The sequence below is a fragment of the Ochotona princeps genome, chromosome 5 (assembly GCF_030435755.1).
Source record: "Ochotona princeps isolate mOchPri1 chromosome 5, mOchPri1.hap1, whole genome shotgun sequence".
In the NCBI taxonomy this organism is placed as follows: Eukaryota; Metazoa; Chordata; class Mammalia; order Lagomorpha; family Ochotonidae; genus Ochotona; species Ochotona princeps.
In genome coordinates this window covers 101,417,457-101,488,622 of record NC_080836.1, presented here as the reverse complement: position 1 = coordinate 101,488,622, position 71,166 = coordinate 101,417,457, and the positions used below count along the sequence as shown (strand labels likewise).

At 50.2% G+C, this 71,166-nt stretch overlaps 1 protein-coding gene across 2 annotated transcripts; it reads left to right on the top strand.

The window, feature by feature from the left end:
- The first annotated feature begins 24,876 nt into the window (after positions 1 to 24,876).
- SLC16A14 (solute carrier family 16 member 14) lies at positions 24,877 to 50,009 on the top strand. 2 transcript variants are annotated; one of them, XM_058665094.1, is made up of 6 exons: positions 24,877 to 25,320; positions 32,996 to 33,267; positions 39,594 to 39,737; positions 44,327 to 45,307; positions 47,785 to 47,809; positions 49,812 to 50,009. In XM_058665094.1, the coding sequence occupies exons 2-6, from the start codon at positions 33,009 to 33,011 to the stop codon at positions 49,813 to 49,815; spliced, it is 1,413 nt and encodes a 470-aa protein (XP_058521077.1). In that variant the 5' UTR covers positions 24,877 to 25,320; positions 32,996 to 33,008; the 3' UTR covers positions 49,816 to 50,009. The 2 variants fall into 2 exon arrangements, with proteins under 2 accessions (XP_058521077.1, XP_058521076.1); XM_058665093.1 differs by lacking the exon at positions 49,812 to 50,009 and having other exon boundaries at positions 47,785 to 48,134.
- Positions 50,010 to 71,166: the final 21,157 nt, after the last annotated feature.

Genomic DNA, 71,166 nt, shown 5'->3' with positions numbered 1-71,166 from the left:
CCTCCATTCTTGGCTTGACACCCACAGGTGTCCAAGATGCCATCCAGCCCCTGTGCAGGCACAGGGACGGGGTTGGAGCAGCCATTGCTTCTGGTCCATCCCCTTGGCTCCTCCCAGCCTGACACCCACACTCATGCCTAGGGTGTCTGCTGAAGATGCCCCAGGACCACCTGCAGGAGGAGTTCCTCCACGGAACCCTGAAGCAAGCCTGGGCCCTGGACAGTGACATTGTCATCAAACAGCTGCAAACCTCCAAGCATGAGCTGGGGAAGCTCTGCTGTCTCCTGCCTCCCCAAGGTGAGCCTTACACAGAGCTCCAGCCTGATTCTCCCTTGGGGATACAGCAGTGGGAAAGCCCAAGCCTGGCACCTGGCTGCAGGGGCTTATACTTCCTCCTTGTACCGCTTTCTTCTTCCCCTGCTGCTCAATTCTGCTTGAGCACAAGCCAGCCCGGGCTTCCAGCAGCTTGCAGGTATGCTCTGGGGGCAGAGGGAAGGCTGGGGCAATGACTCTCACACCCACCTGGGTACCATCTCTCTCCTGTGGGCCAGGTTGTGGGGCTTTCCTGAAAACCACTGTGGGCCTGGGTGTTCTGCCAAGCTCACCGTGGGAGTGGAAGCCAGACCCTGCCGTAAGCATCCTCACCCAGGACCAGAGTAGTACCCTCCTGGGACTCCTGCTCCCCAGCCACATGAGCAGAAGCCCTGTGTGCCCCAGGGCAGCTTTTCCCTGGTTGGCCCTGCAAAGGTGCAGAGCCTGAGGCCCACAGTTGTCTGTACCCAGGAGCCTCATGCGACAGAGGTGTGGGCAGGGATGGAAGCAGATGGGGTTGTGACTGACCCTGTATAGTGAGGGCCAAGGCTTGCAGGTGCTGGATTCCTGCAGCCACCAGAAATCCCCTGGTTAGCCCAGGTTCCTGACTCCATGTGTGGATGTCGTATTTTCCCACCATCGCAGATGCTGGGACTATGGGCCCTGGGGCAGAACCCTGAGTGCAGCTGACTGTGGGGCTGTAGACCCAGCCTGGTACTCATGTCTCTGAGGGCACAGAGGGCAGCATGACCCAGAGCATCACCCTCCTGTGTGCAGTGATGGGAGAGGGTCCCTGGTTTGTCCAGGGCAGCAGCTGCCATGAATGTCGTTGGAGCCTAGGTCACCAATGCAGAATGTACATGGGTTAGTTCCAGCTGCAGGGGCTGCAGAGGCAGGCCCAGGGGTAGGCCTGTGCAGGTCCTGGGGAGACCCAGCTGTACTTTCAGGTAGGTGCCTACCCTGTCTCCTTGGGGCACAGAGGCAGTGATGGCGAGCCTCCCAGCTAAGGGCTAGTGTTCTGACCTCAGGGAACAGAGACTCAAGAGGAGGGGACTCAGGGAAGCCCTGCCACCTTTTGTGAAGCACATCCCTTGTCCCCAAGGCCCCTGCTCGTGACCTGCTCTCTGGCCCACAGGCCAAGCTGTTAGCACCAGCACCTGAGGGTTCAGTTCTAGCATGGCCATTTAGAGGGAAACAAATGCTCATGTGAAGCTGTTCCCGTGTTAGGGCACAGGGAAGCCTGAGGGATCTGGTTCCGGGAGCACCATTGGGTCATGAGCAGAAGCATGAAGCTGGGTGCTCAGGACCCATGCACACCTGTGGGACTGTCCAGGAGGAGCCAGTGACATCCCCACACTGCCCTGGTCCAGGCTGCACACACCTTTCCCTCTGGGGCCAGCAAACTAAAGGGTGTCCTCAGCATCCCACCAGGTGACAGGGTCCCCAGGGACCCACCTCAGGCCGCATGGTGTCAGTGGAGAGACAAACCTCTTTCTTTTCCTTTCAGCAAAGCCCAGTGAATCCTGCAGCTGGTGCCTGGGGCTGCCACACCTTTCTCTGGAGTGAGTTCCTCTCCCAGAGCACTCCAGCATGGCTCCAGGGACCTTGCAGGAGCAGCCCAGAGAGAACTGCCCACCCAGAGGGGACTCGTCTGCCAGAAACTTTCTCCCTCCACATGGTCTTGAAGAGCAGCCCAGAGCAAGAAGCCGGGAGCTTTGCAGAAGAAAACAGTGACAGCGGGGGCTCCGGCTCCTGTGTGAGGGGCCTCTGATTGTGTGGGTGTCCCTAGCTCCTTCCCGACCCCAGGGAAATGGAGATGTCTGCCCTCCTGAGCCAGCAACTTCCATCTCAGGCTGCCTATCAGAGGTGCAGAGTGCCTGTCCCCAGAGCTCGGCAACCAACAGGGCCTCGGGGCCCCTTCCCCACCTGCCCTGGCTTGGCTGGTACCTGCTGTCACTCCTTCGCCTGCAGTCCCAGCTGTAGGGCTCAAAACATCACACCTGCAGAATGTCCCTGACAGCCCACTGGGCCATGGGGACACTCCCTGCCTGGGACCTGCTATGCCAGCACCACATCCTTGGGTGCCCTTACCTGCCGGTGATCACCTTTCCACCTGCTCCGTGGGGCAGCTGCAGCTCTCCAGGCTGCTGGAAGAGTGGACGCACAGCCTGCCTGGTTTTCCCCTGGTGGCCTCTATGCTGCACAGGGCTCCCTTCAGGGTTTCTGTCCCCTCCGTTAGAGGGGTGTCACCCTGGGCCAACTCATGTGCTGATGCCATTTAGGTGTTGCACCCTAAACAAAGACAGCGTAAGGGCACTGCACCAGGCCCCACTGGCCGGCAAGCCCTTCATCCTTACCCCTCAGACCTTTCCCCCTTGATCTGACCCTGTATTAAACTGCTTGTCTTGAATGTGTTTGCTCCTGTTTTATGTCCTCATACCCAGCTACAACCAAGCTTTCCCTGGTTCCTTGTGAGCGTGGAGGCTCCAAGTCCCTAGCCCCAAGCCAAGCCCTGCTCAGGACACTGTAGTCCATAGCTGAGAGTCCCCTGTGCCAGGGCCAGGGACAGGGCTGGGAGAAGAGCAACCACAGCCGAGTAGGACACAGGTTATGTCTGCACTCTGTCCTGGGCTGTCATGACTCCAGGGCCCTTGCTTACCCTCCCCAGCTCTCCCATCCTTCCTGCACCCTCTGCAACCCAGAGCCAGGGAGAGGGCACCTAGCGTGCTGGGAGTTGTGCTAGGGAGATAGCACACTAGGGTAGGGGACTCCCATGGCCACTCAGCACCCAGGGCCTCGAGAAAACTCAGGCAGTGGGAAGCAGCCCCACCACTGCCTTTTTTCATGGGCTTCCTTGGCTGTCCAGTGTCAGTTATCTGGCATTCTAATGCATTTCTTCCAAGGCGTTTGTAGGAAATAACTGCTGAGATCCAGCCTGCTGGTGCAATAGGCTATTCCTATGCTTGCAAGCACTGGCATCCCACATGGGCACCATTTTGTGTCCCAGCTTCACTTTCAATCCATCTCTGCGTATGGCCTGATAAAGCAGTGGAGGGTGGTCCAAGTGGTTGGACCCTGCACCCATATGGTGTACTTGGAAGAAGCTCCTGGCTCCTGGTTTCAGGTTGGCTCAGCTCTGGCCATTGCAGCCATTTGGGGGGTGAACCAGAAGATGGAAGAGCGCTCTCTATCTCTCCTTCTCTTTCTAAATCTGCTTTTCAAATAAAAATTAATAAATCTTAAGCAAACAACCTGGTTGCAGGAGGAAGGCTGAGACTAACCTGTTCCTGCTTGGCAGGTCAGCAGGGGAGGAGCTTGGCCTCAGGGTGGTGCTGGCCGTTCAGGTTCTGGGTCCACAACCACAGGCACTGGAAGACATAGCTCAGGCAGCTGCCTCAGTCTCTCCTCTGTGAAATGGCCCACCATAGCATAACTCCTTTGCAGCTGGGGGCAGTGCTGGGTGTGGGGCAGGGACCTCAGTGGAGCTCCCTTTGCGTTTCTGGTCACAGGAAGGGCCTCGGAAGGTCACTCCCACTGGGCCATAGTCCTCATCCAGGAACACAGAGTCAGCACCTGTGCAGGGCCAGCACCACAAGTGATGCCTGAAGTGACTTGGGCAGCAACAGGAGATGCCACTTTGAGGGATAGGAGAGGAGATGCTTCAGGGCCAAGTCTCACCCAGGGGACCCCATGGACTGCTGTGTGGTCATTTCAGTTCATCACAACTTCAGTGGCAGTTTTTCTACTTCTGTTTAACACATCATTGCTGTTTTGAAAGGAATTAGGTAGAGTTTGCACATTGCTATGAGGCGTGTGGACATTTTATCAATATTGATTCTTTCCATCCATGACCTGTGGATAAAATTTAATTCATTGCTTTCAAGTTTGCGCATTAAATTTTACATTCTTTTTTAGACAGATCTTGAGTGTGCTGGTTTTCTTGTTAGGTATTTTTGGCAGTGATTGGAGTGGACTGGTTTCCTGATTGCAGCGAATCCCCCCTCGGTGCGCAGCAGGCCTGCTGATGCTTGCATGACACTTCTGATGCTGTCACTTGGCTGGATTTATCCCTGAGGTCTCACAGCTTTGGTTGTGTCCCTGCCATGTCCACAGAGAGATGCTGTCATGTCCACAGAGACACCTTCCCTCCCTTTTGCACCTGCTCTGAGAACAGGGTCCTGTGTGCCATGCATGGGGCAGAAGGAGAGGTCTCGTCTTGTTGCAGATGTTAGAGAGCAGCCTCCAGCTTGTCCCCATCTGACACGACATTGACAGATTATCTTTATTATGCTCGTGTCTATTCCATCTGTAACTGATTTGTCAGTAATTTCTTGGAGATTTAGTATTTTACTTGGAAGTTACAGAGAAAGAGACAGATCTCTTATCAGCTAGATCATTCCCCAAAAAAGCTTTGATGGTGAGCTGAGCCAGTCTGAAGCTGGGAGCAAGGAGTGTCTTCTGGGTGTCGCACAGGGGACCACCCTCTGATGCTGTTCTGGGCCATAAGCAGAGAACTGGATCAGAGGCAGAGCAGTCAAGACTCAAGGAGACCCCCATGTGTAACTTAGCCTGCTATGCTACCATGCCAGACCCGTCAACAGGAGCTTATTTTTTATTGAGCCCACAAAACCGAGAGAGATCATCATGTGTCATGTGTTACAGAGGTGTGTGTGTGTGTGTGTGTGTGTGTGTGTGTGCCCACATCTGTCAGTGTGTCAGATACAGACTGGAAGTGTATCTGGCAGTCATGGCAGGAGGCACTGGGGCAGAGGGTGGGGTTGAGAAGGGACAGGTTGTTATTGCCAACCAGATAGATATTTCAGAGCTGGGGGAACGTGAAACAGGTGCATGTGAACAGTTCAGGGCTAAAACAAACGTCCAAATGCGCACCGTTTGCACGTGTTGACAGCTGTTACAAGGCATGAAAGAAGGATCAGCAAAACCAGGAAGATGGAGAGTCTGATGGCCTAAAGTGTCCACCATGAAAAGGTCACAGCAGGAAGGGTGTGCAGATCCCAGGCTGCTGACTGACCCCAAGATGGGCACCTGGGTCACAGCCAGCATGGCACTGATGCATGCGCCAAGCCTCAGTCCCAGGCTGCCATCCATTTGTGGGAATAAAGCTTGCCTTAATCTATGATCCTTACTAATGGGATGTATATGGCTAAGGCTTCTAGTTTCTCTCTGGAGGATGGAGAGACGAAGAGGAGATCACCTCCAATATGAGATATTTGGGTAGTGGAACACTGGGGAGCTTTGTTAAGAGTGTGTTTCTCAGGGCCTGGTATGATGGCTCAGTGACTAAATCCTTCCCTTGCAAGTGCCAGGATCCTGTATGGGCGCCAGTTCATGTCCTGGCTGCTCCACTTCCCATCCAGCTCCCTGTTTATGGCCTGGGAAAGTGGTAGAGGATAGTCCAAAGTCTTGGGATCCTGTATCCACGTTGGAGACCCAGAAGAGGCTCCTGGCTCCTGGCTTCAAATTGGCTCAGTTCTGGCCATTGTACCCATGAAGAGTGAATCAGTGGATGGAAGATCTTTCTGTCTCTGTTTCCATAAATCTGATCTGGCTTTCCAATAAAAATGAATAAATCATTTTTTTAAAAAATGTTTCTTCTGCCTGCCACACTAAAATTTACCGGGTTATATATTCTTTCTCAAAACAAGCCCAAATCAGAACTTTCTATGTATCCTTCTCTTCCTGAGCTGAGCAAGCCTTGGGGGTCTGCAGGAGTTGCCAGCCTTCAGAACCCAGATAGCTCCAATGCAGCCAAGTGAGCACTGGGCTACTTTGGACTGTTGCTTAGTTGCCGAGCTGCTGTCCTTGGAGGAAAAGGAGCTTTTAACAACATTGAGTGGGTAAATGTGGAGGATGTATCATTTTCCCTTGGAGTTACAAACCGAATATGCGATCAGTGTAAAAGACAAAAATACAGGAAAGAGAGCATGGTAAAAAAAAAAAAAAATATGAGGGCCTATTTTCTTTCTATTTGCCAAGTCAGTCTATGCCTGTCTCCTTCATAAACCAACAGGTGCCCTGGGTGGGAGCCATGTATTTCACAATGGGCCGTGAGTGATCTCTCATCCTGTGAAGCCATCTTCCACTCAAGCCCAGTGGCGCTTCCCCCCACAGATGTGCCACTGATGACTCGGCCCATCCCTTGTCACTGTGCCCACATCACCTGGTGTGCAGGTGCTGGGATTGCTTTGTTGATTTCACAGGAGTGTGTCTGTGTTCCACCGATTTCTTAATTTTACTAAGTAACTTCTTTCTGTGTCTTGCCTACCTGTCTTTGAAGACTTCACTATGATGTAGCAGTATGTGCGCTCATTCATAAAACAAACAAAAACTTGTGGAAAAGTGAGATTTAAAGATGAGTTTATCTCAGTGCAAAAACACTTTGAAACTTATGCACACTGTAAGGGCCAGCCAGGGTGGGTGATGGAGCCCAGGAGGAGGCTGAGAAAGGTGGCTGATCAGGCCACACCTGCAGGATGCAGCCGAGCAGTGAGCAGTGATGTATGGATTTACCAAGGTCCAAAAGAAGCTATAACACTCTCTAGCACTCTCTGTATAGCACCATAAAAGGCTCATTGCTTTGTCCACCAAGCCTCACCTTAACAGCCCTCTAATAAAAATCACATCTTGCATTCCCCAGGTGTGACTTCCCTGGCCCGCTGTCTGTACTGGACCAGAGAACCTCGCCCAGGAGCACTCCCAATAAAGCTTGTTTTAAGCTGAACTTTATTCTGTGTGGATTTCTGATTCTGAACATGAACTCATTGCACACACCCTTTTTTAAGATTTATTTTTCTTTTATTGGAAAATCAGATCTACAATGATAAGGAGAGCCAAAGCTCTTCTGCTTGCTAGTTCACTCCCCCGTCTTTCCCCAACGGGCCGAGCTGCACCGATCTGAAGCCAGGAACTTATTCCATGTCTCCCATGTGAATGCAGGATTCAAGGGCTTTGGGCCATCCCCTACTGCTTTCCCAGACAATAGGCAGAGAGCTGGAAGGGAAATGGAGCAGCTGGGACACGAGCCGGCACCCATTCGGGATCCTGGTGGCTGCAAGGCGAGGACTTCAGTCACTAAGCTACCATGCCAGGCCTGATACACACCTTTTGGAAAATATGCATTTACCAGAACTTTTTTGAAGACTATATGCATGCATTTAAACATTTTTTCATGCCAACATGAACTTCTATTTTTCTTGAACACCTTGGAATACCCTCCTATATACATTTTCATCTGCTGTATAGATTCTTCACATTTTTCCTGTTTTTGTCAATAATCTTTTAATTTTTGGTGTGTTTAGATATCCAGAAGTTTAAAAATCCTATGCAGTAAAATGAATGAACACTTCCTTTCTTAAAGATTGATTGATTGTTTCAAAGGGCTGAGTGACTAAGGGAGTGTGAGGGAAGGAGGGAGAAATACTTCCACTGGCTCACTCTTCAAATGGCCTCCACAGCCAAGTTCAGGGTAAAGCCAGGAGGCAGGAACTCCTTCCCAGTCTGCGCACGGCTGCCAGAGGCCCAGGCACTTGGGCGTTCTCTGCTGCCTTTCCAGGCGCATTGGCAGGAAGCTGGAGTGGAAACAGAGCAGCTGGACCTTGAACCTCTGCTCTAACGCAGGGATTTAGCTGTCACAAACGGAGTTTCACCCCCTGCATCACAGTGGCCCTAACTTTTCCTCGTGGTTCCCGCATCTGTTGTAAGGATTACGAACATGTTCCCTGCTCAGAGTTGAGAGAACTCTCAGTGGACGCGGGAGCCTCGTCACTCGAGTGTCCCAGCGTCGCACGTCCCAAGCAGGAGCTCTCCGAAGAAGGTTTTCTTTACTGACAACAAGTCAGGTTGACAGCAAGAAGGGTGAGCTCTAACTGCCTCTCTGAGCAGTTCTTCAAGGCTTTTGTAGGTGGGATTAAGGGAGAGCCCAGGAGGAAGGGGGGAGCAGGACCCCTTCCTGCACAGACCACACACCTTGCTACTCACTGCTCTGACCCAGGGCATGTCTTGCAGCTTCCCTGGCTGGACATGGGATCAAGAGGTCAGCTGTCCTGGGGCCTCCTGGGCCTGTGAGCTGGGGCAGGTGGTCTGTTCCCCAGCTCCATTGCTGTGCTCCCCTCCCCATCTCTACACCCGCGAGCTGGGCTCCCCAGTCATTGCTCTACGTTTTGTGGGCGTAATTTCTGAGATTTAGCTTTCAGTGCTCTGAGACTGGAGTCTGTGCCATGGCATATAAAGTCTCTGCCTGTGGTGCAGGCTTCAGCTGGTTTGTGTCCCGGCTGCTCCACTTCTGATCCAGCTGATGCACCTGGGATGCCAGTGGAGAATGGGCCAAGCGCCCGTTCCCTGAACCCATGTGGGAGACCCAGATAGGTTTCCAGGCTCTTGGTTTTGAACTGACCTAACTCTGACTATTGGGGTTCTCTCTCTCTCTCTCTCTCTCTCTCTCTCTCTCTCTTTCTCTGTTAACTCTCTCTGGGGGCTTCCACAGACCAGGGCACTCAACTAGGGAGCTGAGACAGAGTTTCAGAAAGGGGAATCCAGAGGTCATGTCTGGATCAGGCCAAGCACTCTACCTGCCTATGTTGGGTGCTTGGCTGGGCTTGGTTGCATCACCCACTAGCACACACAAAAGTTGGGGATAGGGGTCAGGCTGGTCAGGGTTGGGCCACATTAGATTGGGCTACAGTGCCTATCAGCACATAAGTTAATCAGGGCAAGGGGAATATTGAGTTGGAGATTTATGGGTTCACCCCTGTTGAATGGCAGCACCTACCAGTGTACCCAAGACCTGGGGTTGGTGGCAGGCCAGGCCAGGCAAGGCCATGGCACCCACTGACACCTGAGAGCTGGGCCTTAGGGTGGGCCTGGTAGGGGACTCCCCTGCTATGCTGCAGTTCCTGCCAACGAGCACAAGAACCAGGACTGGGGGCAGACAAGGCTGGACAAGACCACAGCCCAATCAGCATGCATGAGGGTGGGTCTGGAGGTACACCAGGCTGAGCAGCTGAAGCACCTGCTGGCATGCATAACGGTTAGGGCTTGGGGTGGGCCAACTAGAGGCCAACACACATGCTTGTGATGAACTGGGCTAAACTAGACTGTGGTACCCTTCAGTTCACATGAGAGATGGGGCTGGGGCTGAAACTGACCAGGCTGCTGCACTCACCAGTATGTGCATTGGCTGGTGCAGGTGACAGATTGAACCTCACCCTGAGCTAGCTAGCACACAAAGGAGTCTAGTCTGAGGCCTCCCCAAGTAAGGATTCATGAGGAACTTCGCAAGTAGACTTCAAACTCTGACCTCAGGGAAAATAACAAGCTATGTGGTCCTACCTTGGAGTGCATGTATCAGGGCTGGGCCTCCTCAATAGCTGAGCCTATACAGTAGACAGAATGCTCAGATACACACAGGGGACATGACAGCTAGCTCACCTAGGCCAGCAGAGGACATGAATTGCCTCATTAAAAGATGCAAAGCAGAACAAGTCAAGGAATTCTTCTTACCAGGCCTTGCAGCATATGTATAAATTTGTGGATACAGCAATGTACCTGGTCACCCAAGGGACCTTGGAAAGATATTCTCAATCCTGGTACAAAGAAACTGGAAACCTCTGACAACTATCAAGACAGTCAAGCAGCATCCTTGGAGCATGCCTCTCCACATCAGGATTTCTTAAGTAACATCAAATGACTGTCCCCCGGCTAGCACAAGGGCTCAGTGGCTAAATTCTCACCTTGTATCCACTGGGCTCCCATATGGGCCCTGGCTTGTGTCCTGGCCACTCCTCTTCCCATCCAGCTTCCTGCTGTGGCCTAGGAAAGCAGTAGAGGATGGTCCAAAGCCTTGGGACCCTGTATTCATGTGGGAGTCCTGGAAGAAGCTCCTGGTTCCTGGCTTCAGATTGGCTCAGTTCCAGACACAGTGGTCACTTAGGGAGTGAAGCAGCAGACAAAGGACTTCTGTCTCCCATTCTTTCTGTAAGTCTGCCTTCCCAATGAAAATAAGTAAATCTTTTAAAAAAATTATTGTCCCCCATGCCTGAACTCTGATGTAGTTTAACAGCAAAGCGTATATTCCCTTCCCACCTCCTGCAATCACAGCAAAAAGAAAAAAAATGAAACATCTCACCCACCCACATCCACACCTTCAACCCTCCCCACCCTAATTAGAAACACACATGGGCAAGCACCCTTCCTTGTAAACAATATTTAAAATAACAGTAACATAACTGTAGAGGCAGAGGCAGGCTGCTGACTCCACAGCTATGACCATAACCACTGCACCACACTGCTTTGCTAGCACAAGTAAGACCTGGAGTCAGGGAACATGAAGCCAGTAGCAATATTGGGCCAGAGGGTGTGAGGAAGTCCCATCCAGGAAACAGGGAGAATGCAGCTGCTGTATGACAGTCATACGAATCAGGTGTCCTTGAAGAATGGGAAGGACCAACAGAAGACAGGGGAGAGAGGCACCAAAGGAAAAGAGGCCACGTTCAAAGAAGACAGTGAGTCAGGATGTGGGCCGCATGGACCTCTGAGGGCTGAAGGGTAGGAGCAGAGGCTGGAGTGGGGAGGGAGTGGTAGGAGTGGAGGGCTGAGGAGTGCTCCTGGAGGGAGGGCTTGAGTCCCTGGGAGTTGGGCAGTGTGAGCTGGAAGGCATAACAGAACCCAACATCTCCTTTTGAGAGTTCTGACTGGGCAAATACAAATATGTGGCCCCACCAGGACAAGGTGTTTCATTGACTTGAGATAAACCAATACCCAAGATAAGGCAAAGTTTGAAAAAAAGGGAGCAGGTGGGCTACTAGACCCATCCGATGCAGCTTGATGTCTTCCTTGGCAATTAGGGGAAGTTTGATTTCTAGAGCAGAGCGTGAAGATGAGATGGCCAGAGGATGCTCTCCAGGGCCACAGGGCAGTTTGGGGAATGGCAGTCACCCAAGGGGGTCGTAGAGCCGTGGAAGAGGACACAACAAAAGGGGTGAGATAACCCTTGCTGGGGAGCCCAGGACCTGATCTCCAGGCCAGCTGTCGCTTGCAGATTTGTCCTCGAGGATTTTCTAAGTTTTTCCTGAGAAGTGTGTGTTCCTGTAGAAGTGGCAGGATGGAGTGGGTGGCGGCAGAGGCTGCCTGCCTTGCCAAGGCCAGCTCAGCCACCTCCTCAATGTGAAGCTGGCCACCTCCTCAGCCTGTGTTCTCAGTTGCACACAGGGAGTCATGGCACCTCCCTTAGGGATGCCTCGGAAAAACTGTGTCAAATAGTGCAGATGTGGGGCAGTACCAGGCTCCCAGAAGGCACCATTGTCCCAGTCAGGTGTGGGCACACTGCCACTTGGACTGATGTGGTGTTCAGCCCACTTACCCCAGCAGAGCCTCCTCCCAAACGCTGGCCCAACCCTCCAGTTCCACAGCTGTAACCAACTTTGCAAAACCCAATGAATTCAGCCAGTATGTATTTAAGCCTCTTTCTTGCTGTTTGTGGGCAGGAGTGTGCCAAAGGCTGGATTTTACTGGGTGTGATTGAGTGGAAAGCCAACCTGCTTGACTCGTACTCCCATAAAACATATTTGTGGATTGTTTTTCTTGGGGGAGGGACATCCTGTTTAAGAAATGACCTTCTAGTCTCCTTTTTGGGCAATGTGGCACCAGGACTGGTAAGGGGTGCTAAGTATGGGGGAGGGGTACAGATGTTACCCACCTGCCAGTTCTCTGCTGCCTCATCTCCACCTCTGCCCAGCCCCCTTCTGACTCAGGATTCACTCTAATTCTCCAGAAAACAACCCCCCACCTCCAAGCAGACAGAGAGGCTGGTGGAGTTACTGGGCTCATTTGTATGATTCAGCTGCTTGAAGTGTTGCCTGGTCATCTTGGTTTTAAAGTACAGCCAGAGCCGGGAAGCACTACAGTAAAACAATGTCAGCCAAAGATCTGACATTTGCCACCACCCCCGAATCTACGACAATGACCCACTAACCATCTGTTTTTGGTGAAACTAGCTGTAACACACACTTTGTTTTTCAAAGAGATGTCCCCTTATTGGTGGAAAGGCAAGGCAGGTCTACCAGCTGTCAAACCAAGCAAAATGCATGAAAGACAGGTGTGATGGTTCAATATCTAGACCCTCACTTTGCAGCACCTGGATTCCATGTGAGCTCCAGTTCATGTCTTGGCTGCTCCACTTCTCATCCAGCTCCCTGCCTGTGGCCTGAAAAAGCAGCCAAGGACAGTCCAAAGCCTTAGGACTCTGCACCCATGTGGGAGACCCAGAAGAAACTCCTGGCTCCTAGCTTTGGATTGACTCAGTTCCAGCCGTTGCGGTCATCCTGGGAGTAAACCAACGGATGGAGGATCTTTATCTCTCCTTCTCTCCATAAATCTAATCTGCCTTTCCAATAAAAATTTAAAAAAAAAAAGAATTTTTAAAAACACATAAAAGAGCAAAGCAACCCTTCCCCCTCTGCCCTCAACCTGCCTTTGTGGTATTTCAGAACACTCACCAGCCTGTGAAAAGGTTTCTTCCTGCCCTCGACTGAGTGCTCCTCAGCCCAGGGCTTCCCATCGGCTTGTCCAGCGTGCTAGACCCCATTCCATGAAACACACCTGGGCCAAAGTCAACTCTCTGCAACTTTTGTGAAACAAATGATTAAGCACAGGACACTGTAAACATGCCGTCTCTGATGCCAGCATCCCATACAGGCACCAGTTCGAGTCCCAGCTACTCCACTTCCCATCCAGCTGCCTGCTAGTATGCATGGGAAAGCAGCAGAGGATGACCTCCCACACCCATGTGGGCAGTCCTAAGGAAGCTCCTGGCTCGGTGGGCGGAGTCCAGGTAAGTTGGCTCAGAGGTGCAGGTACCTGAATCTCTCAGCCATGTGGTTATAGCTGGGAGCACCCTACCAGGACAGGCTTCCTGCTGGAGAGCCTAGCTCCCTCTCCACCACTGCCAAGGAGTGGGCAAATCCTTAATTGCAGGCGGCCAGGCAACAGAGCCTGACTTTGGCCGCTGTCCATCCAGCTGCTAGCTCTGTGGTCTTAGAGGTCTAGAATTATTGCCTACGGACATACATGGATAAGACCACAGTATGTGCAGGTGAGGAATGAGTCCTGAAGGACACTCAATGACAGGGCCACTGCACTTGCAGGTGAGCGAGGAGACTGAGACTTGGTGGTTTATAGGAGAGAGAGATTGGAAGACCTGTATGGGTCAGACTCATGCACCAGCCCACATGGGAATCTGGACTTGGGCTTGTTTGTATGGAACATTGTTGACCACCACACACCAGTCCATGCAAAAGCTAGGACTGGAGGGTCTGTCTAGCAGGACTAGGAATCCCAATAACTGACTGAATGTCAGAACAGGGGACGGGTCATATTAGGCAGGGCCATGACACTAACTAGCACACAAGAGAATCAGGTCTGGTGGTAGATTCTGTGAAGGATATATGGGCTGAACCCTGTGGAAATGCGAGTCCCACTGGTTAGCTCAAGAGTTGGGTGAGCTAGGTGTGACCATGGAACCTGCCAACACTCACAGGTACAGGGACAGAGAATAATCTGGACAGATCCATGCTGCAACACCCGCATATGCTTCCTAAAACAGACCACAGCATTCACCAGTTCATACTAGGTCAAGATGGAGGAGCAGTTTATGCCGGGCAAGGGCCTAGTACCCGCTGGCATGCGTGAGACCTGGGTCTGGGAGTGGGCCAAGTGGGGGAACTTGGGAAACTCCCTTAGTGAGTCATAGCTCCCACTGGTGTTCATGTGGTCCAGGCCTGGAGATCAGGCAAGCTGGGCAAGGCAGTTCCAACTGTTAGCTAATGTGTTGGTTGGTTTTGGAAGGGGGTAGACCAGCTGAACAAACCTTAGCTCACCAGCAAGTGCAGAAACCAGGCTGGAATACAGGTCACCTGGACTAGGCTGTCATGGTTTGCATGAGCCAGGGATGGGAGTAGACTGAGCAGGGCCAGGTTGTAGCACCTGCCAGAAAGAGTTGGGACTCAGGGCAGGCCAGGGCAGGCCAAGCTACAGCATCCAAGGCAAAGGACAAGACAGGTGAGGAACTATGCCAAGGTGGGTCAGAGCAACCACTGGCACTTGCAGGATCTACAGCTGGGAACAGGCCTGGTTGGGGAGCAAAGGGGATGCCCTGGCTGCCTTGTGGTTTCCACTGGTGAGTGCAAAGGTCAGAGGGCGCTGCTGTCTAGTCTGGGCATTGCTGCAGTGTCCCTCGACACAATTGTGAGCTGGGTCTGGAGTGTGCCAGACTGGGCTAGACTCCAACACCCACTCGTGCTTGTGAGAACCAGGGTGGGTGTGGGATGCGCTGGGCTAGGTCTCTGTCCCTGCTAAGCCATGTGTGAGCTGTGTCTGTGTGTGGACCAGGCTTGGCTGGGCTGCACACCCAACATTAAGAACCGGAATGGATGAGGTCCAGTCAGGAAAGGTCATTGTTCCTGCTGTGACAGGAGGTAGACTAAGTAGGGCTGGCCCATGAACCCACTGGTGTGTGTGAGATCTGATACTGGGAGAGGTTCTGATGGAGGAACTTGAGAAACTCCTCTGGCAGGGCACAATCCCCGCAAGTGAGCACAAGAACCACAATAGGGAGCAGCCAGACCAGGCTAGGAAACGGTATCTACCAGTATATATTTGGCACAGGTGGTGGGGGCGCAAACCAGGCTGGGCCAGTTCACATCACCCGCTGGTGAAACCGAGCACCAGACTGGAGTATAGGTTGGGCCAGATTGGGTCACAACACAAGCCAGTTCACATTACGACAGGACTGGGGGCTGGCTGGGCTGGGCTGGGCTAGGCTGTAGCCACCACCAGTATGAGTTGAATTGGGGATGGGCCAGGTCGGGTCAGGCTACAGCACCCACTGGCAAATACCAAGGTAAGACAGGCCATGCTAGACTGGGCCACAGCACCTAACCAGCACCCAGACGAGGAGGGTATTGACATGTATGAGAGCTGAATGGGATGTGGGGCAGACTAGTCCAGTCTGCTGTTCATAAAGGCAAGCATGGGAACCAGGTCGGGGGGAGGGGTCTGGTGGGGTTTATTATGGGTTGCTAAAACTAGGCTGCAGCTCCTACCGATACACGTGAGGGCCAAGTGTGTGGTGGGCAGGTTCTCGCTGGACTCCAACACCCATTGGTTCATGTAGAAGACAGGGCTAGAAACAGAACAATTGCAACCACCAGCACGTGCATAAGCTGATTGGGGCAATGGACTATGCCGGACCCTGTATTGGCAAGCACATACAGAATCAGGTTTGAGATCACCTCAGATGAAGTTTCTCTGGGGATCCCCCCCAAATGAATTGCTGGACTCAGAACCCCAACCATGGAGAGAATTGCAGGTTCCATGGTCTGACTGTGGAGTGCATGTGTCAGAGCTGGGCCTCCTCAGTGGCTTAGACGTAGCAGTGGACAGCATATCCAAGTGCACCTGGTGGATATGGCAGTACATTGGAGTCTGCAGAGGACACCTGGTACCTTAATAAAGGATGGAGGAGAGAACAAATTGATAAACTATCCTGGCTAAGTATTGGCAGTGAATAACTGGGCAAATGGAGACACTAAGGTGGACTATAGCAGCAGCAGCCAGCGGATTCTGGAGAGATTTCATCGTGCTTGGAGTGGCAATAATGTGGAACTGCTGAACTATCAAAATCTCTTGAGCAGGACCCTCAGAGCATGCCGGGGTGGTGTTGGGTGGCTGTTTTCCATCCCAGGGTGCAGAGGTGTTTGGAAGGCTGGGTGTGGCTTCTCTCCTTGTCTCCCCTCTTACCCTAAATGTGGAAAGGAAAAAAAAAAAGAATGTGGAAATGATGATCCTATCCACCTTCCTGTAGCCCTTGACCCTCATCACCCTAATCAACTATGTAAAAAAAATCAAAAGTAAAAATAATTAATAATTTAAAAAAATAAGAAGAAGCTCCTGGCTCCTGGCTCCTGGCTTCACCCTGACTCAACCCTAGCCATCACAGTCATTTCTGAACCATGGATGGGAAATTTCTCCCTCTGTCACTCTTTCAAGTAAATAAGCAAATCTTAAGATAATAATAATAGTAATAATAGTCATAGAGGTGGGGTTGCTTGTTGAGGACAGACGCATCAGGCTTGATCTTGCCCTTCACAAACTAGAAGCATATTGAAGTCTGTCCAGCTCCAAACTGAGTCTTAATCCTCGACTGTCAGCGAGCCAGGCAGCAGCCTTGCACTCAGCACCAGCAGTGGCCGTCTCATTCAGTGGCACTGAAGAGGCCCAGTCCCCTGGGTGGAGCGCTCTCCCAGGCAGCTGTCAATCCCATGAAGCATGGATTATTATTATGCTTTGATTTTTTAAAATTTGATTGATTTTTTAAAAAGATTTATTTATTTTTATTGGAAAGGCAGATATACAGAGAGGAGGAGAGACAGACAGGAAGATCTTCCACCCGATGGTTCACTCCCCAAGTGGCCACAACAGCTGGAGCTGAGCCAATCCAAAGCCAGGAGCCTCTTCCAGGTCTCCCACGTGGGTGTGGAGTCCCAAGGCTTTGGGTCATCCTCAACTGCTTTCCCAGACTACAAGAAGGAACCCTGGATGGGAAGCAGGGTTGCCAGGATTAGAACTGGCATCCATATGGTATCCCGGCGCATTCTAGGTGAGGACTTTGCCACTAGGCTACCATGCTGGGCCCAGATTTTTTTTTTATCCCACGTTTTCTGACAGTCCCACCTTGACTCAGGCGGTGGGACTCCAGGCTAGTTAAACACGCAAATACTATCCTGACCCTGGGATGGACAACTGATGCAGCACTGTAGGGATGCTGCACCCCCTTTCAGGATGCCAGAGTTAGAGTCCTAGTTTCCCTTCTAGCTCAAGCTTCTGCTACTGTGGGAAACCCAGAATGAGACCCAGGCTGCAGGCTTTGGCCTGGCCCAGCTCTAGCTGTCGCAGGCATTTGGAGAGAAAGCCAACAGGTGGAAGACCTCTCTCTGTTTCTAGTTCTGTCTTTTGAATAAATGAAAATTACTTAAAATGCAAAACAACAACAACGATGCCTTCCACCCTCCTCGACCCCACCCACATGTGCTCCGGCCCTTCCACTTGGGCCATGGTCTGACACAGCAAGAAGGCCCTCACCTGACATGTAGCCTTCCAGCTTTGTACTGATAAACCCTTCAAGCCTGTTTCCAGAAGTGTCAGAAATAAATGTCTATTCTTAATAATTACCCAGACTCATATATTTTGTAACAGCAGCACAAAATGGACTAAGGGCAAAAAGAACTCTGGCAACAGGAAAAGCCAAGGCAGTTTGGCCAGCCACAGTCATCTGCAACTTTGTAGATGAAGGTCCCGGCTGGCTCACTGTGTGATGGTGCTGCTGGCCGGAACTGCAGGTTGGCTGGCCATGTGATGCTGCTGGCTGGAACTCAGCTCTGTGCAACTTTGGTAGAAAACATCTAACACCAGAGTCTGGCATGTGCTAGACGTCATCCTCAGAACTTCAATTTCTTCCATGCTCCTAGGAACTTGGCTGAGCATCTCCTAAAGGCAAGGGCATTCCCTGACCCACCACAGTGAAATTTCTAAAAATCAAGACATCCAGATTGAAAGCACTGTCCCCAGTCTCCATGCCTACATAGGATTTAGCCAACAGCTCCACTGTGACTGGAGAAGTCTGGACTCATAACAGCCTTTTAGTTGTCTCCTCTCCTTTAATCTGGACATTCTTCTTAAAATATATATGTATTTTTTATTTATTTGAAAGGCAGAGCCACAGAGAAATGGAGGGAGGGAGGGAGGGAGGGAGAGATCTTCCATCTGCTGGTTCACTCCCGCAAATGACTGCAATAGCCCCAGGGTCATGCCAAGCTGAAGCCAAGAGCCAGGAGATTCTTCCACATCTCCCACATGGGTACAGGGGCTCAGGCACTCTGGCCATCCTCTACTGATTTCCCAGGTGTATTACCAGGGAGATGGACTGGAACAGGAACAGCCGGGACTTAAACCAGGACCCATATGAAATGCTGGTGCTGTAGAAGGCATCTTATCGCCTCGCCTCAAGCCTGGGAACACACAGTAGCTACCACGTACACGTGGGGAGCTGCTCCCAGATTTGCCGGAACCTCGATGGCTACCCCTTTTCTGGGTGAGTCCCGGGGGTCTGTGTAGCGGGTCTGGGCCTCCCCTACTGCTCGCCATGTGGCTTGAGCTGGGGGGAGGAGCCAGGAAGGGTGGGACTGGGGCCCAAGGACTTGAACTTCCGGCAGGCAGCTACCTGGCTGCCTGCCGGGGGGCCTTGGGATGGCCTCGCCTCAAGCCTGGGAACACACAGTAGCTACCACGTACACGTGGGGAGCTGCTCCCAGATTTGCCGGAACCTCGATGGCTACCCCTTTTCTGGGTGAGTCCCGGGGGTCTGTGTAGCGGGTCTGGGCCTCCCCTACTGCTCGCCATGTGGTTTGAGCTGGGGGGAGGAGCCAGGAAGGGTGGGACTGGGGCCCAAGGACTTGAACTTCCGGCAGGCAGCTACCTGGCTGCCTGCCGGGGGGCCTTGGGATGGCCTCGCCTCAAGCCTGGGAACACACAGTAGCTACCACGTACACGTGGGGAGCTGCTCCCAGATTTGCCGGAACCTCGATGGCTACCCCTTTTCTGGGTGAGTCCCGGGGGTCTGTGTAGCGGGTCTGGGCCTCCCCTACTGCTCGCCATGTGGTTTGAGCTGGGGGGAGGAGCCAGGAAGGGTGGGACTGGGGCCCAAGGACTTGAACTTCCGGCAGGCAGCTACCTGGCTGCCTGCCGGGGGGCCTTGGGATGGCCTCGCCTCAAGCCTGGGAACACACAGTAGCTACCACGTACACGTGGGGAGCTGCTCCAGGGCGGCCAGCGCGCCATATGGCGCCAGGCTCCGCCTGCTGGCCGCCCGGCCAGAGAGTTTTTGACTTTTGGTTCATTGACCTGCTGCCTGGGAGGCTCCCTCCTGAACCCACAGTGCTGCGGGCGTGAAGCACTGTGCTTGCTAGTAACCTGATCTCTGAACACCTCAAAGTCTCTTTGGGGATCCCTTCAATCAAAATGGAGGAAACAGAATGCTGGCAATGAGGGAACCCCAAATGAACTTGAGGCTTGCAGCTAATGCTCCTCAGAACAACCACGGGCAGGTGTGTGATTTACGGCTAGGAACAGGCCCAATCTGGGAGGTAAGGGGACACCACAACTGGGATGAGGCTCCCACCAAGGAGTGTATGTGCTGGAATGGGGGCTGCGTTCTATCTAGGAAACAGTTGCAGTCACCCTAGGCACCAGTGTGGGCTGGGATTGGATGCACCAGGCCGGTTCAGATCCCAACACCATCTGGTGTTATGGAGAACCAGGGTAGATGTGGGACTGACTAGGCTGGGTCTCACTCCTCTTCTGAGCCATGTGTGAGCTATATGTGGGTATGGACGAGCCATGGCTGGGCTGAAACATCCAACATCAAGAACCAGAATGGGGTGAAAGCCAGCCAGGAAAAACCACTGTTCCTGCTAGGACAGGAGGTGAACTGAGTAGGGTTGGCTCAAGAACCCCCTGGCATGCGCAAAATCTGGCATTGGGAGGGGTTCTGATGGAGGAGCCTGGGCAACTCCTCTGGCAGGACACAGTCCCTGCAGGTAAGCACAAGAAGCATGATAGGAAACAGCCCAGAATAGGCCATGGAAAGTTTCCCACTGGCATACATTCGGCATGGGTCAGGAGCAGACCAGGCTGAATCAGTTCATGTCAACCACTGGCAAATCCGATCGCCAGAACAGAGTGTGGGATGGGCCGGGTTTGGTTGCGACACAACCAGTACACATTATGGAATGCCAGGGCGTGGCTGCCTGTACTGGATGTGAATGCAGCACCCATCCAGCACACGTGAGATCCAAGAAGGAAGGGGCAGAGCTGGCGGGGGGATTAAGGGGCTGGTCCCCTCGCCGGTCAGCTACTCCCACTGGAGAGCGTGGGCTGGGATAGAGACAGACCCGACCAAGCAAGGCTATAACACCTGTGCGCTGCATGTGGACTAGATCAGGGCCGCAGCATCAGCTGGCAGAAGCTGGCACTGGGGACTAATTCTGTCAAGTCAAATCTCAGGACCACCTAAAGAGTGCATAAACCGGGACAGAGAGACCTGGGAGGGAAAAGTGGGTTCCCCCTTCTTGGGTCACTATTCCCGTGGGAGGGCATGAAAACTAGGACGGGGGCTGGGATGGCTAGATAGAGAGGCACTCAACAACATCTGGGAGGGCTGGATGGTTGAGTTGGTTAGATAGAACCAAGCTTTAATACCCATTGACAAGTACCAGAGCCAAATGGGATGGGGGACAGACTGGTCTTCTGCTACACATACTGGCAAACCAGGGTAGGGGGCGGGCTTGGTGGGGGTTATTGTGGGTCGCCCCTACTAGGCTGCAGCTCCTACTGGGTGATGTAAGGGCCGAACCAGACTGGACTGCAACACCCATTGGTTCCAGTGCAACTCGGGACTGAAAACAGAACCAACCCAGCAATTGCAACCACCAGCTGATCGGGGTGATGGACTGTGCCCGGCCCTGTGCTTGCTAGAACATACAAGAAACTAGCCTGGGAATACCTCAAAGTATCTTTGGAGATCTCCCCAATCGAACTGCTGGACTCAGAACTCTAACCAAGAAAAGACAGAAGACAGAACAGGACAATCATTCATCTCAGCTATATGTTGGCAGCAAATTATGGGGCAAACGGAGACTTTATGATGGACCATATCAATTGGTGGACGACCTCATCGAGCGAAACTGGCAGCGATTCATAACTGCAGAACTATTAACACCACTCGAGCACATATCTCAGAGCATGCCCCACATCCGGGACTCGGGGTGGGCGGGAAACCGGGTGGGGCTTCTCCCTCAATATCCCCCTTTACCTCAGATACGTGATGGAAACAATATGGACATAATAGCATTACCCACTTTCCTATCCCCCTAAACCTTTTTTTTTCCTTCTTTTTCCTTTAACTGTAATTAACTATGTAAAGATTGTCAACAATACAATAAAAAGAAAAAAAATTAAAAAAAAAAAAAAAAAGAAGGCATCTTATCATGCTATGCCACAGCGCCATCCCAAATCTGGACCACCCTTGAGTTTCTGTTTGTTGTTCCTGATGCTGACTTTCTTGGAGAGTCCTGGCCAGCGACTTTGCAGAATGGCTCTTAATTCAGGTTTGTTCAATTTTTCCTCATGGAGAGTCGTTGGTATTTCCAATCTGGACACTATTGACTTCACACTAAATCACATGTATGTCACAACAGACCAAGAGGTGAGTGCAGCTGCCCTGGCCAATATGATGAGCAACTCTGGGCTGTGGTTTGAATCTTTGTATCCCCTCCACTTCTCCAAATTCAAGCCCTGAGATCCTGTGTGCTAGGGTGTGAGGGGAAGCCTGTGCTGGGTACCCTGCCCTGGCTACCGCATGCCCATACAATGATAGGGCACCACCTACCGAGCTCAGACTTGGCCTAGAGCAGCCAGCAGCCAGAACTGTAGGACATGAAGTTCTGTTGTGTGTGTTTACAAGTTCCCTTCTGGAACGTCTCGGAGATTCATTGTGGCATCAAGGGCAAACTGGGGTGTTTCCCACCTGTTCTGAGGAGGTGAAGTGAGTGAGGAAGGTGGGGTTCAGACCAGTAGACAGGACTCAGGGTTCACTGCTCACTCCAGCTGCACCTCAAAAGCACTTGGGGGCTAGGAAATTGTATCCGGGAGGAAGGGTTCCAGCCAGACCCTCCGCAACCCACTAGATCTGGTCCCAGATTAGCCAGGGCAGGCCGGGCAACAACAGCAGGGAAGCGGGGGCGGGGAGGAAGCAGGGTCCAGGGCAGCCTGGGGGAAGGCCTGCACTTGCTTCTGTCTTCTTTCCTCCTCATCTTTCCAATTCCTTTTGATGCTATCCTGCATGGAATTGTCAGTGAATGTACATAACACGGATTCTTCTGGCACATCAGATTCATGTGCATATACAGGTGGACCCGTGCATTTGTTTTAATGTTCTAGTGGTGGATTCCTTATCATTTTTCGTGTATAATTTATAACATTTGAACATAGAAATCTCTTTCCTTTTTTTAACCATTTTTTTTCCTTTTGGATTTCCTTTTCAATTTTTTTCATTTATTTGTGCCTAGGAGCCCTGGTTACAACATCTGATGCGGCACTGACAAGAAGGGGTTAAGAATGGCATCCTTGCCATGGGGCTGACCTTGGGTAGAGGGCAGCATTTGGCCTTTCCACAGTGCAATGTTAGCTGGGGCCTGTTGCTACTCTGTTGAGCCGTTTTTATCAGGAAAGGCTGTTGGATCTGGCCAAATGTTTCTTCTGTGTCTCCCACACAATCATCCAGTTCTTGTCCTTTGTTCTAGGAACAGCAAGTTTCCCTTCACTGATTTTCCAATGTCAATCAGCTTTGCATTGGCAGGACCGGTGCCACTTGTTAGTTTAACTAGCACCGAAACTTCCTCTGATGCCAACACCCAATCAGAAACTAGGAGAGGGGCACTAAGGCACACTCCCCCACCCTAACTCCCTGCCCACCCCCTGCAACCTGGTAAAACCTGATTCTAAATCCCTTATTTGCTGTTTCCTTGCTTTCCTTTCTATATAGTTGTATAGCATTTATACAGTTGCCTCAAAATTGTTGCTTTTTAAAAACCACTTTAAACTTTATGAAAATAAGTACTGTTCATTTTTTCCACTTAGTATTTCATTGCTAAGATTCAAAAATTATGGTGTGTTGAAGTGGTTAATTCTTTTGAGTGCTACGTAATATTCCATTGTGTGACTATGTGAGCCATATTAAAGCAAAACGATGTATCGACTGGTCCCTACCTGAATTCCTAACAGGCCCTTCACCAGCTCTCCCGCAGTCTTCCCAGCTTAGCTAGTGGCAGCTCTGCCCATGCAGTCACTTGGCTCAAAGCCCAGATATCACCTCTGTCTTCTCACTCTTGCCCTCCACCTGTGTTCCACAAGAAGCTCTCTCTTTGGAGTCTGGTCCCTTTTCAGCCCCTCTGTTGCCATGGCTCCAGCTGAGCTGGGGTCCCCAATGTGGATTATTGTGATAACCCCCCGCCTCTCGCTCAGCCCCTGTTCCCCTGTAGAGTCTGCCCCTTTGTCAACCGGGCCTTGGCACACGTCAGTCTGTTGGTGTCCCCGCTTTGCTTCATACCCTCTCATGGCTTCCCACCTCTCAACAAAACTCAGTTCTCTTTCTAGGGTCTTGCAGGCCTTGGGATGACTTCCTCCCTGTGGCCTTAGCAACTGCTGTTCCAGCGCCTGGAATGAGCTTCCTGCTCACATCCTGATGGCTCCTGCCTGATCTTTCAGGCATCAGATTCTTACTGAAGTTTCCCCTCTGATCTAGAACTTCTAAGAGCCTGGCCCCTCTAGTGCCAGCATCCTATAGGAGCCCCAGTGTGATTCCACTTTCAATTCAGCTCCCTGTTAGTGTGTCTGGGAAGGCAATGGATGATGGTGCCAGGCCTTGGGCCCCCCACACATGGGATACCTGGAAGGAGCTGCAGACTCTTAGCTTCAAATTAGCCCAGCTCTGTGGAGTTAACCAGCAAGATGCAAGATTCTCTCTCTCTCTCTCTCTCTCTCTATATATATATATATATATATATACACACACACATATATATACACATATATATATGTCCGCCTTTCAAAAATAAATAAATCTTAAAAATAAATAAAATCTCTCATCACAAAACTCTTGTTTCTTCTTAATGTCTGGATCCTGTAACTATGTTGCTGGTAAGGCGACAATTTGGTAGCAGGTGTAATTAAGGTAGCTAGTTGGCTGAATTTTAAAAACAGGGCTACCATCTTGGCTCCACAGACAAGTAGAGGTAACCCCAAGGGCCCTCAAAGGTGGAAGAACGGCAGAACGCAGGAGACAAAGGGATGTGGGTGTGAGGCAGGGGCGAAGCCGCCAGGAGCCCAGGAAGTAGGAGCACCTGGGAGGAACAGACTCCTCCAGGGACAGACACCCCGACGGCAGCCCCGTTAAGCCCCCTTTCAAATTCCCGACTTTCAGAGCCATGAAATAAGCACTTGCTGTCGTTTTCAGCTACTACACAGAGAGAAAACCCAGACAAAAGCTTTCAGGTGAGGCGAGCCAGCGCAGCACTGGCTTCCTTTCTCCACAGTCCTCACCACGCACACACCGACAACTCCTACCCGCACAGCCTCGCGCTGGGCGCGCCGCCGGAGCCGCGCCAAAGTGCGCCTGGGATGCGGGAACCGCGGCGCCCATGCTCAGATGCTGGGAGGCCGCCGGGCTAGGCGGCGCCCGGCCAGGCGACAATGGACCGTGGATGCTCTGTGCCTTGGGCCAAGAACGAGTCAACGGCTGCCCGTGGCGGGCTGGCTGCGCCGCCCGGAGTCCCCGGGGAGGATCTGAGGAGCCCCTCCCCTCCCACCTGCCCCCGGCTCCCCGCCCCGGGAGCTTCCTCCGGCTTCCTCTCGTTACAAAGCAGCTGAGCGGGAGGGAGCCTCGGCCAAAGCGACAAACTTCAACCGGCCACCAGAGTGTGCCTGTGAGGTGACTGCAGGGCTGGGCTTTTTCTTCTCCTGCCAAACCAGAATTAGCCGGTATCGGAATGAAAGAGCGTGGAAATTCGCAATTGCAGTCTTTGGATCGGAGCTCGGGTTAGGCGCGGGCGCTTCTAAACGCACCCTGTTCAGAGCCCTGTGGACCAAGGCGTCGGGCTAGGAGTTCCCCGGAGGCGGCGCGTACCGGGCCCCGTAGCCGCTGCCGGAGCGCACGGAGCCCGCCCGAGGGCCGCGCTGCCGCCGCCGCCGGGTCTCCAGGATGCGGGGCGACCCTGCCGCCCCCCTCTGCGCCCGGCAGCTCAGGGGTCTCGGAGCCCGGCCGCGAGCGCGGGGGTCGGGGCCCGGAACCGAGTGAGGCCGCGGCCCGGCGCGCTGCGGACGGTGAGTATCCCGAGGCCGCGGGCCCAGGGCTGCAGCCGAGCCGGGGCAGGTCGGAGTCGGCGAGTACCGGCGCCGCTGCCTCCCCCAGGGAATCACCGCGACTGGGGGCGGCTGGCCGGGGAAGCGGGGCGAGGAGCCAGGCGGTCCCTCCCGTAGCTCCGGAGCTGCTGCCAGGCTGGCGGGAGCAGGTGCAGTCCCGGGCTCGCGCCGGGCGGAGCTTGGGGACCCGCTCCTCTCGCTGCCCAAGGCGGCCGACCGGGCACCTGCGTCCAGCTTAGATGCCGCCCAGCTGCTGTCGAGGCCCCGCGCGCGACACTCAGACTGCACAGGGATGGGGACGCAGAGCCGCCGAGCCGAGAGGGTGTTGCTGGGCGTTTCCAGACTACGGCCAGTCTACCCGCCGGCTTCCCTGAGGGGCCCCGGTGTGGGGAGGCCAGGGGCGGGCGCCGAGGCCAAGGCCGGAAGACAATGGTCCCCCAGCTTGGCGACTCTGATCGCTGCGTCCCGCGGGGCGCGGGGTCGAGAGGCCTCCGGTCCGCCCTCTCGGGGCTGCTCTGCAGCTGCCAAGGCCTTGGCGACGTTTCCGGAGCTCAGTTCTGCTTGCCGGTGAAGCCGTTTGCTTTCTGTGGAGAAGCTGGATGGAGTGGGTTAGCAAGGATGGCGGGCCCCGGTCGTGACTCGGGATTGGAAGAATCCCTTTTCTCTCTGGGTTGCGCAGTGAGCGCGTCGGAGAGGAGGAAGAACCGGGAGGAGGAGCGGTGTGCGGGTTGGGAGAGACTGGTTAGGGCTCCTGCAAGCCCGGGGTCACCGCTGGCCATGCTGATATCTGAGGCGCGTTGGCTCACGCTAGGCACAGAGCTCAATGTCCACGCCTGTAGAAAGGCCACGCTGGGACCAGCCACTGCGAGCGTTTACCCGCCTGCTCATTATCCCCTGCCGGATCACTGGGCTTGAGCCCGGCTGCTTTCGGTAAGCCCGGCTCTCCAGCCTAAGTAGGCTGCTGCCTCTTCAGCTTCCACTTCGCCACACATTTCCGTTCACTGCCAGAGTAGAGCGCCCCAGTACCTGTCAGGAAATCACACACCTGCGTCTGATGGAGACCCTGCTGCCAGGGTGACTGTGGTTTTAGTTTCCACAGGGTACGCCCCCTCGTGAGACTGGGTGATAGTCAGTTCACAGTGGGCCATGTACGAGGACAAGGGCCAGATTAAAAATGGACGAAACGTAGCAGTAAGACCTTCCGCAGCATGCCAGCAGAAAACTGAGCCAGTATTCGCAACAAAGATCCTTTAATTTTTTGCATCTGCCTATTTGCATAAAGGTGTAGCTAACCTTATTTCCCAACTCAACCTCTACTGGTTTATCCAGCCCTCTCCCACGCAGGGGATGTCGTAAGCCCGAGCTTGAGACCTCTCATTTTGGGAGCATTGAAGGCAGGCTATGGTGCCATCATCTGCCCGGTGCCATCTACCGCCTTCTGCAGCGAGAGACCCTGACAGTGTATGTGGCGCCTCCAAGCGCAGTTGGGCCTAGAATGCTCAGATTTTACACGTCAAATGATCCTTGGAAAATGCCCAGCATTCACTATGTGCCTTAACTCAAGGCTAACCTTGTTGCAGTGCCAGAGGAATGGAGAAAGTGGAGAGACTGAAGGCCACCGGCTGGAGAAAGATGCGGTGCTCTGGAGTGGTGGCCCAGATGTCCTCTCTTGTCTGTGCAGGAGAAGGCTGTGTGCTCAGGTGAGCTGGCAGGAGAGAGGCTTCCCTCACTAACTCTCCTGCAGGAGCCTTGTGCTGGATGGAATAGGACAGAGACACCTATCCATTGGCATCCTTTTCTCAGGCACTGGCTGCCTCCCTAAAGAATCCTGTAAGTTCTGCTGAGCCCCCTCCTAAGGGTGAAGCCCTCAGGATCTTATCACCTCCTAAGGTCTCACCTCTTAGTACAGCCATTTGACCTAGGGGGATTGACACCAGTTAAGTGTCAGCATCCCCTGTGGGACTGCATGCCTTCCCTACCCACCGCTGTCTCCTGACTCCAGCTTCCTGCTACTGCAGCCTCTGGGAGCAGGAGGGGGTCCCTGCCAGCCGTGCGGGACACCTGGATTGAGCTTTGGGCTCCCAGCTCAGCCTCACACTGCCCCAGCTGTTGTAGACAGTTGGGGGATGAGCCTAAGGTTGAGAGCTCTCACCATCCTGTCTCTTTTTTTTTTTTATTCATTGATTACATTGTATTATGTGATACAGTTAACTAGATTGGACTATAAGATGTTGGACTCTATGTTTAGTTTATGCTTGCAAAGAGGGAATCTCAACTGTACTTGATCAGTGGATATGCAACAAGGTGGAACATTCCACATGGGGGAGGGCGGGGGAGGGGTAGGGTGATTCCCAGTTCCCAGTACCATCCTGTCTCTTGTCTCTCTGGGCCTCAGGCCACTTTTAGGGAGATGTAAGTGTGAAATGCCAGGGACTCTCTTTTCCACAGCTCTGTAGGAATCTCCTGAGGCTCTCAAACAACTTCTTGTTCTGCACTCCCCACCCACACACTGCGCTTGACCCCATATTTGACATACACCGTTGTGTCTCTTGGGTAAAACATGCTCATCTAACACTACTTGGTGCTATTTATATTATTTATGGATAAGTAAACTAGGAATGTCAAGCGCTGTTCGATGGTGATTGCAGCTCTCAACCCTACCAATAAATAATTCAGAAGAACATGAAGTTCGCAACATCATTTTAGAAAAGCACTTAATATTTCATCCCCTGAGTTGAGAAACAATAACATTTTTATGGTTATCTCAAAGGCTCTTTTGTGGTAGATGGCCTTTTGGAAGATGCCAAGTTCTCTTGTTTGGTCTTACTAAACAGCTGAACATGGTTACATTGTTAACTGCAGGCCACTGCTACTGCAGGCCAACTTGCTTGGTTCTCTCCTCTGTGACAATACATGTTTTGGTTCTATCCACAGGTCCCCACTCCTAGTGTCCTACTACACTCCTGTGTACTAGAACAGTACACAGGCCACTTGTTAAAATCGGGGTGTATGAGGCTTAGGAAAGCAATCTCTCTGCCCAGTTCCTGGCCTTCTCTGGCCTGTTCCATTTTCTCCCAGGCAGAGATAGAAACTAGGAAGACATGTACATGTGCTGACGCACCTTGCCTGCTGGTGGACCAGTAGGTGTCCATGGCAGAAGGACTCCCACGTCCTACGCAGGAGGAAGGAACACTGTACGGGGAGGCCATGAAGATCTCGAATGTGCAGGCCTGGCTGGGTTCCCAGCAGCCTTGGGTCAGCCCCTCTGGGTACAGTCACATTTGTTCAGTTATCTACATCCAAGGACAAGGTGTATGAAAGCCTGCAGAAGAACCCACAAAGACAGGGGTGAGGCTTCTGGACAGTGGGATGTTGCAGGGTTCGAGGCACGGGGCGGGACATGATGGAGAGGGCAAGGCGCTGCCGGCCCCTTACCCCTGCTGAAGATGCTCATGTCTGGAGTGGAAGCCCTTGTCTCCCTGTAGGAAAAGCAGTTTCAGGTGTGAGACAGTCTGTGGGTACATAGCACTGAACAAGGCGCCACGAGGTCATGCATCCGGCAGAAGTGAGACGCGCCTCTTCAGGCCAGCCTGAAAGGGTGTGCCCAGGAGATTTCTGGAGTGAGGTTAATTAGAAGGTGGGCTCTGCTTCTCATTTCTCTCCTCCCTTCACACTCCCTGCTTCTGGACAAAGAGCTTCCTGGGTGTGAAATGGGGGGACGATTCTCCCATGCCAAGGTTGTGTTGCTCCGAGTTATCAGCCTGGGCAGCCAGCTTGGTGCCTGACAGAGAAGATTCCCCTGAGGAACTCTGCACAGCAGGGGGCAGGGGAGGGCTGGGGCCACCTCTCAGGGCCTCAGGGGCATGGACAGGACTGCATTGTGTAAGGTGCCGGGCTGTTTCAAGGCTGCTTTGCTTTCCTTTGGCCCCTGCCTCACCATGGCCTGGTTTTTCATCCTCCTACCTACCAGTGCCTGGCTCTGGGCATGTGTCTCCCCATCCGCAGACTTGGGAAGATCCTTGGCAATAGGGTGTACATGCACATGTTCCCTGTGTTCTGGGAGCTGCTCTAGCAAATGAAGCAAAGCTAAAAGGGTGGCAGGAACCCAGTTTATTGCCAGTTGCTGAGAAGCAAGGACACAAACACCTAGGGCCTGCCATGGGCATCTATAAAGGAGGGGCTGTGTCTGGGGGTGAGCCCTCCACCTGGAACCTGGCTCAGCCACCAGGAGGAGAGTGCGAGGGCACCCGGATGCTGTCCGCTGTGGAGTTACATGCTTGCCGGACAAAGGGGGGAGACCCCAAACAGCTGCTCCCAGGAGCCGTCTCTGCTGGGAACGTGGCAGAGTTTGCCTTCCTCTCCTCCCACAGCTCCCCTTGCCGGCACCATGGAATTCTGCCTGTAAGCCGTGGGGACACAGGAAGACTGCCAGCTCTCCACTCTGAATCTTGCTGGGCTTGTGCACTGGGCCCTTCCACAGTGCCGTTAGGACAGCAAGGGCTGCCTCACCTTGCACGGCTTCATCCAGGCTCAGAATGGGGCTTGGGAGTAATGGCAGAGACACCACACACACACACACACACACAGCTTTCCCAAGAGAAGTGGCCCTTGAATCATTTCTCTTCTCTCTCTCTCTCTCTCTCTCTCTCTTACAATTTAACCACCAAGTTACTTTGTGGCATGAGGCACTAATAAGAGAAACTGTGGTAAATAGTTCAACCGATGGCTGTGACACCAGCATCCCATGTAGGTACTGGTTCTTCTGGTTTTTTTGTTTTTGTTTTGTCTGACTGCTCCACTTCCAATCCAGATCCCTGCTAATGGCCTGGGAAAAGCAGCAGGAAGATGGCCCAAGTGCCTGGGCCCCTGGCACCCATGGGAGATCCGGATGAAGCTCCCGGATCTTGACTTCCTCCCAGCCCAGCTGACCGTTACGGCTGTTTGGGGATTCTGGCTTCAGCCTGGCCCAGCAGACCTTTAGGCTGTTTGGGGAACAAGTCAGCTGAGGGACGATTCTGTCTCTTTCTCTCTCTCTGTCTCTGTAACTCAGCCTTTCAAAATAGATAAATCGATATATTAAAAAAGACATAGTTTTGTTTCCTTACAATTAAGTTGATTTATAATTATTTATCATTTTTTACCATTCAACTAAAAAAGGGGAGAATTTTTTATAAGAAATCCCTCCTCCAAAACTTTGCTTTTTCACGCATGAATCCATGATGTGGATACCACCAACAAAGGGGTTATTGCACAAGTCCCCGCGTGGCCCCCAGGCTTGGTTACCCGCACGCATGCTTCCTTCTGTGCCTTGGAAGATTTCAATTTTGAAAGCAGGTATGTGTGATCTAGTGGGCCCATGACTGACTAATAAAACCACTACTCTGATATTGACTATTAGAAGTATTTTTGGGATTTTTTTAAATCACTATTTTAAGATTCAGTATTAAATTGAATATTTAAAGATTTGTTTAATTTATTTGAAAAGCAGAGTTAGAAAGAGGGCATTTCCCACCCACTGGTTCTCTCCCCAAGAGACCACATCAGCCTGAGCTGGGCCAGGCTGAAGCCGAGAGCCAGGAACTGAGGGCTGAGTGGAAGTGAGTGGCTGAAGGGGTTGCAAGTGCTTTATTGGGACTGAAGCCACTTGGGAAGGGCAGGAGGGACAGGCAGGGTCGGCAGGAGACTGAGAGGCTGTCAGCAGCTGAGCAGAGAGCAGCCCAGGGCCCCAAGGAGGGCAGCCTGGGCTGGACTCTGATGAGAGCTAGGAGGGGTGTGGAAGTCCCTAAGGAGGACTGGCTTCTTACCTCTCCCTGGATAGAGGGGCACCGGGAGGTGGGAGTGGGAAAGGGAAGCAGCCATTTCTGAGATGTGTTTCCAGGGGGGAGCATCTTGCCGGTGCCTGCTGTCAGGAAAGCCACCGATTGCTTATCCTTGGCTCCGATGGATCACCCTGAGCCGTGCTCCCCTTATTGCCAACTCTGGACTGAGGACTCTCTGCTTCTGTCCTTGGTGCTGGGCTATACACAGCCCCGCAGCGCTACACGCCTGGGACCTGCCCCAGTGTCAGTTCTACTTGTTGTAGCAAGAGTCTCCTCCACATACTGAGTACCAGGGCCCTCAGGGAGCCCCCACCCTCCTCGGTCTCAGCCAGGGATCTCATTTTCTGCTTGGCCAGAGAAATTGATCCAGCAGATTTCAAATCCTTTCCAGCATTCACCAGGGAGTTGCCCCCTGCCACCTCCTCCCTTCTGCAGTCTCAGGGTGAATCCAGCCGTCTAGCTCCAGAATTAAACACCACTTATCTCTCTCTCTCTCTTTCCTCTGTTTCTCTCTCATCTTGCTTCTAGCCTCCATCCTCATCCTTTCACACACACCACACTTAATTCTCATCCCCTCCATAAAAAAAGAAAAACAGAAAGACATAAGCCTCCCCCGTCCGTTTACCCTATGTTGCCCCCCCTTTAGCTTCCTCTGGCCTCCTTCCTCCTGTCCAAACATCTTCAGAGACAGCTCTGTGCAAAGCACCCATCTCCTTATGACGAGCGGGGCACTTGTCCCATACAAGAGAAACCCCAACTCCTTATCTGGCACTCTCTCTCCTGATATCCTGTGTATCATTAGTAACTGAAGTTCTCAAGCCCATTTTCCTACTTTGTCATTTTATAGCAATGCAATCTGTTTCCCAGGTAAATGCTGGGAAGCAGGGTGTGTGTGGTGAGCGACAATGTGTGATACATTGTACCATCAGAGGTAGGTAGATATAATGTCCTTATAGGAAAGCCGTAGCTCCCATGGAAGTAAAAAAAAAAAAAAAATGGTCTTGCACTTTATCAGTCTTTCCTGAGCCTGGTTCCTCTGAGTCAGTCCCTCTGACATCAACCCATCCTGGCTGTACGGAACAAAGCGAACACTTGCACCCGTCAAAACTAAGACCGAGTACCTGGCACAAGGGCTCAGTTGGCTAATCTTCCCTCTTCAAGTGCTGAGATCCCATATGGCCACTAGGTCATGTCCCGCTTGCTCCACTCCCCATCCAGCTCCTGGCTTATGGCCTGGGAAAACAGTAGAGGATAGAACAAAACTTTGGGACCCTGCACTCATGTGGGCAACCTAGAAGAAGCTCCTGGCTCCTGGCTTTGGGTCGGCTCAGATCTGGTCATTGCAGCCACTTGGGGAGAGAAACAGCAGGTGAAGATCTTTCTCTCTGTCTCTCTCTTCTCTCTGTAGATCTGCCTTTCCAGTAAAATAAATAATGCTTAAAAAATTAATCCAGATCCTCTGCCAAGGTGAAGCCGAGGCCAGGTCTTCCTTCCCTGACACATCTTGTCACCTGTCTGCGTCCATCCCTGTAAGCGAGACAGAACAACTGGGTTCAAATCCTGGTTCCCAGCTGGCCACACTACATGCTGGCCAGGAAATCTTGCCAGTTGCTTTGCTTCACTGAGTCTATTTCCACGGTTCTAATCCTCACCTGTGGAGGGGCTGCAAAGAAGACGCAGGCTCCCTAAGTCATTGGTCTGGTGGAAATGTTAGGAGCATCCCTGCCTGGTGACGTTGATGGAGCTGAGGGACTGCTATGATGTCAGCAGGAAAACCAAGACCTTTTGAAATTGATGATTTCTTGTCTGTATTTCAGAAAATCTTGGAAAATGTATACAAGCCATGAAGATGTTGGGTATGACTTTGAAGATGACCCCAAGGCCAAGAAGACGCTCAAGGCCCACCCGGACATTGATGGCGGGTGGGCCTGGGTGATGGTCCTGTCCTCCTTCTTCGTGCACATTCTGGTCATGGGCTCGCAGATGGCCCTGGGCGTCCTCAACGTGGAGTGGCTGGAGGAGTTTCGGCAGAGTCGCAGCCTCACAGCCTGGGTCAGCTCTCTCAGCATGGGCATCACCTTGATTGTGGGTATGTCTGCGTGGGGCCCCGCGGGGCTGAGTCACGGGGAAACGGCTGCTCGCACCGCATCATGATGCACGTTGTGGACACATTGGCTGCCACGTGTTGGCGCTGAGACTGTCCTTATCATAGGAAAGTAAGGTGCAAATCCCATCTGAGCCCCATCTGAGGTGCATGGTTGAGGGTCGCAAAGTGCATTCCTGCTGGTGCTGTCACCAGGATGCATCTGCTGATCTTGTCCCTGAGCCCCAGCCCACCACCACTCCACTTTGTGTCTCTAAATCTGACTCTTTGGGTCTCCCACATAAGTAGAATCACACAGAATTGTGTGTCTTTGCATAACTATTTGAAATGTTTTCAACACTGGGAATATTTTTTTTTAAATAAAGATCATTTTAATATTTCTCTTTTGCCGCAAACTCTGTTTTTTTAAGTGTTTTATTTCTTGCATTTCAGAGTATTGCTCTCAGTAATATTCCAGACATGAAACAATTGTCATATTTTAAATTGTATTTTATTTATGATTTGAAAGGCACAGTGGTAGAGAGACGAAGAGGTCTTCCGTTCTGTGGTTCACTCCTCCTAGTGCCTGTAACAGTTGGGGCTGGGGCTGGGCCAAGCCAAAGCCAACAGCCTGGAATTCTTTCCTGTTTTTAGGTTACTGATGTGGCTAACAGGAAGGAATAATAACAATATATATTTTTGTATTTGCTGTTTAAACATATAGCATGGCAATCTGTGTGACCAATATTTATTTGGCAATACTAAATCAGGAAGTGTTGAATATAATGCATTTATTACAATGTGTTTCTCTTTAGGAGCCAAACAATTTCTCTATATTTAATAAGCATCTCTTGTATACCTGGTGCCTGCCTTTACATTATTGTACTGAATTTTATCTCATTCGCTTCACCATCCTCTGACCCTACCACACCCTCCTGCTTTTTGGGTTGTTTCACTTGAAATTAAATGCCATACTTCCACAGGTGACTTTAAATTTGAAATGCCCTCACTGCATTTTATAGTGGAAACACCTCTGGCCTCCTGACTCTCTGATTCTGTAAGAATATGTACAAGATAGGCATGTGTGTGCTTGGCTGGAGATCCGCTTTTTCCGTCATTTCCACGGTAGCGGTTATTGCTTGAATGCAATTCAGAGAGTTGTTGGCCTTGTCTGGCATTTAATCGCTGTTATTTTTGTTAATTCAAACAATGTTAGTAACACTGATGGTGCTAATGACAGAAAACAAGAACAAATGTTATTTTTCAAGATGTGTGTGTGTGTGCATATCAGAGGGAATTAATGGGATTTATTCTTAAAATGAAACAAGGACACCACACTATGTGGCAGAGACTTCTGATAAATCCTTTTTTATGTGTAACGTTGAACAGATCCCTTCTACCTACATCGGTCTTGTTAGAACTAGGCCTGTGAGTCACCTGGAAGTGCATACAGACGCTTTTAGGTACGGGGAGTTGTTCTGGGTTTATGGTGGATGTCATTGCACCTTCTCAATAAGCTATAAGAAGAAAACTGCTCATTTAGAACCAGGTTTTCTCACATTTTTTAAAAGATTGATTTATTTTATTCAAAAGTCAGATATACAGAGAGGAGGAGAGACAGAGAGGAAGATCTGTCCAAGAATTCACTCCCCAAGTGAGTACAATGGCCAGAGCTGCACCAATATGAAGCCAGGAGCCAGGAACTTCCTCCAGGTCTCCCACATGGGTGCAGGATCCCAAGGCTTTGGGCCGTCCTCGACTGCTTTCCCAAGCCACAAGCAGGGAGCTGGATGGGAAGTGGAGCAGCCAGGATTAGAAATGGTGCCCATATGGGATCCCGGTGCGTTCAAAGTGAGGACTTTAGCCACTAGGCCACTGTACCGGGACCACTTTTTCACATTTAAAAAATATTTTTAAGGAGTAAAATTATGATTCGATTTAGGAAGTCCCTGCAAAAGATAAAAAAAAAAAAAAAAAGCAGCTCACAGAGGGCCAGGATGTGAAATATCCCAACATTTTCTAAGCCATCCAATAAGGTTGCTTCACATACTGTTTTACAAATTCTACAGAAACAAACAGTGGAAACCAGTCCTGACATTTCTGGATATGCTTCTGAAGATGAGGCTCAGAATAAAAACACCTGAGTCCTGGTCATGGTGACCTGGGAGGCCATCTTTAGCCGGGCAGGGACTGTGGCCAGAATTCAGTGTGCACCTAACTCTTCATAAGGGTTACTACCCTGCCAGATGAAAATATCTTTTGCCCTGGGGCTCAGAAATTACAGCCACCCTGATGGAAAGGACTTTCTGCTCTCATTTCTGTTCATTATCCCACGTTTTCCAGGTTCAGGGTAGGGTAGAGGGATGGGGGCACCATTGATACTAAAGCAATACAATAGAAATTTTCCAGGCCTGAAGACAGCAGGGACAACTCTCCTCTCTTTGGCTCTTAGCACACACCAAGCACATGTTGTAAATATGACCCCTTTCTGTGACAGAGCATGCGGCACACAGAGAGAGGAAGTGACATGCTGAAGGGTGACAGCCAGTGAGTGTAGGACCACTTCACACTTGCTACTATAATCAAATTAGAACTTAAAATGCATTTTCAATGAATAACCATGTATTGCCTTTTTCCACATTTTATTTGCTTATCATCCTAATCTAATCCACATAATCTCTTAAAAAAACCAAATTCATAGATTGTGTTACAATAGTTGAAAGCCATTTGGTGACACTTTAAAGATCCCAATAAGGGAAGGCCACATGGGTGTTACTCAAGCAGTTTTGGTAGTTCTGAGACATTGTCGACTTTGTTGCACCAGGGTTAAGAAAATCTTTCCAAGGTCTATTGCTCACCAAGTCCACAGAGCCAGACATTTGCTGCAAAGCTTGGCCAGGAGAGTGGTCTAACCTGTTCTGCTTTCCATTCTCTGGGATGAGGCGCTGAACATCGTCTGCTGGCCTAGACAAGCTGGATGTCATGTCCTCCGTGTGCATCTGGGCATGTTGTCCACTCTATAGGCATCAGCAACTGAGGAGGCCCAATCCCAAACATGCATGCCAAAATCAGACCACATATCCTGTGACTTTCCCCTGTGCCCAGGATTTGAATCCAGTGATCTAGATGGGGAGTCTCCCAAAAAACCTCACCTGGGGTGACCTGATTTGACTTGTGTGTGGCATCTAGTGCAGGGTATGGTTCAATCCATTATCTGCATCAGCCAATGTACATGCTGGTGATTTTAGCTACCTGGTCAGTCTGCCTCCTCACCCAAACCACATGTGAACTGGTGGGTGCTGCAGCCCAACACAGCCCACCACAGGCCTGGCTCTCACACACACCAGTGAGTGCCATGGCCTAGTCAGAATGACCCCCAGTAAGCTTCACCAGGCTTTAGTTAGAGTGGTCCAAAGCTGGGAGCCTGGAGCTTCTTCCAGATCTCCCATGTAGATTCAGGGACCAAAGAATTTGGACCATCTTTTGCTGCTTTCCCAGGGCATTAGTAGGGGGCTGGATTAGAAGTAGAGCAGCTGGGACCCAAAGCAGTGCTCCTATGGGAATGCAGCCAGAGGCCTTTGCCTCATTTGTCATGATACGCATTTCCTGCGAGTATTTTGAAGACCCACAGGCACAGCAGATGACCCACTTGCTCTGTAAGTTTAGAGCAGTGGTGTTCAGTTCAGCCAACACAGCAGGACCATAGATGCTGCTCAGGCTGCCCCTGTACTCTGCTGGGAGGAGCTCCAAGCCCTTGAGTGACTCCACTGCCCAGCCATGGCAGAGAGCCATTGATTTAGAAGCTTTCTAGTCTTTACTTCAAATCACCGCAGGACACCCGGAGCTCAAAAGAACTACATTCCTGAGCACTGCTGAGGCTAGCCTCACGTGGTTCAGCCCATCAGATGCTGGTGTAGGCCAAGCAGATGGACTTTACGGGGGTGTTCCTAGGCAGCAGTGTGATGCCATGATGTGGGAGGTGGCGCAAGGCTGGGAGTCCTGCCTGTGAGGACAGAGGCTGCTCTCCCTCGGAAGCTGCTATAGCAGCCAAGGCTTGGCCCCAACTCGGCTGCATGATGCTCCGGGGTTCCTGTTCTCACGGAACTCAGCACGAGTTTGGAGAAGAAGCACAGTCAGAACGCTGGGGTTGGAATTCCTTTTATTAATGTATATGATTTGCCCCTGGAAGAGTCACAGAATTTCGAGGCCTGCCTTTGCCCGCCAGGCAGAAGCTCCAGCACACAATCCACCTGAGAAGGAGTGATCCTGTACAGGGCACCTCCAGGCATGACTCCTTCCTGAGTTGGGAATGTCTTCCTTTGATCCTGCTCAAATACCTTCTTCATGCAGTGTTTCATCAGCATGCAAGACCTCAGAAAGCCTGCTTCCAGGCCCTTTCTGTAATGCAGAAAACAGGTGCTACGGGTCTGTGATCCGCTGACCAGTCACATCCTAAAGCAGCTCTGAACCACACAGCCACTAGTTGTGCATTGTTCCACTTTCTGCCCGTTTGTCCAAGTTTGGCACAGCCAAGTCACTGTGGGTTTAGAAAAATAAGAACAAATGGGAGGGTGTTTGACCTAGCAGTCCAGACCACTGCTCCCATTTCACAGAGTGGGATGTATGTCCCAGCTCCGTCCTGCATCCTGGGAGGCAGCAGGTGACCGCTGAAGTTGTTGGGTCCCTACACCCACACGGGAGACCTGAACTGGGTTCCTGGCACCCAGCCTTGACCTGGCCCGACTCTGGCTGCTGCGGACATTTAGGGAGTAAAGCAAGAGATGGCAGCTTCTGTAAACTGACTCTCACACTCAAAAAGTTGTTCAGATTTATTTATTTATTTATTTATTTATTTATTTGAAAGTCAAGTTGACAGAGCTAGGAGAGGGAGCAGCAGAAATTTTCTGTCCTCTGCTTCACTCCTCAGATGGGATGGGCCAGGCTAAGCCAGGAGCCTGGAACTCTCTTCCTCGTGTCCCACGTGCGTGGCAGGGGCTCAAGCACTGGGTGTCCTCTGCTGCTTTCTCAGGCTGTTAGCAGGAAACCGGGTCAGAAGAGGAGCATATGGGATGCTGGTATTGCAGACAACCACTTAACCTGCAATGCCACAATGCCAGGCCCCAAAACATACTTTTAAAGAAAAATGTTGGCAGAAAATAAAAAATATGGGTACTACTCACATTAGATATACCTAATATACTCTCTATGCAATAAGATTAGTCACATTAAATACTCTTTATCACCAAAGTAAACTGATTAGCAGCCTGTGTACCCAAATATGCACATGCATATAGTCATAACCTTAAAGGAAAATTTTATTTCAGTTTGGGCTAATAGGGGGGCACCTTACAGTTCAATAAGTTTTTATCTTGAAACAGTTGCACCTGAATATAGAGTTTCCTAATTATGTAAGTAACAATATTCAAACACAACATGATGTTTCAAACGAGCCATCTCACTGAGTATTAAGTACGATCTAACGCTGCATCACTACGAGCTGGATTGCTGTTTGAACAAGAAATCGTCCCTCACTAGGCAAGCGTTCAGCTTCAGCGACATTGGGAGTCACCACCAAATCAGGAAAGAGTCAAGAGTGACAAGTCAAGACTAGAACATCTGGTTTTGGGGTAGACATGCAGCACAATGGTCAAGCGACAGCCGGGAGCTGAGTGCCTGGGCCTCAGTCCTGCTCCACTTCCCTCTCCAGCTTCTTGCTGCTGAGTCCCACTGGAGGCAGCAGGGGACAGTTGGAGTCCTCCACAGGTTGAGCATATGTCACCTGTCCCCCTGCTGCATGCTGCCGCCACATCTGCATGGACTCCTAGTCTCCGCATTGTGCCAAGCGCGCACCGCCTGTGCAGTCCGACTGACTGAGCGTGCTCGAAGCCACGACGGCAAGGCCACACCAGCTTGGTTTGCATCTGGGTGTCCACCAGAATTCTGAGAAGCCCTTTCCCTGTGAGCCTGTTGGATCTGGAGCCCCAAACTGCAGAGGTGCAAGAGGCTAGATAGTACATGCAGATGAGCCCAGAAGGGAAGGACGGAGGCCCTGGCACGTGGAGAGGGCATGACCCAGCCTCCGTGGGTCTCGGGCTCAGCTACTGCACAGAGGTGCAGCCAACTGCCGCTGTGTGGGAATGCTGCCTGTGCCGCCGCGCGGTTTTCCCTGAGTTTGCTTTACCCTTAAGCATCAGCAGAGACTCAGTTTTCCAGCTTGGTTCAGGTGCACCTGCAGGCTGGTTGTAACAGCTTGGGGAAGGTTCTGTTCTTTGTCTTCACGGGGGATGCTCTGAGCAAGCAGGGGCTCAGCTCCTTTTCTGATGCTCTTGCAGGGCCTTTCATCGGCTTGTTCATCAACACCTGTGGCTGCCGCCGGACGGCCATCCTCGGAGGGCTGGTGAACTCCCTGGGCTGGGTGCTGAGCGCCTATGCGGCCAACGTGTACTCTCTCTTCGTCACCTTCGGAGTGGCAGCGGGTAAGCACATCCATTTGTTGGCTGACTTGATTTTCAATTTTCCTGTTGGGCATGTTGGCAAGGGATTTCACTGTAGAGAAAGGGACGTTCTGTCTCCTCCATCCCACGCCACCCTAACCCCGCCTGTCTCCTCCATCCCACGCCACCCTAACCCCGCCTGTCTCCTCCATCCCACGCCACCCTAACCCCGCCTTCCAGGAAATTTGTTGTGATACGAGATGTTAAATACGCCTGCAGTTGAAAACCCAACCTAATGAATATCCTCACCCTCCTAATGGGGCCAAAAGACACTCTCCTCACCTGGCTCTGGCTGCCCCCATTTTTTTCCTTCGAGAAATGAGAAAGAGGAGCAATGAGGCAGTCATAGGTAAATGGGCTAACTTTAAGGTAACTGACAACATTCTCTCATTTAATAGCTGTAGAATCCAGCTTGAATCACAGAATGATCATTTACTCCTTCAGCCCAATTCAAATTAATAAAACCGTGTGAAGCGTACCGTGGGGGGTTGGAGGGTGGAGAGGTGTCACTCCCCAGGGACCCACAGGTGAAAATTGGCTGCCAGGCGGTGCTGTTCCCCATCCAGCCTGCACTGTATGTTCCCAGCCGTAATTTCCTTAATCGACGGTGGACAGATTCACACAGATGACTTCCTCGTACAAGTGTATTTCAATGAGTTTGACCCAGGCCGACTTTTGCTTTCTTTTTTAATGTATTTGTTTTCATTTTATTTGAAAGGGAGAGAGGGAGATCTCCTCTTCCTGAATGCCTGTAACAGCCAAGGCTGGGTCAGGCTGCAACTAGAAGCCCAGAACTCAACCTGGGTCCTCCTTCATGGGTGGGCAGGGACCCAAGTCCTGGAGCCTGACTTGCTGCCTGCCAGGGTGCTTCTTAGCAGAGGAGCGGGCTCTGCCCTGTGGGACAGCAGGCATCCCTGGCAGTGCCAAAGAGCTGCCCCGGGCCCTCCTTCTGAATACACACCAGCAGGCTGCCTAGTACGTTACAAACGGACAGCAAGTGTTAGAATGAGAGTGCGAGGTGTCTTTGTTTTTGTTTTTTAAGATTTATTTATTTGAAAGGCAGAGTTTACACAAAGATCTTGCATTCATTGGTTCACTGCCCAAATGGATGCCGCCACCACAGCCTGGCCAGTCTGAAGCTCGGAGCTTCTTCCAGGTCTCCCCCAAGGACTAAGGCCCTCTTGCACTGGTTTCCCAGGCCCTTAGCAGGAAGCTGGGTGGGACCTGGAGTGTAGGATACTAGCCCTTTAAATTTTTTTTATTATTATTATTTGAAAGGCAGAGAGGCAGGTGAGCTCTGCATTCACTTGTTCACTTCCCCAATGCTTGCAACACCAGAGCCAGGGCAGACAGAAGCCAGGAGCCTGGAAGACCACCCCATCTCCCACCCGGGTGACAGGCACTCAGGTATTGAGCTGTGGTAGATTGTGTCCCAGGGTGTGCGTGAACAGGAAGCTGGCTTGGAAGGAAAGAGGCCAGAACTGAACTAGGCCTCTGATTCAAGATATCAAACACATGTGTCGTGGCCTTTACTTTTTAACCACGTACTGTCTTGGTGGCTTGGAGCAAGTTCCTTAGTGTACAAATTTCTTAACTGTAGACAAGGTTGTTGATATGCCTTTCTGAGATGTTTTGTATAAAGCACCTAGCACTGCCTTGGCACAGAATGCTGGGTAAATGTGAGCTATTATACAAATATGGCGAAGGCGTAATGGGAAGCTGATGTGAGCAAGTGTTTGAAAAATGTTGTCAGTGAGGAGATATGGGGAAAGTGAACAGCTGTCTTTAGTGGTATCAAGGAATTGTTTGGGTTTCTTGGGATAATATGATGATTAAGCTATTTGAAGATTTACGTCCGGAGCTTTATGCTAAAATATGGATGCATGAAATGACATGTTTCGGAGTCACTTCAAAACAATATGGGAGAAGAGATGACAAAATTGGCTGTGAGCAGATCATTGATGAAGCTGGGTAATGAGAGTGTGAGAATTCATTAAGCCACCTTGTTGATTAGAAGCTACTTCATTAGGCAAGGAGCCTGTTATAAAAGAGAAGACACCAGCATCAATGGACTCGCTGCTGCTACCCAGGGCTCTGTCTCTGTCTCTCTCTCTCTCTCTCTCTCTCTCACACACACACACATACACGCACACCATGCAATGCAGCAGGCGTAGTTATCTTTGAGTTACCCATGGGAGACTGAGCCTCCAGTGTTTAGCTGGCTTCAGCAAGGTCACGTGACTCCTTATAGGGTGCTAAGTAGGATTTAAACCCAAAGCCATCTGAGTTCTCTCCATCACACCCCCACCTTCCCAAGACCTCATCCCATACCACATGTTCACGTCTCTCCTCTAGTCCCGATTCCAGCTTCCCGCTAAGGAGCTCCCTGGGAGGCAGCAGGTAATAGCCCAAGCACCTGCGTGCCTGTCACCCACACAGGTGACATGGATGGAGTCCTGTCTCCAACCTTGGCTGTTATGAACATTTGAGGAGTGAGCTGCAAGTAGGAGCATTCCCTCTCTGCCTCTCGAATAAGAAATTTTCTTGAAAATTACACATAATGAAACAATCACTGTCATAGCTAAGAACCACAGGAGAAGACAACAGAATAAGGAAAGTGGGGTGGAGGTTCCTTTAACCATCCAGAGGCCCCACCCTGGCAGGCTTCCCTTAGACTATGACCAGTCAGGAGGAGACAAGGGCAGGAGTCTTCTGTCTGCAAGCCACCTGCAGGACCCCCGCCCTCACGGTGGGGGGCTTCATTTCTCAGAGAGAATTCCCTCATCACACTGGGTTTCCATAACATCAAATCTGGGAAAGGTCTCAACTTTACCGAGTCAGCCAATTGGTCAGCCCGGCTGCCCCTGGTGGACATTTCCTCCAGAAATGAGGTTTCTAGGCATCTTCGGGTTCTAGAGATCGCCCCCTATGTGGGCTAGTCAGGAGGTCTGATCTGAAGTTAGCTGCAGCCGTTTGGCTCCCGCAAGCTCCTCACGGGGAACACAGCACCCTGCGGCTAAGGCCTCACTCGCTCCCCCGCCGCTGCCAGCCACTCAGCAGCTGGTTCGCTTAGGGGCGGAACGAGGGCATTGGGGCGGATGCCAGAGCTTCTCCTGGGTAGTTCTAGAAAATCCCTCAGCTGCCGCTACCGGGTGACAGCCTGGGAACCAGCAGTTCCCTTTGAGGAACAGCAGGGGGCGTACGAAGGGCCCCAGCCACAGCTTGGCCCCGAGTTGCCGCCCCAGTCCTCAGTTCAACGCCCTGCTGTGGGGTCTTGGACCGTCCGTGAGTCTGCGTGGGGGGCAGTAGTCCTCCCACTCCAGTCTCTGAATTTGCAGAAGCCCCAAGCTGGGGGGAAGCATGAATGGTTTATTGTGAGAACTAAATCCAATAAAAGCTGCCAAGTGTCTGGCCCTTGACAGGAGCCCAGGGGGGAAGTATCGTGGTGTTAGCGTGGATGGTGACTCTGCTCCCCGTGCAGCCTCAGGTCATTCTGGAACCATCTCCATGATGCTGGAGACAATGTTGGTGCAGGCCTGGAGGACGGGGGTGACAGCCTGGTGCTGCCTGGAGGCCTGAGCGATTTTGTCTGGGAGTTAGGAACACCACCTCCAAGCAGCTAGTGCATTACATAGTTGTGTTTTATGAAGTCCCCTCATTAAAAAAATGCTTATTTCTGTTGGAAAGACAGATCAGATTTACAGAGAGAAGGAGAGACAAAGATCTTTCATCTGCTGGTTCACTCCACCAGTGGCCACAATGGCCAGAGCTGAGTCAGTCCAAAACCAGGAGTTTTCTTCTGGGTTTCTCACATGGGTAGAAGGTTCCAAGGGTTTGGGCCATCCGGTACTGCTTTCCCAGGCCACAGGCAGAGAGCTGGATGGGAAGTGGAGCCGCCAGGACACGAACCAACACCCACTGGGATCCTAACACTTGCAAGGGGAGGATTAGCCAATTGAACCATCGCTCCAGGCCCCAAAGGGACTTCCTTTTTAAGAGTGGTTTCAGGGTCATGGCCAAATGCTGCAGAAAGCACCTACACAGGCTCTCGTCCTTCCCTGCCAGCACTGCATCTTACATAGCGGCTGTGGCTGGTTCCTCCAATGCAGCACAGCTCAGAGCTGGCGTTCTGTGCCCTCGACAGCTCACAGCCATGGACGGGATGCGTGTGTTGATTCCTGAGGTGCCCACAGATCAGCCTAGAGCCGCTCCTGCCATTCCTTGCACCCTAGTCCATCCCAGACTGCTCTGTGCCACCAGGCCAGACGTTCATTCTGTCCCTGCCACATCCTGCAGGGTGGGGTTGGCCGCACTGGCGCCTGTGTGAGGCTTAGGGTCTGACGGGAATGGAGAATCCAGTGCTGCCAAGTCAGTCAGGAAAATGGAGAGAGAGGGGCTGCTGGGAACCGACTGCGGCAGGCGCTTCTGCAGCCTTGCTGCTTTGCTGTCATCCGGGTTCTTTCCCTGCTGGAGACCGACAGCGCAGTTAGGTTCCTGGGAGGTGAGGCTGGTACACCTGCTGACCCCACGTTGTCACCGCTCACCCCGGGCTCTTGCTTTGTTGCCTGCAGGCCTCGGCAGTGGGATGGCCTACCTGCCTGCCGTGGTCACGGTGGGCCGCTACTTTGAGAAGAGGCGAGCCTTGGCCCAGGGGCTCAGCACCACGGGCACAGGCTTCGGGACATTCCTGATGACGGCGCTGCTCAAGTACCTGTGCTCCGAGTACGGCTGGCGCAATGCCATGTTCATCCAGGGCGCCGTGTGCCTCAACCTGTGTGTGTGCGGGGCGCTCATGCGGCCCCTGGCTCTCGAGAGGGACACACCGGGCCCCGGAGCGACGCGGCCGCACGCCCTCTCCTCAGCTCGCTCCACGGAATCTGTCAAGTCAGGAGGGCTCCCGGGCAGGACAGAAGAGCCTGAGGGCGGACCTGGAAAGCTGGGGACCCTCTGTGACCCTCCAGGCCAGGAGGGCCCAGATCAGGCGGGGCCCAGGAAGGACGCCCAGGCCGTGGGGCTCCTGAAAGCCATGAGCCAGCTCACCGTGCACGTCCGAAAGGGCTTCGGGGACTGGTCCTCGGGCTGCTTTGGGTCGGCCTCCCTCTTCCGCAACCGCATGTTTGTGGCCTTCGTCTTCTGGGCCTTGTTCGCCTACAGCAGCTTCGTCATCCCGTTCATCCACCTGCCGGAGATCGTGCAGTTGCACAACTTATCGGAGCAGAATGACGCCTTCCCGCTGACGTCCATCATCGCCATTGTGCACATCCTGGGGAAAGTGCTCCTGGGCCTCGTGGCCGACGTCCCCTGGGTCAGCGCGTGGAACGTCTTCCTCCTGGCCAACCTCGTCCTGGGCCTGTGCATCCTCGCGCTGCCGCTGGCGCACACCTACGCCAGCCTGGCCGTAGTCTGCGCGCTCATAGGCTTCTCCAGTGGCTACTTCTCCCTCATGCCCGTGGTCACTGAGGACCTGGTGGGCATCGAACACCTGCCCAACGCCTATGGCATCATCATCTGTGCTAATGGCATCTCGGCGTTGCTGGGACCTCCTTTTGCAGGTGAACACTCCCACGTGTTGGGGTGCGTGGTACCACTTGTGTCCTCATTCACATGGGGAGGTCAGGTACATGCATGCTACGTTTTTCTTCACATCCTTAACCCCTGCATTTCACATCCGTTGGTTTTAGTAAGCAAAAGTCCATTCCTGTACATAGAGTGTAAACTTTTAAGAAAGAGATTTATTTACTTCTTTGAAAGGCAGAATGAATGAGAGAGAACTTCCCACCAACTGATTGACTCCTCACAATAGCCACAGTAGCCAGGGTGGAGCAGGCCAAAGCCAGGAGCCAGGAACTCCAGCTGGGTCTCCCACGTAGCCAGCAGGAGCCTGAGTAATTGTCCATTCTCCATTGGCTTCCCCTGTGCATTAGCAGGGAGCTGAATCGAAGTGGAGCAGCCAGGACTAGAACCAGCATCCTGACGTGTGATACTGGAGTCTCCATTACACCAGCCCCTAGATTGTAGATAGACTTTTTATCCCTGTTGATGCAATGGCCAGACTGGTACGGCATGGAGAGAAAGCTGGTGGGACTGGTGGAATGCTGGAAGGCCCCTGAGCCATCAAGAAAAGGATGACCTGTTCCCAGCTCGGACCGATTTCCATAACCAAACAATTCTGGGAGCTGTTGCCAGATCTGCCGTGACTTTCTGATGCCCTGAAAAAGTCAAGGCATTTGACATTGTAGTTAGGATTTCCAGATTTTCCAAAATGCCATGTTTAGGTTCCACAGAACATTTCTGTGAGCTGGATCCAACCCTGTTTTCTTGTATTAGTTTCCTGTTGCTACTGGAACAAATTGTGATAAAGTTAGTGACTTAAAACTATAAGAACCTAGGGCCTGGGGCCCGGCAGCATAGCCTAGAGGCTAAAGTCTTCGCCTTGAATGCCCCGGGATCCCATATGGGCGCCGGTTCTAATCCCGGCAGCTCTACTTCCCATCCAGCTCCCTGCTTGTGGCCTGGGAAAGCAGTCGAGGACGGCCCAATGCATTGGGACCCTGCACCCGCGTGGGAGACCTGGAAGAGGTTCCAGGTTCCCGGCATCGTATCGGCGCAGCACCGGCCCGTTGCTGCTCACTTGGGGAGTGAATCATCGGACAGAAGATCTTCCTCTCTGACTCTCCTCCTCTCTCTGTACATCTGACTTTGTAATAAAAATAAATCTTTAAAAAAAAAAAAAAAAGAACCTAGGGCCTGGCGCAGAAACCTAGTGGCTAAAGCCCTCGCCTTGCACTTGTCGGGATCCCATATGGGAGTCAGTTCATGTCCTGGGTGTTCCACTTTCCTTCCTGCTTCCTACCTGTGGCCTGGGAAAGTAGCAGAGAATGGCACAAAGGCTTAGGACCCTACACCTGTATAGGAGACCTGGAAGAAGCTCCTGGCTCTTGGTTTTGGATTGGCTCGGCTCCAGCAGATGGAAGATCTTTGTCTCTCTTTCTCTCTGTATATCTGCCTTTCCAATAGAAATAATAAACCTGTTTTTTAAAAAGAAAGAAATCATAAGAATCTAGTATTGGCATTGTGGTATATCAGGTTAAGCTTCTATCTGCAATGCTAGTATGTCATACGGGTGTTGGTTCAAGACTTGGCTGTTCCACTTCTGAACCAACTCCCCGCTAACACACCTGGGAAACCAATGGCAAATGACCCAAGTGCTTGGGTCCCTGGACCCTTGTGGGACACCCAGAAGAAGCTCTCGGCTCCTGGCTTTAGCCTGGCCCAGTTCTGGCAGGGCCATTTAGGGAAAGAACCAATGGAAGATTCTCATTCTCTTTCCTCCTCCTCTCTAACTCTGCCTCTCAAATAAATTTACAAAACTGATTTTTTTAAATTCAAGGATTTTGGACCAGTGTTGTGGCAAAATGTACTAAGCTCCTACTTGTGAATCAGCATTCCATACTGGAATGCCAGTTCGAGTCCCAGGTGCCCCTCTTTGTTCAGTCCCTAGGTAAAACGGAATATGTCTTTCTGTGTCTGACTTATTTCACGTAGCACAGTGAGTTCCAGTTCCATCCACTGTGTCACAAATGTCAGGTCTGCACTCATTTTGTGGTTGAATAATATTTCTTTATCCACTCCTCAGGAGATGGATGTCTAGGTTGATTCCTTATCTTCGCTGTCTTCATATCCTCTGTATGTGTTCTCAGAAGTGGGATAGCTGGGTCATATGGTAGATCCATTTTTATTCTTATGAAGAATATCCCTATTGTTTCCTATAATGGTTTGCTAATTTGCATTCTCTTGTGGTTATTTTTAAGGAGCTATTCATTGGTGGAGGAGGTTAAGTTGCATTTATTCATTCATTGCCAATTAATGTGTTCTTTTTTTTTTTGCCAATTTTTTTTAATAGGATTTTTAAGTTTTTATTATTATTATTATTTTTTATTATTTAACTTCATTAATTACATTGCCAATTAATGTGTTCTTGACTTTCATTTACCATTGCCTTGCACTGAATATCTTTTTTGTTTTGTAGGGTGGATCTATGACATCACACAAAAGTATGATTTTTCCTTCTATATTTGTGGTTTGCTTTACATGGTAGGAATGCTCTTTCTCCTCATTGAACCATGCATTCGAATTATAGAACAATCCAGAAGAAGCCACATGGATGGTGCACATGTTTAGCGTCCTTCATGTTTGCATTTTGTGTTGCATTTTGTTGTTGAACTCACGCCTACCTCACATGGTTGCTGTGAGGAGCCCGTGACATAGGTGGGAAAGCATTTTGTCAAGGCCATTGCCATTGCTTTGTTGGTAAGCAGCAGTGCCTCTCTGGGAAGAGGTGGTGCTGGGCACTAAGAAGGACCGCGTGCGTTGCAGAGATGCCCCGCTCCGTGGTGACAGCCTTCGGACTGCTTGGCACGAATGACTCTGGAGAGTCCACTCAGTTGTCATCCACTGGAGCTAGGGTTTTAGGGACAGCTTTTTTATTCCAGACAGGGAATAAAAACCTCAACTCAACTACTTCTTCGCAAGGTGAAACCAAAGTGTCCATATACTTCTGCAAAGCTTCTGGATAAATGGGTTTCCAGCACAAGAATGCCACCGGATTTTGGAAATGAGTTATTACAGGGAGCTATTGATTTGCCAGTGCAAAACAAAGATGGGCTCTAATTTCAAAGATAATATCATTTCGTGCAATTAAAGAAATGCAGTTTATACTTTTATGTAAGGATTCTAAGTAGTGCATACAATTTATAAATGTTCTTCTAAGAGAAAGGCATTTGCCATCAGTCCTAAGTCAATAGTTGTCCAGTGATAAACTGAATCCTAAGGCAAAAAATCCCAGCCAGTGAATCACACTAATCATTTCCTTAGTGGAAGCTATATTAGTATTCAAAACAATTGAATCAAGGGCTATGATTCAAGCACTTTTACTCACATCCTGTGTCTTATATTCTGAACACGATCTGGCATCTCTAACAGCATTTTACTGAGTTTTTCTCGTTGATAGCTGCTGATTAGCACAAGAATTCGATGATGACTCTGTTTATAAAGCGTGTTGCTCATTCAAAATCCAAGACTATCAGGTCATGAGGTGATGCGCAGAAGGCCTTGGTCTGGAGTCGGTGCACCTGACGTTGGTGAGGGTCCCCGGCAGCCACTCTCCACGGCCTCCCAGCATTTTACAGATCATTCCTTTACCTGAGCTTGACACAGGTTTAAAAATAGTTCTCCTGATGGATCTCACACAGCGGATGATTGTGATCCAAGACCTCCAATAAATGCTCTCCCTTTATCAAAGATGTCTATTTTTCTAAGCCAAACATTTTTCAGACTGCAGAATATTCTTCCCGGAACCACTTAGAAATTTCTGGCTGCCTTACTTGTCTACACATATTTTGAATTATTTACATTTCTACTCACAGTGTGCTCATTATACACTCACACATACACAGAGATGTACACACAGAATTCTTTACTCTCATTAGTGTCTTGGGTCAAATTTATCTAAAGTGAAGACAGCCCAGTCTCAATTATCCTTCAAATTAGAGGCAGGAACGCCGTGAGGAGTGGGATCAGAAAATGCTGCCCCAAGCCTACGTGTAGCCAGCAGTTCCAGTTAGGTTGCGCTTTGCCAAGTCCCCCAGAGATGCTATCGAGTGATTAAGTGGACACGTTTCCTCTTGGCTTCCTCTCTATTATTTCCATTATTGTAATGTCTACTGGGAGGAGTTATTTAATGAAAGCATCACCAAAATAACAACAATCAAAGGCAGCTAATGGAAAGGAGACACAAAACCATGGCTAGTGCACATCCTTGCTATTACCGCCAGTGATTCTAGAATTATCTGTCAATTATTATAGATAAGCAAATTGCATGTCATAGCCCATTGGGGTCAACCCAATGGCCCGTTAGGCACCATGATAGCTTGACTGCTGTTAAAGCATTCAGCTCTCTGTTTTAATAAAAGTCGTCTTAGAAGCTGAGGCCATGTTGCATATACTTACCAGAGAATTGAGATGATCCAACTGAAAACCACATTGTGTGTTTTGCAGCTGACTATGGGACTGCATGGCGTTTGGTTTCTGATCACAACAAGGTAGGCAGAAGCAGTGCTAAGCGCTGCGAACGGTGCTATACAGAGCCAGTGTGCTTGGATGCACCTGCTGCTGGTTGAACAACATAACTACAAGTGCTTCATTCAGTAGCCTGGCTTTACTGAATCCACCTCACAGCTCGTCACATGCACTGTGTACAGTTGGCTGTTGACTGTCTGCCGGATCAGTAGAGGTCCCCATGTGACAAGAAGGAACAAAGCCTGCTTGCAACATTCATGTGGAAAACTGCCTGAAAGAAAATGCCCTAGGGAATCACAGCAAATACTCCTGTTGAGCCCGGTGGTCATGGCTCTTTGGAGACGCCAGAGGGATTCCGTGTGTTTACAGCGTGTTTCATAGGTCTCCCCTCATGTATCCAGTGATTTTTGTTCACAGGAAACCAAATAAATGTCCTCTTTAAAGGTGGCTGAGGCTTTTTTATTTATCAAACTCTGTATTTTTTTACCTTAAAGAAAGCACCCCAAAATGTAGCTGATGGTGGATTCGCTTTTGTTTCTCCCTCGGGACAGTATAGTTCTGGTTATGGCCACAGAACCACCTGCAGAGAATCTCCTAGGGAAGTTGTCCCAAGAACTGAGTCCACATCAATTGGCCTGACGACCGAGACGTCCGTGCTACACGCAGAAGGACTCAGGTTTGAGGCCCACCACACTGGGAAGAAGGCTTGAGGCCTGAGATCCTCAGAACTGCCCGTCTGGCACTCGGATTCTGTGTCCTTTTCTACCCAGTGTCCGGTCCTTCTGTCTTTCTTATAAACAGTGACAGTCCGTGGATCCTTTCCTTGCACCTCTCTGTGTTTTATGTGCTCAGTTATGGTTTCATTGAAACAGGTTGCAAGTTTGATTTCCTGTAGCTTTGTATCATGTGGACCCTGTAGTTGCAGCTTAATTTTGCATGCAACTTTCTAAGGCTATTTACACAGCCTGTTATGTTCATGAAGCCCAGATTACATTTATGGATTGAAAAAAACTTCAATGCTTAGTACATAAAAACACTTACACTAGGTGCCCTGGGGGGTTCTATAAAAGGAAATACTCAGGGCTCAGTGTTGTGGCTTAGGGAGTTAGGCTACCACTTGTAACACTGGTATCGCACCTGGGCTTTGATTTGGGTCCTGGTTATTCCACTTCTGATCCAGCTCCCACTAATGGCCTGGGAAGGCAACAAAGGATGGATTAAGTACTTAGGCCCCTGTACGCAGTGAGAGACCCAAATGAGACTCCTGGCTCCTGGCTTTGGACAGGTCCATCCCTAGCTATTGTAGCCGCTTGGGGAGGTAAAGCAGCAGATGGAAGGACATTTCTCTCTCTCTCTCTCTCTCACTCTCTCTCTCTCTCTCTCTCCATCTGTCTGTAACTCTGCCTTTCAAACATTTTTAATGAAGGAACCATCACCATTGGGATTCACTTACTTGAGTCGTCATCACCTGGTGCCTTCCAGGGTCTGTACAGCAGGATATAGTCAGGAACAGGAGTCTGGGATCGAACTCAGAGCTTCAGTGTGGATGTGAACACTTCAACCACCAGGCCCAATACTCATCCTCTTTACATTGTTTCTTTTTTCAAGATTTATTTGTTTTTATTGAAAAAGCAGATTTATGGAGAGAATGATCTTCCATCCACTGGTTCACTCCCCAAGCAGCTGCAACAACCAGAACTGAGCCAATCTGAAGCCAGGAGCCAGGAGTTTCTTCTGGGTCTCCCACATGAGTACAGGGTTCCAAGGCCTTGGGTCGTCCTTGACTGCTTTCCCAGGCCACAAGCAGGGAGCTGGATGGGAAGTGGCGTGGCCACCAAGATTAGAACCAGTGCCCATAATGGGATCCCAGTAGATGCAAGAGGAAGATTTAGCCATTAGGCTACAGCACTGGTATTGTGCATGTTTATATTCCATAGTGAAGGGCCTGGTTCAAGTCCTGGCTTCTCCACTTATGAGCCAGCTTTCTGCTAGTGTACCTGCTAAGACAGTGAGAGATGTCCTGTGTGCTTGGGCCTCTGACAGCCACGTGCGAAACCCAGATGGAATTTTGGATTCCTGGCTTTTGCCCAACCATTCTCCAGTCCTTGCAGCCATTTGGGGAATAAACCAGCACTTGGAAGATATTTTTCTCTGTGTGTCTCTTCATCACTCTTTTAAATAAAGAAAGCAAAGCCATATTTACAAAGGGAAATTTTTAATATGAGTGGATGAATGAATTGTGTGGTATGTGAGTTTTAACACATATTAGTATTACCACCAAACTCCTCAGAAATGGACACTAAGTGTTCAAAAACATTGGAAAAAGTTTAAGCATTGGAAAATGAACAAGCTCGTAAGGGTTGATATAAGTTCCCCCCAAACCCTAATTTCTTTCTGAAAACTTGACTATTTTATTGCAGTAAGCATTGCAATTGTTTTCCTTAAACGATCAGCCTCACAGCTTAATGTGTCTGTCAAATCTAACGTGGTATTTCATGAGCAAAAACAGACCCGCTTATGACTCAGCCACAAAGCTCTTCCAGACGATCAGTATTCCTTGATTTGAAGCTGACAAGCTTTATGCTCACTTCCCATCTGGTCACATGCAATTTTATTTTATTTTATTTTTGATGATGTTTACAGAGTTGATTAGGGTAGAAAGGGTGAGGATTATGGGAAAGTGGATGAGACCATTGTTTCAAAATTTTCTTTTTCTTCTTCCTGTATCTGAGAGAAGGGGTAGGGAGATAAGAAAAGAAGCCACACGTAGCCTCCCAACCACCTCAGCACCCAGGGATGGGGAACGGCCACGTGATGTCGTCCCAGGATCCCCAATGTAGTGTTATGCTCTGAAGGTTCTGTTCAGGTGGTTTCAGTGGTTCTGAAATGCTGCTGATCTTACCGATCCAAGGATGAAGAAATCCTTCCAAGGTCCACTGGCTGACACAGTCCATCCCGGAGTCTTTATTTGCCCAGAAATTTGCTGTCAAGCTTCGCTGGGGTAGTTAACCAATTTGTTATGTCCTCTTGCCTTTGCTATGTGTCGCGGCTAGCTGAGCCGGCGTAGTAGGCACGGCGAATGTCCGAGCGAAAAGCACCGACACACGGAGACCATGATGGTGTTACAAGTGCTGGGAGCCGACTCCTCGAGCCGTCCTCCACAAGCCTCTTTATTACCATATTGTCTCCTCTTTCCCCCAAGCCCATCAACAGGACAATAGGACACCAATGAGTCTGCAAAGGCTAGGTGCTACTGCCTTAGGCCCGATTCCTGAGTGCTCAGCTTAAGGAATGTAAATCAGCTCCACAGCCCACAACATATTCCCCCTTCTGTATTAAAGCAGACTTGAATGCGCCTGTCTTAGGTTGTGGACTCTCAGGTTATCAGCCTTACCCGTCATCGGGAACCTCCGTAGCATGACGGAGACCCTGTCCTAGGTTGGTCAGTTCCCGGTCCATCTTACCCGTCACTGGCTGCCATTCAACGCCTTGTCTGCTGCAGCTGCTCAACCATACTTGGGGAGGCTGGTAACCCTGTTCCAAGGCTGGGAGTGATTATCAGCTCAGTAGCAAAGAGCAAACAGCAGTTTTCGGGCTTGGGAAAACAAAGCACTTCACAGGTGAAACATACATTAAAGGCACAATGGGAGGCAAGAGGCCATGATCTTAGGAGTAACTTAGCTCGTAACAATGAGCAGACAGCAGTTCCCAGGCTTGGGAAAACAATTAGCACTTGCACAGATGATGAAACAGAAATGCATACAATACAACAGAAAGGCATACGATGGGGTACAGGAGGCCTAGACCAAATCTAACAGCATTTGCTATTTCTTTTCCAACAAATCAACCCATAGTCCAGCATAGTCATGCCCACCCGCTCATGTTCATCAGTAAAGTCCTGTTGTTCCATAACTCTGGCAGTCTGTTCTGCAACCTTGTTCACTGTCACCACGGTAGCTGGTGGTGGCGGCTGTTGATGTACTGGCTATGATGGACGCTGTTATGCCAAAGTCTCTTTTATTCTTATCAGGCCAACATAGGCCTCTCTGTCAGTCCCAACAGGCACAGGCGGGATTCAGGGCAGCTGCAGGATAACAGCAGAATTGCAATAGCCATTCCAGCATGCTGTCAGGGTGCACTGGAACTTGGTGTCATTCCTTTCAGAGGCATCTCCTGTGCTTAAGAAAGAAGCATAGGGATAACACAAGCAAACACAAGCTTCAAATTCAAGAGCTAAGGTTCACTCACAAGAGCGAGTCCTCAGGTTCAGAGGAAAGAAGGAACTAATCCTCTGCCATAGTGGCGGGAGGAGAAACAAGAGAGAAAAACCCGTAAAGTTTCCTCTCAAAGATGTTTCTCCAAAAACAAAGAAAATTCCTGGTATCCAAGGTACCTGGCCCTGTGACAAAAGGCCAGAAAGGTGTCACTGGCCAACTTCTTTGGTCCCTTTCAAATGATAAAGAGGCCAGTCTGAAGCCCTCCTCCTTGCCAATGCCTGGAGAAGTGGGCTGAGGCTTCAGGTGGGGAATAGAAATGCAAATGTCACCCTTGTCTGTTGGGGAAGTAAGTACCTGTTAAGATAAGCATTTGTCCTGGGAGAGACATGCTCTGGTGACTCCAAGACAAGGTGGGGAAAAAATAAACAAAACAAAAGGAGTTTCAAATCAAAGCACGGATGGGTAATAGCAAGGCTCAATACTTCCTCCCCCATCCCACATGCCTCTCAGAGAACAAAGTCCAAAGCCACCGATAAACTACGGCTTTGCCAACAGTCAGGGAACACGCTGCAGAACAGCGACAAAATACTGATATACTTATGTTAAATATAAAGGCCTAATATACTTGCTTGTCCCGTTGATCTTCCGACTCAAATGCCATCATCTTGTCCAGTATCCGAGCTCTCATAAGACTCTGCAGCAGAAGCTTGCCGGACAAGCCTCTCAGGAATCCACCTCGGACCATTTTCATTTTCTGGGAAAACACAAACTGATCCTCGCCCCCAAATGAGGACGGGATCTGGGCCTAGCCACTTACCAGTCAAGGGGTCCTTCCACATAACATAACCTTTCTGCTTCTGAGACGGATTCCAACGACGATCTGCAGCAGACCGTCCTTCAGCATCCAATGTTAGAAAATTTAAAATAAATAATACAAGATTCAAATGATCTCGGGGAGTGCTATATTCCCCCTTTTTGGTTTTAATAAGGTAATCCTTAATAGTACGGTTGGCACGTTCCACAATACCTTGTCCTTGAGGATTATAAGGAATACCTGTAATTAATTGTATATGGTGGGAGGCAGCAAAATCACGAAACTTGCTGCTAGTATAGCAAGGACCATTATCAGTTTTGATAACTTTAGGAGTTCCCAAGATGGAAAAACATGCATAGCAATGGGCTAGAGTATGTCTGACTTGTTCTCCTGTCTGAGGAGTAGCTAAAATAAATCCAGAACAAGTATCAATAGTGACATGCACATACTTTAGTGTCCCAAACTCTGGGATGTGTGTCATGTCCATTTGCCAGACATGATTGGGCAACAGTCCTCTGGGATTTACACCATAACGAGGAACAGGTAAAAATTGAGGGCACACTGAGCATTGCTTCACGATGGTTCTGGCTTGTTCCTTAGTCAGACTAAAGCGCAAACGAAGCGTGTTAGAATTCAAGTGAAATCTAGCATGTGCCTTTTGAGCTTCTTCAAGAGCTGAGGCCACCAATTTGGTGGCTGAATCTGCAGCTGCATTTCCTGATGTCAAGGGCCCAGGTAAACCTGTATGGGCTCGAATATGAGTCACAAAGAATTTATCTTTGCGGGCCCAAATACAGGCCTGAATTTTAGCAAATAGAGATGCTGCTGTGGAGTGGGAAGAAATTTGGCCCGCAGTCTCCAGCACAGGAAGGGAATGGGCAACATATCCACTATCAGAATACAAATTAAAGGGCTGCATGGAAAATGTTTGAAAGACGGCAAGAACGGCCACCAATTCTACAACCTGTGCAGAGACAAAAGATGTGGGGATGGTGGTAACCTGGCCATCTACTACAAAAGCTGCCTGACCGTTTGACGACCCATCAGTGAAAACAGTTAAAGCTTCTGGCAATGGTTGAAGAGAGGTTACAAGTGGAAAAACAACAGGATGCAAAATAAAAAATTGTACAATGGGGTCCTTGGGATAGTGGTTGTCAAAATTAACATTTAAAGTACTCAAAAGTATTGACCAGGTCTCTTCCATATTCTGCAACCACAAAAGCTGCTTCTGAGTGTATGGAACAATAATGGTATCTGGGACCTTCCCAAAATGTCTTAGGCTGCTTTTAGTGGCCTTTTGTATCAACTCTGCTATGGCCAAATAGTAAGGCACAATTGTCTTAGCAGGAGAGACATGCAAATGTTCCCACAAAATAGGTCCCTGCTGATAAAATATCCCTGTAGGTGTATATGAGGATGCTATAACAATAAATAAAAGTGGAGTACTGTAATCAATCCTGGTCAAATGGGATTGTTCAATCGCTATCTCAACTTTGCGTAGGGCTTGAAGTCCCTCCATAGTCATTACCCTAGGGGATGTTGGAGAGGAGTCACCTTTTAAGATGTCAAACAAAGGTTTCAAATCTGCATTAGTAAGTTTCAAACTGGGCCTCATCCAATTTATATCCCCTAACAATTTCTGAAAATCATTAAGAGTTCGCAGCTTTTCTGTGGCTATGGAAATTTTTTGGGGTTTAACACAATTCTGAAAAAGTTGAAATCCCAAATAATTAAATGGAGAAACAAGTTGTATTTTATCTGGGGCTATAGCTAATCCTGCCTTTTCTAACTCTTGCTGTAACTTACACAAACAGGATTGCAACACCTGAGTAGATAGAGCTGCCAGCAAAATATCATCCATATAATGAACGATCATAACAGAGGGAAAGCTGGCGCGCACCGGTTTTAAGGCGGCAGCCACATAAATCTGACACATAGTAGGACTATTAGCCATTCCTTGGGGTAAAAATTTCCATTGGTAACGTTCAAATGGTTCTTGCAAATTAACAGAAGGCACACTGAAAGCAAAACGAGGTGAATCTTCTGGATGAAGAGGAATGGAAAAAAAACAATCCTTTAAATCAATCACAACAATATTAAAATCTTTTGGAATGGCAGAAGGCAGTGGTAATCCTGGCTGCTGTGATCCCATTATCTCCATGGTAGCATTCACTGCTCTGAGATCCTGTAAAAGTCTCCACTTCCCTGATTTCTTTTTAATCACAAAAATAGGTGTATTCCAAGGTGAAGTGGAAGGGACAATATGTCCAGCAGCTAGCTGTTCTTGAACTATTTCCTTAACGGCGGCTATTTTTTCTGTAGAAAGAGGCCATTGGTCAATCCAAACGGGTTGAGAACTTTTCCATGTAATCTTCTGTGGAGTAACCTCAGCCGCCATCACAATGGCCCCTAGGGAAAATGCCCTAGCCCTTTCTTTATCCTTCTTATGTTCCACGGAGATTGGTTGAGTAATTCCTTGCAGCTTTCTTCCTATACCTTTTCCAGGAATGTAGCCGTACCTCTCCATCTGCTGCATAGCTAATTCCTGACCAGATACTAATACTGCTCCCATTTGTTGCAAAACATCTCTCCCCCACAAATTAACTGGCAGACCTGGTACTACATAGGGGGTAACATGGCCACCATTTCCTTCCTTATCCCTCCAGGCTAGAGGCCTGGAGCTAGCTAGGGGGCTTTGGGTAATCCCCAAACCTTGTAAAGTGGTCATGGTGGGTGTAACAGGCCAACCTGGGGGCCAATATTTCTGTGAAATAAGAGTGGTGTCGGCACCAGTGTCTAGAAGCCCAGTAAATTTCTTTCCTTCTATACTCAACTCCAAAGTAGGGCGGCTTGCCATATCAGCAACCCAATAAACAGAGGCTTCACCACTGGAACCAAACCCTGCTTTCTTCTGTCCAAGCCTGCAAGCATTATCTGACTTCACTGTGGGGAGCAGCACTAACTGTGCTATTCGTGCCCCTTGGGGCAACACTGCAACCCCAGCATGAACACTGGCTAAAACTTTAATTTCCCCTGTATAGTCTGCATCAATCACTCCTGGGGTAATATGAACTCCTTTCAAGGCTGTGCTGCTACATCCCAGCAGAAGCCCTACAGTGTCAGGGGGTAGTGGTCCATAAATTCCTGTAGGAATATCCTGTACCCCCATTTGGGGTGTCAATACTATGTAGGAGGTGGTATGGAGGTCCCATCCTCCACTGCCTGTGCTCCCTCGGACAAGGTCATGAATGGCCTTTGTCCCTGAGGAACAAACTGAATCGCTGCCCCGTACATTGGTGCTTGCGGGGCCCGGAGCTGGCCCCTGCTCCCGTTTCCCGGCACAGATGGCTGCCTGGAGATGACTGTCTTGGACCTGCATTCATTTGCCCAATGTTTTCCATGTTGGCATCGAGGGCAAACTCCTGGGGACTGCCTGTCCATATTAGCAGCCTGTCCACAACCTTGGAGTGGGCAGTTCCGGCGGATATGTCCTAGCCGGCCACATTTAAAACATCCTATTTTTGGGCGAGCTCCTGAGCCCACGGTTCTGCCACCACGCAATGCCTCTGCAATGGCTGCACCCATTATCTGTCCTTCCCCAATGTCTTTACAAAGTTTAAGATACGTGTTAAGGGGCTCATGCTTCCAAGGTCTAATTGCTTCCTGGCACCACTTGTTGGCATTTTCATATGCTAATTGCTTTACAAAAGGCATGGCTTGATCTGCATCACCAAATACCCTATCTGCAGTTACCAGTAGGCGATCTACAAATGCCTGGTAAGGCTCGTCCGGGCCTTGGACAATTTTAGAGAGATGTAAATGTAGCGAGCCCTTTGGTGATAAAGACTTCCAGGCCCTCACTGCAGCAGCAGCGGTCTGTGCATAAACTCCTGGGTCATAATTAATCTGATCCTGTACATTAGCAAAATTCCCCTCTCCTGTCAACATATCATGATTTCTCTCAGGAAAGCCTGCCTGGGTATTCTGCCGTGCTGTGTCAAGGCAAAGCTCAAAGAACTCAGATTTCCACATTAGAAAATCGCCCCCATCCAGAGTAGCCTTACAGAGCTGTTTCCAATCGGCCGGAGTCAAGTTGTTAGGTGCTAAGGCTTCAATCATGGAAACAGTAAAGGGGGCCAATGGACCATACGTGGCAACAGCGTCCCTCAGACTCTTTATGTCCTTAAAGGACAGTGCCAGGTGCTGTCTGATTCTCTGCCCCTGCTGATTCTCTACCTCAACTACTGGGAAGGTAAAGCGCCTAGCAAGGGTAGCTGCCTCAGGGTCTCCCTGCTCCTGTGCTTGCTTTACCGCACGTTCCACAGCTGAAAGAGAAGTTGAAAGCGGGGGTCCAGCACAAGCCCTAACAGTGCATCCACTCTGCTCCTGCCTCAACTGAAGGGAGAGGCGCTGAAGTTGCTCCTGTAAACCTTTTACAACTGTGCTCAGACATGATGGCGCCAATGGCTCAGGTGGCGCAGAGAGCTCTGTGCCTGTCCAAGAGGGACGTTTGTTTGGCACACGCTCTACAGGTGGAGGATCCTCAACAAACTCACTTCCATCCTTTTCCTCCTCAGCCTCCTCAGAAGAGGACCACAAATCTCCTTCACGCACTTTCTCCAGACTTTGTCTTGTCTGGGGTTCCTTCTCCTTATTTACCCTGGTTTGTAGCTGTCTCCTACTTTTAACAGACAATTTCTTACGGCGGGCTTCCATCACTGCTTGACGGGATGACCAACCAATATTTAGCAAGCGCCAGAGAAAAAAGATGACTACAAAGAAAGCAAACCATGGGAATACGTCGCAGACAGTTTCAAAAAAACTCTGCGAGGCCTTAAGCTTAGTGTCGGTGCCTAGTGACTGGAGCAGATCTCGGATTCCCTTAATTACCTGTATTTTAGAGAGTTCTTGCCCCATGATAAATTTTACTTATGCCCCTGCAAAAATTATAAAACCTGCCTCTAGATTTCCGGGGTCCCTCAGATTGTCCCTCGTGCCCCAAGACGGGGAGAAGGTCTGGGGATGAAATTAATTATGCCCCTCTAGAGTTAAATCCTAAACTTGCCTCCGGATTTCCGGGGTCCCTCAGATTGTCCCTCGTGCCCCTGAACGGGGAGAAGGTCTGGGGATGAGATTAATTTGCCCCTCCAGAGTTCCAGGGGTCCCTCAGATTGTCCCTCGTGCCCTAGCACAGGGAGAGGGTCTGGGGATTAAATCAGTTATGCCCCTGCAGAATTCCCAAATTCCGAATTCTTAATTCAAAATTCCTAATTCCTTAATTCCTTACCTTTGTAGTTCCAGGGGTCCCTCGGACGTCCTTTGCGCTGTGCCATGCCCCACGTTACGGCGCCATTTGTCGCGGCTAGCTGAGCCGGCGTAGTAGGCACGGCGAATGTCCGAGCGAAAAGCACCGACACACGGAGACCATGATGGTGTTACAAGTGCTGGGAGCCGACTCCTCGAGCCGTCCTCCACAAGCCTCTTTATTACCATATTGTCTCCTCTTTCCCCCAAGCCCATCAACAGGACAATAGGACACCAATGAGTCTGCAAAGGCTAGGTGCTACTGCCTTAGGCCCGATTCCTGAGTGCTCAGCTTAAGGAATGTAAATCAGCTCCACAGCCCACAACAGCTATGGTACCAGATGTCCTCTGCAGACCCCAATGTACTGCCATATCCGCCATGTGCACCTGGGCATGCTGTCCACTGCTCCATCTAAGCCACTGAAGAGGCCCAGTTCTGACACATGCACTCCACAGATCTTGTAATTCTCCCATGCTTAGAGTTCTGAATCCAGGGGTTCATTTGGGGGAATCCCCAAAGAAACCTGTCTGAAGTGATCCCAGACCTGACTCTCGTGTGTGTCTGCCAGTACAGGGTTCGGCTCTGTCCATCACCCACATCAGCCTATGCACACACTGGTAGTTGCAGTCGCTGGATCAGTTCTGAGCTCAGCTCCATCTCTTATGCAAACCAACGGGTGTTGTGGCCAGCCCAATCCTGCCTACCACACACTTGGCCTTCATGTACAGCAGCAGGAGCTGCAGCCTAGTCAGGCCGAGTCCCAATAGTCCCCATCAGACCCACCCCAGCCCTGGTTCCTGTGTTTGCCACTATGTGCAGCAGACTGGTCCAGTCAACCCCACATCAAATTCAACTCTCATATACATCAGTGGGTGTTGACGCCTAGCTCAACCCAATGGATCCCACTATCCTGCCCACACTTATGCTGGCAGGTGCCACTATCTGTCTAGCCAGGCTTGCCCCTTGCCCTGGTTCTCAGGTCACACACAATATTAGAAAGAGGTGGACCCACAGAACAAGACTTGATAAAAATCATTTTTACAGTTTCGTCGAGGCTCTCCTTACATGGATCTGGTTATCAGTCTGCAGGTACACACGTGGTGGTGAAGAACATGATCATGGCACTGGTATGTGTTGGTGTCACTGCCCTGTCTTGGGCTAAGGCATCAGCAGCTCCCTGCCATGCAGACATCCACACCACAACTCCCGAGCCAACCGCGAGAGTGCACAGTTATTCAGTACTGTGGAGGTTTCAGCACCATTTGCCTTTGTTTCCAGAGCTTGCTGGGGGCGTCTTGAGTGAGCTAATGTTAACACTGGACGAATGCAAGCCAAGCAGATGTAGCCATGTCTGCTGATCTGGCGGTCTCTGTAAGACAGAAGCACTGTTGAGGGTTAAGTAATGGCTCTGGTTGTGCCAAGACCTCCTTTGGCTCCTGTGTTGCTGGCAAGTGGTTCTGCCAGGGTTTCTTCTGCTTACCTTCCATCCAGAGGTGGTCAGCAATGCCAAGTGCATGTGCCTGGTGCTTCTCTCCTGGCCACAGGGTAGACCAACAGTCTGGATGCAACTCCAATAGATTCTTCATTTCTTATTTGATAATCAATGTTTGCCTTTTAACAAATTCTTCACATCTACATTTAAAATACTTTTTTCTGTAAAGTCTGAATGATTGCTCTCAAAATGATAACTCAAGAGATATTAATAAAACTTGTCAAAAATAAAATAAAAAATAAAAAAAATCTACTTTTTAAAAATTTCATAAAGCCAAAGGACAAATACTTCCTAGATTAATATTTTGCACTTTTCAAAGTAACCTCTGTCTTACATGAGTTGGAAAACCTATGTCAGTCTCATTTTTAAAATATTTATTTCTATTTGAAAGGCGGGTTTTACAGAGAGAGGGAGAGACAGAAAGATCTTCAATATGCCAATTCATACCCCTAATGCTGCAACAGCCAAAACTGAGCTGATCCAAACTCGGACGCCAGGAGCCTCTTCTGAGTCTCCCCTGTACTACAGGGTCTCAAGGAGCCAGGCCATTCTTGACTGCTTTCCCAGACTGTAAGCAGGGAGCTGGACTGGAAGTCGAGCATCTGGGACACAAACTGGCGCCATATGGAATGCTGACGCCACAAGGCAGAGGATTAGCCTACTGTGTTTCTCCTTTTCAGTAGCTTGATCTTAAGCGGTGTAGTTGTGGGCAAAGACACTGTGAGTTCTGGGGCTGGCACGGTCATGTAGGAGGTTAGGTCTCCACCTATGAGGTTGTTGGAGGAGACTAAGCTACCTGGGAAAACAGTGGAAGATGGCCCAAGTGTTTGGGCCCTTGCACCCACAAGGGAGGAACTGGGAAAATCTCTGGGCTCCTGGTTTTGGCCTGGCCCAGCCCTGAATGTTGCATCCGTATGGGAAGTAAACCCGCAGGTGGAAAATTCACTAGACCACCCCCAACCCCTGAGTCTCTGTAATTCTTCCTTTCAAATAAATAAATCTTCTTTTAAAAAAATGAGATTTCTAATCCCCCTTTTTAAAAAAGATAAAGTTATTTATATGAAGAGCAACTCCCAACACATGAAACCTTAGGAAATGAGCTCAAATTACATCCAAATCAATCAAATTAGAACAGTCTCATCCAAAATTAGGGTGACCACATGCCCCCTGTCATTCCAGATGAGACCTGCCCAACCCCAACATCCTTTTCAAGTTCCCACAGTTAAATCTGCTGTTGGCTGGGCAGGGAGAGATGGGGTCGGATTTGTGCTGAGGACGAGCACTCAGGGTCTGGCAGCACAACGCCACTGGCAAGCCTTTTGCGATGCTGGCATCCCTCATTAGAGCACTGCTAGACTGCCCTGCTTCCGACCCAGCTACCTGCCAAAACACCTGCTGTGAAGGCAGTGAGTGACAGCCCAAAGGCCCGGGCTCCTGTCACCTGTGTTGGAGCCTAGGCTGCAGTTCTGGTCATCTAGCCTTGGCTCATCTCTGGTTGTTGTGACCATTTGGGGATTGAACCAAAGGATGGGAAACTAGCTTTTCTTCTTTTTCTGTCACTCTGCCTTTTAAATAAGCAAAATAATAGATTCCTTTAAAAATAAATCCTTTGTTTACGAAAAGAACATAAGGAAAAGAACATACATTCACGGCCGATGTCACAGTGCGTCAGGTCAACCCACGCACTGTGCTGCCAGCACTCCACACAGGAGTGCGATTTCTAGTCTCAGCTGCCCTGCTTCTGACCCTGCGTCCTACTGATCTGCCCAGAAACACAGCAGAAAACATCCCACGTGACTGGTCCCCTGCCACCTGAGTGGGAAGCCTTCTTGAGGCCATTTGGAAAGGGAGCAAGCAAATGGAAATTCTCTCTCTCTCCTTCTGTTACTCTAATTTGCAAATAAATAACTCTAAAAAACAACATTCAAGTATAGAGTTGAGTCTTAGCTGAGTGAAACTGTGGGGAAATTAACTTGTCTTCACAATCAAAGGCTCACAGGCCACACAATTGCACCATGACTGCCTAGCTCTGGCAAGGCAATGCGGAAGCCATAGAGAATACACAAACCGGGTCCCAGCAAAATCTCATAGATTGGAAACAGGAGGCTGGCCAGATTAGGTTCAAGGCAAACAAGACAGCAGTGACTGCTTCCATCGGGGGTAGCTGTGAGAACACAATTGGTTCTTTCTTGGCACACAAGCAGACAACAGGTAGGAGTTGCTATAAGGAGGAGGATGGTGACAAGGAAAATGATTTCTAAATGTATTCCAATCTAGTCTATTGTAGGTATGCAGACATAGGACAAAACTTTTAAAGCTTCATGGAAATGAAATTAAAAGATAAGTTTATTTTAGTGCAAAACAATTGGAGGGGTGAGCATCAGACACAGTGAAATCACTGCTCACATCCTGGTGAGCAGTGCCTGGTTCGAGTCCTGACTTCTCCGCTTTGGGGAGCCAGTGCACAGCCTGGGAGACAGCAGCTCAAGTGCGCGGGTCCCTGCGCCTGTGTGGGAGGTCCAGGTGCAGTGCTGGGCTCCTGCTGGATATAGCCCAGCCCCTGCTGCTGTGGGTACCTGGGGCATGAGCCTGTAGAGGGGAGATCTCTGTTTCTCTGCACCTCAAATGAAATGAAAGCAAAATCAAAAATTGTAAAACTCCTGTGGAAATCTACTCATAGGTTTTTTTTTCATAATACACATTTTCCATAAATTTTTTGAAGACTGCTATATAAATCGATTTTTTAAAAAAATATGCTACTTGCGATCTGACAGCTGCTTATTTTCAACATTTTTTAAAATTTATTTAAAAGGCAGAGAAAATACAGAGACCTTCCATCCACGGTTCACTCACCAAATATCTGCAATAGCTGGACTAGACCCAAACTCAGCTTGTTTTTCCCACGTGGGTGGCAAAGATTAAGCTAACCCAAGGGCCGGTGTGATGGCTCAGTGGGCTGCTACCCCACCTGCAAGGGCTGATATCCCACATGGACACCAGTTTGTGTCCCAGTTGCTCCACTTCCCACCCAGCTCCCTCCCTGTGACCTGGAAAGGCCCTGGGACCCTGCACCCACATGGGACACCCAGAAGTCTCTCTTGGTTGCTGGCTTCAGATCAGCTCAGCTCTGGCTATTGCAGTCATTTGGGGAGTGAACTATCAGACAGAAGATCTATCTTTTTGTCTCTCCTCTCTGTGAAACTGCCTTCCCAATTTAAAAAATAAATAAATCTAAAAAAAACAAAAACAAGCAAACAAACAAAAAAGCAGCAGCAGAAGAAGGCAACGGAGCTAGCTGAGCCACACTGCTGTCTTCTGTGTATATTGGCAGGATTCTGGTATGCGGTAAGAGGTGCCGTGGAGCTCAGGCACTCTGACGTGGGCTGCGGGCCTCCCCAACAACAACCAAGCCCTATACCAATGTCCCTGTCCACCCCTCACTGCAATTTATCCACACCAAACAGAACTTCTGTTTCAATTCCATTTCCCACAAACTTCTGGAAGTATCCTCACACACAGTATTTTCACATGTCCGTGTTCATGGAGCAAGCCAGGGCCTGGCCCTCTCCATGTTCCTTTGCTCCATGCATGGACTGTGCTGGGGTGCAACTGGAGACTTCTCACCTGCCAGGAAGCAGACAGCGCTGGAATTCTTGGATGTCACTGTGCGGCCCTCTACCAATGAGAGGCAGACCAGGCTTGGTTGGGGCTGTTCAGTGGACACAGGGACAGAGTGTGTGAATTTTAAGGGTGTGTGGATGAGTGTGAAAATCTGGTGTGATATCTCCACAGGTTTAAAGTACGCCCACAAACCCCCATTACTGAGCCATGACACTGGTGGCTTGAGGGCTTGGGAAAGGACAGGGTCTGAAGGGACAGGAGCCTGATGCCGCCCAAGGTTTCTTTGGCACCAGGGCCATGTCATTTTTCCCTGGTAGCAAGGAAGACCTCTACCTCCCAGAAAGAAGATGTTCTAAGATCAATAAGTGATACAAAGGTAGGATTCTGCTCTGGTTTGCCCCCTAAAAGGGGCTGCTAGGTTGTTTGCTGCTGTGAGTTCATTTTCTGGGAGTATTTGGTCATCACGGGAGGGCCGGGAGAAAGCAGTGTTTACATGATCCTTTACAATGGGGATGGCACTGTGGCACAGCAGGCTCAGCCACAGCCTGCGGCACCAGCAGCCTGTATGGGTGTCCGCTGAGTCCTGGCTGCTCTGATTCCAATCCAGCTGTCTATTAATGCACCCGGAAAGCAGCAGGAGATGGCCCAAGTGCTTGGCCAAGACAGGCCCCAGCTCCTGGCCTCGGACTGGCTCACCCCCAGCCTTTGTAGCCATTTAGGGAGTGAGTCAGAGAATGAAAGATTCTTTCTCACTCTCTAATTCTGCCTTTCAAATAAATATATGAATCTTCACACACACACACACACCCGTCCCGAAGAGGAGCACTCTCCCTAAGACCTGCACCACAAGGACAGAAGGGTGACCACAGCGTGGGTTCTGTGGTCACTGCCCACAGCCCTCGGGGGAAGCAGCACCCCTTGGAGCAAATGCTGATGAGTTGTTACACAATGATCGGGCCTGGGGTGGGACCTGCCATTCATTTTTCTAGCAGCATCTTATGCCAACTCAGAGGCTGTCACACAGCCGATAGAGCCCAGTGTCCTAAACCCACAACACAAGGTAATTCCAAAAGCTCACAGAATGAAAAGATAAGTGTAGGTGCAAGCATTGAGGCTCAGTGGGGCAAGCTCCCATATTGGAGTGCCAGCTTGTCTGCTTCCAATCCAGCTCCATGCTAACGCTCCTGGGAAAGCAGTGGAAGATGGCCCAAGCGCTTTGGGTCCCTGAGACCTAGATGGAGTTCCAGGCTCCTGGCTTTGACCTGGCCCAACCCCAGCTATTGTAGCTCGTTGGAGAGTGAACCAGCAGATGGAAGATGTCTCTCTCTGCCTTCCCTCTCTGGCACTCTGCCGTTTGAATAAATGAAATAATCTTAAGTATACAGATGCAGATCCATAGATTCCACTTCTGAGTTCAGCTTGCTGCTAACGATGACCTTGGGAGGCAGCAGAGATGGCTCAAGCAACTGCGCCCTGCCCACCACGCGGGAGACCTGGGCTGAGTTCTGGGCTGTTGGGGACATTTGAGAAGTGAGCTGGCAGGCGTGAACGTCTTGCTTATCAACCCATCCCTATGTCTCTGCCTATCCAAATAAAACATACATTCTAGCAGAAAAACATTTTTTTGAAATCCACTCAATGCTTTTTCATAACACGCATGATCCATAAACACTGTGAAGCTCCTACAATGTCCCGGGCCCTGAGCACAGACTTCGTGGCACTTAGTAGCAAAGGCTGCTCATTGTAACCCACACAGAATGCATTCCAGGGTCCCCGCTGCTCACAGCTCACCCTGTGGGGATGCTCCAACACCCCAATCTATCGCTGCACTCAGCTGAGATGACGCCAGGAAAAGAAAAACCCCAAGGCCAAACTTACCTGATAACAGGCTGGGATAAAATCAATATAAAAAAATCAATATGAAAAGAAAGAAACCTGCAAATACTTGTGTATTGGTTATATACAGCAGAAGGCTCTTAGGGAGTTGGCATGTAGGGAAGATGTAACATGTGGGGCTTCCCGTCTGGCTGCCCTTGCACTTGGGCCATGATTTCGGCCTAGCAGAGCAGGAATGGTGTTTCGGGCCAGGCATGGGCAGGTTCTGCTGCATTTATACGAGTCTTCTGTCCGTTTCAAATGGCTCTGGGACTCCGCAGACTCCCGGTTCTTGAAAAGAGGAGACGGGAAAGACGTCTGGATCCCGAAGAACAGCAACGCGGCCATGCCTCGGCGCCCAGCAAGGCTCGGGACGCCCCTACACCTGCTTCTCTCCCTGGGTGCTCTGCCTTTGTTTCCGCGTACGCAGCTGCCGCAGGAACTGGAACTTGTTGGTGGAGAACATGTGCCGCCAGCCCACTTTGTCCGCCAGCGACTTCATGTCGGGAGTGATGGTGCCGCAGGCTGACTTGACCATCCGCTCCCACAGCTGATCAGATGCGCACAGCTGCGGACAGGAAAAGCCAGAGGTGGGGCTGAGGACAGGTCCCCGACTCACCCACAAGAGTCCTGCTGGGACACGCTGTACGACAAACACCGCGTGTGCAGGCTGGTGTGCCACACACGGCTCCCTCCCCCAGGAAAGGAGGCCGCTGCACACCTGTCTACAGAACACACACAGGGAAACACCCTTTAGTGATGAGGATGCGCTGTGAGACAACGCAGAAGAGGATGGCTGCACTGCAGTGTGAGGACTGCAGCGTGTGCCTGCCCAAACCAAGATGGCTGCGGGGTCCCTGAGTGATAAAGTCCCACAGGACCATCAAGTTGTACTATAGAGTTGATAAAGATAGCAGCTAAGGGCCCAGTGCGGTAGCCTAGTGGTTAAAGTCCTCACCTTGCAGGTGCCAGGATCCCATATAGGCACCAGTTCTAACGCCGGCAGTCTGCTTCCCATCCAGCTCCCTGTTTGTGGCCTGGAAAAGCAGTCAAGGATGGCCCAAAGCCTTGGGACCCTATACCTATGTGGGAGACCTGGAAGAAGCTCCAGGCTCTTGGCTTCGAATTGGCTTAGCTCTAGCCGTTGTGGGTATTTGCAGAGTGAATCAATGGGATGGAAGATCTTCCTCTCTGTCTCTCCTCCTCTCTGTATATCTGACTTTCCAATAAAAAAAAAACTAAATAAAATAAAAATACAGCGATGGAGATAACAACTATCATTAGCCAAAACATTGTTACTGAGGTCACGTCTATTTGGTCAACAGAACAAGTCGCAGTCTCATTTGAAACATGCAACCCCAGGTAGCTTAGCTTTGGCTGGTGAGTGTTGTCAGTGTCTAAGCACTCCTGGGGCAGAGGCCTTCAAGGCTATTCGGTGGCGCACAGTAACCACCCTCGGTAATACAGAACTGTGCTCCCAGCGGCCTTCTGCAGGGCTGTCCATAGTGACCCTTCAAGGCCACGCTCTTCCTTTGCACTGGAGGAGGAAGGAGCCTGTCTAACTTGACTCTCCCTGGCAGAGCTGCCATTCCTTAGCTGTAACATGGAAACCCCAGCCGTGGAAGGTTCGCCAGCAATCCATGGTGCCGTCGCACGCTGGCCTCAACTCCTTTCTGCTTGCGGCCCTGCCTCACCAGCTCCCTTCATGGGAACTCAAAGTTGCCCTGGAACTGAGGTCCCTTACAAGAACACCAAGAGGCAAGAAGCTGATGAGGCTCTGACAGATCAGTAACGGGGGAAGTAAGAGTATTGCTGGCAATGAACCATGCAGGTCACCTACTTGGGAATAGTAGAGACAGCTGGTCTTGTGACTGACACAATGAGATTTAAAATTCTTTCTTAATGGAGAACTCTACCGCTTAAACGGGAGAAGCAGAAATGCATGGGAAAATATCTCAGATTCTGCAAAACAAAATCTAAATGTGCTCTATTAAAGAGAAGTTCAGGCTTCCAACCCGAACCTCTCAGAATGTAACACTGGAGCCTGGCATCGCAGCATTGTGGGTTAGCTGCTGCCTGTGGTGCCAGCATCCCATATGAGTGCTGGTTCAAGTCCTGGCTGCTCCACTTCCTATCCAGACCCTGCAAATACTCCTGTGAAGAAAAATGGAGGATGGGCCAAGTTTTCCTTGCACCCAAGTGGGAGACCAGGAAAAACTCCTGACTTTGGCCATTTGGGGAGTGAACCAGCAGATGGAAGATCTCTGTCCTTGCCTCTCACTCAATCTCTCTTTCTCTGTGTGCATCTCTCTCTCTCTCTCTCTCTCTCTCTCTCTCTCTCTCTCTCTCTCTATATATATATATATATATATATATATATATATATACCCTTCAAACAGAATAAACTTTAAAAAAATAACAAACAGGAATGGCAAAAGAATACCAAAAATGGCTTCTGGCAACCATGGTGCTAAAATCCACAGGCTTCATCTATATGAAAGTCCATCACTCCTGACCTGGTCTTTCTTCCTTCCCCAGAATTCACCTTCACTTACTGGATAGCTCTTAGCCTGTGGCAGGTTAGCCGTGGCAAATCAGGAGGGAGGTTAATGTTATGAGGTGCAGAATACTGAAAGCATAGGAAGATAGGCAACAAACAGATGATAGGGGAAGAAATGGAAAAGAAATCTACAAACCAAACCCACTGTGCTTGAGGGCCTTTCGGCATCAAGGTAAGCTGCCTCACAATTCCAACAGCTGATCCACACACCCACCCACCCACCCACACACTCATCCTCAAATCATCCACCCACCATCCACACATCCACCCACCCATCCATCCACACACTCATCCTCAAATCATCCACCCACCATCCACACATCCACCCACCCACCATCCACACATCCACCCACCCATCCATCCACACATCCACCCACCCATCCATCCACCAGCCTATCAACCACACGTCCATTCACACATTCACTTACCCACTCACCCATTACCCAACCATCCATCCTTCACCCATCTACCAACCCATCCACCCACTCACACATCCATCCATGCATCTACCCATCTGTCAATTCATCCATCCATCTATTCATCTACCCATCCTTTTATCCATCCACCCATTCACACATCCATCCACACATCTACCCACTCATTTACCCACCCACACAACCATCTATCCATCCAACCATCCATCCATCCATCATCCATTCACCTAAACTGTAGGTAATGCTTACTGTATGGACAAGGCTTGTGGTTTCAGGTCATAGACTGGATTCAGTAGAGGTAATGGGGAACTCACATCACCTAGTACAGTCAGCAGAGAGTCAGGCATTATGGCACATCAAGTTAAGTTGCTGCTTACGGCAACTGTGTCCCAAGCCTCAGTGCTGGGAGTCAGTGGATACTGGTGCAAGGGCTTGCGTCCCTAGCACCCACATAGTTGATTCAATAGTAGAACCAGATACAGCACAAAGTTCCTGGCTACAGCCTGACTTAACTCCAGCTGTTGTAGGCATCTGGGGAGTGAACCAGTGGACAGAACAAAGATCTCAGATCTCTCTCTCTCTCTCTCTCCATTCCTCTCAAATAATTTAAAAATTACAGAGGTAAGTGAAGTGGTGTAGTGGGTTAAGCCCCATTGGGATGCCTGCATCCCACTTCAGAGTGCTAGTTTGAATCCTAGCTGCTCCACTTCTGATCTAGCTCCCCGCTAAGGTGCCTGGGAAGGAAACAGACGATGACTCAAGTACTTGGGTTTTTGCTGTCCACGTGGGAGACCTGGAAGGAGTTCTATGCTCCTGACTGTGGCAGACATTTGGGGAGTAAACCAATGAATAGAAGGTCTCTCCCTCTGCCTTTTGAATACATAAATCAACAAATAACAAGGCACCATGGTGCTAGATGCTCTGATATACGGGCCACACCCCGAGACCTTCCCTTCTGTGCTTATGGTAAGAGGTGGTCTTGATGTGCCTGGGCGCTGCCTCCCCTGGGTCATTGC

Excerpts from the sequence above, each read along its gene's own strand:
- SLC16A14 (XM_058665093.1), top strand. The coding sequence starts at position 33,009 with ATGTATACAAGCCATGAAGATGTTGGGTATGACTTTGAAGATGACCCC. Across the intron at positions 33,268-39,593 it reads GGGCATCACCTTGATTGTGG|GGCCTTTCATCGGCTTGTTC; the intron begins GTATGTCTGCGT and ends ATGCTCTTGCAG. Across the intron at positions 39,738-44,326 it reads CACCTTCGGAGTGGCAGCGG|GCCTCGGCAGTGGGATGGCC; the intron begins GTAAGCACATCC and ends TGTTGCCTGCAG.